At 38.9% G+C, this 72,089-nt stretch overlaps 1 protein-coding gene across 1 annotated transcript; it reads right to left on the bottom strand.

Moving 5' to 3' along the window:
* Positions 1-20,645: 20,645 nt before the first annotated feature.
* Positions 20,646-47,195, bottom strand: BCHE (butyrylcholinesterase; the record flags this gene model as incomplete). The annotated part of the gene is made up of 3 exons (XM_079539974.1): positions 20,646-20,773; positions 26,040-26,206; positions 45,679-47,195. The coding sequence occupies 3 exons, from the start codon at positions 47,193-47,195 to the stop codon at positions 20,646-20,648; spliced, it is 1,812 nt and encodes a 603-aa protein (XP_079396100.1).
* Between the last annotated feature and the right edge of the window lie 24,894 nt (positions 47,196-72,089).

Genomic DNA, 72,089 nt, shown 5'->3' with positions numbered 1-72,089 from the left:
TTCACCACCACTTGCACCCGTACAGATGAAGATGTGCCCAGTCCATCACAGCTGCTTAGAGCTTTGTTTCCTAATCAGAGGGAATTTTTATTTTTATTTTTAATTTTTTTTACCATGAGCAATTTGTTCCTCTCCTGCTTACTACAGTGCAAGAATGTCCACAGTAAAGATGGCAACCATGGTAATTGTAGCTACAGAGTTAAATAGTTCACACTTCTGACAAATTGTCAGCGTAGTGCTTCTCATATCTGCTTTAAAAATAGCAATTACAGTATCTTCAGCATTTTATCTCACAATAAAACACCTGGGTTTGGGGAAATACCAATAAACAGTAGTTTCCACTTGATGTTTTTGGCCTCATAAACCTTGCTACTACTCATTTTGTTTCATGCAACTCTACACCAATTAATTTTTGTTGAAAGGATTTATCTACACATGAACACACAGTCCACAACTGATCAACACTTTCCCAATTTTACCTTTCATCTTCTTTCCCAAATGAGCAAAGTGTTACTTTAAATGCCCGCTTTAATTGTAAACCTCCATTACTGTGTAGGAGAGGTGGTCTAGATAGGAGGATGCACTCCAGAATTTCTCCCAAATATTCTGGGATTGAGCCATGAAGAATGAATTCTTGCACTGCACTCGTGTTTGAAATGGAAGCTCACTAATATTATTTTTAACGTTCTGGATTTAATACTGTATTATTTCCCAGAGTTGCCAGGTTGACTTTGGAAATAGGTGACGTATCAAGTTATTAGAAAAGACATATTTTCTTAGAATTCTGCCAGCTAGAGGCAATTTCAGGGTACGCATATGGTAGTTTTCTGTGCTTGCTCTAACCTATACTTGGACTAAAGTATTTATTGTATGCAGCATCTTAGGAAGCATGAGGCCCTTGAGACAACTGAACTGGTGTAACTGCCAAAATAAGTTACGCTACAGCTCAACAAAGTTACAGCCAAAAGAAGATCCCTGTGATAGGAGAAGTGGTGGGAAAAGGCTTAAAGGGAACTTCGTTTTCCCAAAGGTCCCATGTTTCTTTACCTACCACTCTTACTATTAAAAAATGTTCTCTCTTACCTCAATAATCTTTTTAAAGATATCACAGATTATTTCTGTGTCCATCTGCATTTTGGTGGCTTTTTTTTTCCTGCCTTTGCTGTCTTTCATGCGCATGAGAAATAACGAATAAAAGCTAGGTGAAAAATAGAAGATATTTCATTATGAAAAACATCTCAGATCGTTGCTTCATTAATCACCAGTACCACTAGTCATGAAAAATAAATAAATAAATAAATCCCTCACATTAAGAATTCTCATGCAGATTCTCTTAGACAGCAAAGAGAGTAAAAAAAACTGCTGTGTTAAAAAAATACAGAATGTACCAATCAACCGTTTTCATTGCCTTACAACTGCATTACTTAAATTTATCTGATGAAAACAGATTTACTATACATGTAAAACAACATATTCTAAAGCAAAAGCATCAGTACCTTGGCACACAACTGAAGCATTAACATCAAATAAAGTTATTGCTTATGTATTCAGTTTTCCCATAGTATTTTTGTACCTTTGTCACTAACGGTGCACTGAAGAACTGTACACAGACACTTCATTTGTGAACTTTGGTTTGCCTAAGTTTCTTACTCTGCATTAATCAAAGTTCTATCATCATTTAAATGTAAATGACATCTTGTACTGATGGACAAGAAGAAACTAACTTTCAGCCTGCAGTCCCTGCAATAAACTCTGCTTCAGCGATTCCTGAGCTCACCCAAGGCCCCAGTGAGGCAATGTAGCACAACAGCATCAGATGCTGTTTGTAACCACCTTACTTAGGTAATTTTTATAACTAATTAGAAAAAAAAACTATGAAAATATGAAGGGACAGACAGTGAATTCTAGAGACTTCACAACAAATCTTTTATTGTGTCGTCTTCTTTGTCTGGATTAAACATAATTTTAACAGAGTTTTAAAATAATCCAACAGGCTCAAACAAATAAATGTCCTTTCTCTTCCAATCTGGTATAAAGCTATGATGATTTTAAACTTTTCATTCAGATGTCAACAGCCTGTAGTATTTTAAACTCTTTTTCTTTTCAAGTGCTCCTTTAATGCTTTTGCAGCTCCACTGCAAAAATCAGTCTTTGCATCTAAAAGGAGCACTGTAAGGATAGAGGGAACTTGTAAAGATACTCATTAAGTGCTCTTAAAAGGAAGAAAGATCCCACAGGTCTGATGATTCCCTGAGCCACGAGTTATGTTTCATAAGAGACAATTAAAATGGTAGGGTGTCATTATATCTGTAGTTATCAAATACATGCCATAACAAGTATGAGTAGCCACAGTGATTGAGGACATTCTTTATGAAGAAAATTTAGCTCAGAGTGGTTAGGACTCAGAGCTGGACTTTATCTGAGGCTCTACCTGGGAGTATACGACTTGACTTTAAATAGGACATACTACGATGACAGGCCTCCTTTTGAAAACTGGTAATTTCTATTGCTGGAAGTCTGGAGTGCAGAACCATACCAAGAACGTTGTGAGGGCAATACAGAGTTTTTTGTGTACCAAAAGTGAAGATTACACGGAGGCTTAAAGGATGAAGTGTTTGTACCAGAACTGATAAATTAGTGTAAAGACTTCAAACATCTGTTTTATAAACAATGATTAAATTACAGTACGTAATTCAAATCAGTACTGTTTAGTTTCTCTTCATAGTTAGTTTTCCTTAATCAAGAACGTCAGACATCTATGATGATGATCTCTGACCCTTTGTACCAAACAAGAAAAAAAAAAAAACCCAACATGTTGCAATGCTGTGCTTCAACATTAACTGAAGTTTAACAAATACATTCTAGAAACCTCATTTCTGTAAAAACAGGAGTTGATTTTCTGCTCACTGAAATAATTTCCCAAGCGTCAGTGGAGCTACTCCTTGTTCATATAGCTGTGAAAAAGAAAGGTCCATACTGTTTGCAATAAACTTTGATTACTGCCTTAAGATAGAGCAACCAGAATTACATTTGCAGCAGAAATAACCACGGCCTCTATCCTATTGATTTTCTATGCTATTGCATATCTGAAATATTGTCTGCTCCTGTCCAGCTGGAGGTGAACTTCTGAAATTTAAATATTCATCATCCTTTCAGTGATTCTCAAAGTTGTTTTGTTTTTGTTTTTGTTTTTTTAAAAAAAACTTTTTCAACTTTCCTAAATCTTGCACATTCTAAAGGTACAAGAAGTAAAAAATTTAAAGCTGCCAAAAGCCAAAGCATTTTTAGAGAAGGCACTGCATATTGATTATAGCCAAATCTCAGTGGACTAAGACACTACGTTATTGTCAGCAATTTTATTGCTGCCATTGTTTTTTTTCCTTCTTCCTTTTAATAGTAACAAGTGTCACCAATATATTTTATATGAAACTGTTCCTCCAGGTAGGAGGCATTGAGGACTTCTCATAAGAATGGAATCTATCTTTAAGAGACAGTAAATTAATATACTTGCTGCGTTTCAGTTTTTATATTACACTGTCAGTTCACAGCAAAAGCAGAGAAATGCTATTTCTGTTGTTTTTGAGGAGTAACAAGGATAATCTTGTTCTTTCTTGATCCAGCTATCCCGCTGCAGACTATGAATAGCTTACATATAATGTAAAAATGTTATGGAAATTGAAATGTATGAAAAACAGAGAGAAAGAAATCCATCAAGACAAACAGAATCAGGAATTCATGAGTATCAGGGGAACTTGGCCCAGGCTGCATACAGACAGTTTGCGAATGACAAAGATTCTGCCCATCTGGAAAATTCTGCAAAGCGTTCTATTCGACGCGCACTCTGACAGGCAAACTTCCTCATTCTGTTTTCCTCTGCTTGGTCAGCCTTCATCCCATCACCTTGCAGACAGCAGAAAGCCAAAAGGAAGCTGGGTGCTCATCCCCATCTCTTTTCCTCATAGGTTTTATCTTTATATAGCGCCAGGCCTCATAGAAAGGCCCAGCTTAGAGCTTCTAAAATAAAAGCCATGTGCAACTTCACCCTGGTATTTACACCATGCATACAGCACTCCTCACTGCAGGGATGCTAAAACATGCTTTTATTTCTTCTGCTCCTGCTGGCTCAGACTGATGAAGGGAGAATGTGTGAGTGATAGTGTGACAACTCAAGATGGAGCTCTAGAGTCCCTAATTGTCCTCTCTCATTTTGAGACGTGCCATGCCTCAGTGTCCTCTGTAAGAACAACAGCCTGGAGGAAGGGCACCTGAGGCTGTCCCAAAAAGTCATGTCAAAGCAGAAATGCTGCAGCTGGCTTCCACGTGCCTGCAGAGGGGACAGAGAACCCTCCAGAAAGTAGATGGGGAAGTAACTGATCTCTGATTGAAAGGACTTGAAGACACGTAGCATCTCAAGTTACTGGGATCAGTGGGACCAGCCTGACTGGCAAACCTGACGGGCTGCTTTCACAGTACATGTCACCAACATCAGCATTCTTTCCTCAGAAGAACATCTCCTCTTTATTGTTTGCAATCTCTTAGGCAAGAAGCAGCATGGAATGAAAGTTGGAGCTATACAAACTCCAAGAACGTTTCCAGTGTTTTTATGAGCCTGCTTGCTTCTCTTCACCTGTTCTGGAGAGTGCCCTTCAAACAATTGCTGCAAAGGCAAAGCTTCACATTACCATAGTGCTCATCCTTTAAAATAATGCAGGTTTGTTTTTTTTGTTTTTTTTTAAGCAAAGTTCTGAGCAAAATCTAAAGTCTTGCATTAATTCTGCATACCCAGAGAGCTGTTACAGAGCAAACAATATGGATCACATCATGAGTGTCCCAGCTAAATTCCTAATATACAGCATGGGGCAGCAGAAAAGTTCTACGGTGAATTAAATTAGCAGAGGTTTTCTTTCAGCATTTGTTACAAACAAATTCTTCTTTGTATGAATACCATTATTTTCTTTCTGCTTTTGCTCATATTATTCCCAGTGGCTCACTTTATAGTGCCATTTTGCCATTCCTTACAGGTTCCTCTGTACTGTAATTATGCCAGTTTCCTTTTCAAATACAGTTTTTGGCATCAAAATACAAAGGTTGGGACTGCACAAAGAAAGGCAGAATCATATTCACAGAATTATTTCTGTTTCTTCAGAGACTACACACAGTGTTTTTACAACTTTCCTTGTTTTTTTTCCGTCTCCCTATCCTTGCACATATTTGTCAGACACTTAGATAATAAGACAAAGTTACTATTTCAGAGTAGGAAAAAAACTGCCATGCCTGTACAGTTATGAGCACATAGTGCAGTCTACGTAGATATTTTACATGAGAGAAGTGGTTATTGTCAAACAGACTGATATTATCTTGCTTGAACATTTTCAAGCTGGCTCTAGGACTATATATGCAATGCTAGCAGTGATGGAGTAGGTACAATATTCCTGCAGTAGCATAGCTCCCTGCAGACGTCAGTAGGTTTTATCAGGCTCAGAGGGAACATCTGACTGTTTACTGCACTTTTGAAGAAGTTCTCGTGCTTTGAAGAGCACAGAGCAGACTGAGCTTTTAAAAAGCGCTGACTTTTTAATTCTATGTTTTAATTCTTTTTGACGAAGAGCGGGTCTGAAGTTTTTGTACAATTTTTTAAACCAGAAAGCGAACAGGCACAGTTTTTCCCAGAGACATCAGGTTTGAAGTTTGTAAGCGACATGTTTAGGCAGCACGATGATTGCCATGTAAGATAAAACAGACAGAACAAAGCTCCTATAATTTTGAGCACCCTTTGGGACTGGGTAGTAATAGTTAAACAGTAAAACTGCAGATTTCTCAAGATAAGCAACAGAAATCCACTCAGGGCTGCTGCATTGTGGTGCTGGATGGATATTAAGATACCCATTTTAAAATACTTGATCATTGGTATGGGAGGCAAGTTTTCTTGCATTAGCTTGAAACTCTTCCTCCAGCAAGGTTATAGAGTAGCATTATAATTTCATAATAAGATGTAGTGAGGCATAGGATGAGCAGTCTTCCTGATTATATGTATAAGACTATTCTGAAGACATGAGGAGGTACTTCACATTAAACAACATGGAAAAAAAAGGAAATTACATAGCCCTGTTAAAATATTGACTCCAAACTTTATGCAGCAAAGTGCCTCAGTTTAAGCACATCCTTTTTCAGCAAAGCTACCCGCCAAAAAAAAAAAGAAAGTGCCTTAAGTACTAACATAAGTCAGATGATTTTAATAGGGCTTTGCTGCTTGTTGAATCTAAGAAAGAGGAAAACAGCATGATGAAGATCACCAAGTTTTCCTAACAGAGGCCAGGAATAAAGTCCTGCATTATCTTCTGTCTCTTGAGACCCTGCAGCAAAAGCCGGGATTTTGCTGCCTGCCAACACAGCACCTTTCCTTTCTCTGACCCCTGAGATTTGTCTGCTAGCCAAAGGACAGGTCAGCGTGCCAGAAGGGGAGGAGATGATTCTAGCAGAGCAGCTTCACTCTGGTATGCAGCCCAGTGCAATGGCATTTCTGCTATTGCCTTCCGTTTCCCACTTGCATTTATCCCAACATAACTTCTCATCACTCCCTAGAGCGTGGCAGATACAGTGATTAGATATCTGACTCCACTTCCTTCCAGGCACCTGCTTGGCTGAAAACTATCAAGGGCAGCAAGCAGTGCAATAGGATTAGAAGGATAACAAGATAAAACCTTCTTCTTCCTGATCTGCAAAGTTGGTTATGAAGGAACTTAGACCAAAATGTGTGTCCCATATACAATTTAGGATTGCAGTAGCCCTGCTGATAATAATTTACTTATAAATAAAATTAATAAATAAAAGCTTTTAAACATAAATTAAACCAATTAGTAGAAGAATATGAATTTCAAGTGCATTAGGTCCAAAGAATCCATTCCAGATGCAAACTGAAGGCAGCTAGTGGCAGATTTTGTCCCGACTTCTCAATTGATATGCTATGGTTGAGTTGGTGTCTGTATTATAACACCGTTTACAGACACTGTTTGAAATTACAGGCATACTAAGTCCAGAAAAAGTGCTAGTGGAATTGAGAAGAAAATTCACAGTTCATTGAATTCAGTGTCAACTTCCATTAAATTCAAAGGGACGCAAGAGTCTTCATGGAGTTACTGAGCATCTGTAAACACTTCCAAGTACATCCCAAGTTATAGGTTTATTTTTCAGGTGACAGAAGTTGTTTATTATGTTTATATCTTACTACAGGAATCAGAAAAAAAAAAAAAAAAAAAAAAAAAAAAAAAGATGACAACAACCAGAGTTTTGATTACAAGGCAGAGATTTTTAAAGCTGACCAAAATCTGGTTATATGTGGAGTGTAAAACAATTTTTGACTCCCACTGAATATGGGGAACCTAGTTGAACCTAACACACACCCCCTTTTTATCTGCCTTGGGTATACAACCTCTCTAGCGTGACCTCAAAGGCACTTTGATTCTGTATACTTCAGGTGCAGTACGCTCCACATTAAGGCACTGTTGCAAATCAGGCAATCTCTATAGGATACATTCCAAGCCCGACAGGCACATTTGGAAATTGCTTCTTTCTCAAGTGCTTGAGCAAAAGACAAAAAAAAAAACAAACCACAAAAACCATCAACAGATACTGAAGCAGAGGCAGCAGGAGTGTGAGAGCTTAAATTCATGAATAAGGAGGCCACAAGAAAATCACTACCATGACAAGGTTAAAGATCTTCTCTAATTCAATTAAAGTTTGCTGAAACAACTTCCCTTTTTTTTTTTTTCCTCCTTCCTGTGTTATCTGAATAGTTCAGAGATAAACAATATTTCACAGAATCACTGAAACACCAAGGTTGGAAAAGACCTAGACGGTCATCCAGTTCAACCATCCACCTATCATCAATAGCTCTCACTAAAGCCCATATTCAAAGCCCATGTTCCTCCCAGCAGTAACAGAGAAGTAATCATGCACACTATAAAAGCAGAACTGGCATCTCAGTCTTTTCTAAATCTTCCTGTGGTTAAGATTAGAGTCAATAATACCTTGCAATTCCTGTGTGTGTGACATGCTATTAATTGTCCATTCATCTTAGTTATAAATACATTGTTGTTGGATTTTTTTTGCTGCATGTATGTCATGGCATAACCTGAACATTGACTTCTGTTGAAAGAGTTATTGACTTCTATTAAAAGACAGAGGGTTGGCTCAGCTGCTGAATTTGTGTTCGGTTTAGAGTCTACAAACTTCAGCTGAGAAGCTTTCATTAACTTCAGTCTCTTTTAGATTAGGTTTCCAGTGCAAAATATTGAACCTATCTGCAGCAAACAGAGAATGGATACCAAATGTGTTTGAAAATAAAATCACAAAGTTTTCTTTAAATCTTGGTTTTTAATTGCTGTTCAGAGCTACAGAGCAAACACAGGAGATGGGGAAAATTCTGCCAGGTTAGAGCTTTAATAGTTGTAAACACGTGGGAGTGTTATGAAAGACAAAGTAATACTTGTTAGGAAATGGATGAACTGCAGCTGAATTGTGTGAGAAAACATCCTGGTTGGCAACCGTTGTAGAAAATTAGCTTTTTTTTTTTTTTTTTTTTTTTAATACAAATGCCAAATGACAGAAATCACACAAATTTCTTAAGAATGCATAATATTAATAGTATAAGCAACACAGAAGAAAATTAAGAAATGCTACTTTACTTTAAACATTAGGCACAAAGCCAGGTATGACTCAGCTGAGGTTCAGTGTTTAAGCAGGTCACTGTTGAGGTTGCTGCTCTGTTTGGAATATTTGACAAGAGAGAATTTCACCAAGAGAGAGAGCAAAGTTTTCCTTCACAGCACAGTTTGGTAGGAAAGAAAAACAGCAGCATCAGCACTTCTGACCATCTTCCTGGTTATGTTTGGCAAATCTGAGACCTACAGTCAATGAACTGAGCTTCTCTACAGAGTACTGAATTATAGTGTGTCTCAGAAGCAGCTAAGATACCTGGCTAGGGGACTATAAAGTGAAGTCAAGCAGATAAGCCCTGGTTCCAAAACAATAAATGAGAAATGCCATAATTCAAGTAGAAATACCCTTGGAGCAGCGCGTGTATTTATTGCAAACCACAATTCATTTCTTTAAATTTTATTTTACAAATTCTCCATTATTTGCTTCGGTTACGGTGAAATGGACTACCGTATTTCAACATATTTCAGGCTGATTTTATACTTTGCTTTTCCGTGTCAAGGAGCATGCAGACAATTGAACAACCACATTACTGAAAAGCTGTTAAATGCCCTGTGATGCAAAAAAACGTGAACTATTGCAGAACTAACGTGAAAAAATGGCAACTCACACAATAACCAGGGAAGTCTAAAAGGTTAAAAGGAAGAAAAGGCTGCTAGAATTGGACTTAAAATGCATGTTTGCTTGAAAATTATGAGAGAATAATGTTATTTCTTGAGAGACGTCTCTTAGGATTTTAGAGGGAGATATCTCTGTAACACACATTTTGCCCTTGCACTTTCCACAGTTCATAAGAATAATCTGATCAAAAAGATTTGGATGCACACAAAATGAAATGTTTTGTTTTTGTTTTTTTGTTTATTTTACACTGGAGAAGTTAAAAATGAATCCTGCATATTAAAAATTCACAGATTATATATAAAAAAAGAAGCATTCAATCCATCTTTTTTAAAGCAGAAATGAGGCAAAAGAAAAATGTTGCATAAATGATTGTCATTTGGCAGCCCCACAGAGCTTTCTTTGGAAAGAGAAGTTTGAGTTCATTTGCAAGAATACACCATAAAACCATTCCTTTGAATAGCTGCTAGCTTAGGCTGATGGACTGAGCAAGCATTTGCATGCACCACATGGAGAATGAAGTGACTGTGTTTTGCAGCATTTTATTGATAAAGATTTCTCAAAGTCTCAGTGCTGAACTAAGTCTGCTCCCTGAGAGGGGAAAATGGTAGGTAAATATTAACAATTGAACTCCCACAGCACAGATGGGCAAAGCAAGGAAGTTTAAAAGAAGCCTGTCCTTCTTTTGCATGGCTTTTGAGTGGGCTTTTATTTTTTAAAGCTCTAAAGTGGATGATTTAACTGAGAAAAAGAAAACAACAAACAACCATCTTCACGGGAGAATGACAGCAGTGAATGAGGCACATGTAATATGGCTTTTGGACAGACGTGTCCGCATGGGAAGAGCGTACCTGGGTCATCCAGGAGAAGGAGAAAGGACTCCAACATGAGCCTGATTCTTTTTGTTCCCAGACCCACAGTCTGCCCCAACACCCAACCCATTCAATGGGAAACCATCCATTATCCATCCCCACATTAGGGACAACATCAGAAAGCCTGCAAGAGTAAGTGATTGTTTTTTACTCTGATAGGATATCTTTAACCACAGCAAACAAACAGAATGTGGCTTTCAAATGCTGAGGTGACATCCCAGTTGTCAATTCCCAGTTCAAGAAGCCTTCCTATTCCCTAGTGCCACCATTTCTGTATCATAAAGGTAAAACTTGAGCTTAACTTACTAAACCTTTAATGCTCCAAAACATGCTTAAGTTACACTCAAAGCCTACATCTGTCTTAGAAGGAGCTGGGAATCTGGTGATGCAAAAAATTCAGTAAATCATGAGATGTGCACTCATAAAGCAGGAAAACACTTATATTAAAAAAAAAAAAAGTATTTTCTGATATTACATACACAAAACACAGCAGAAACTATGTTTGTAGTAGTCTCTAAGATGCAAACGCAACCAACAATTGCTAAACTTATATTAAAGAAAATCTTACAATAGACGCAGTGCCAAAGAATTTACAGGGGTGAGTGCCCACATCCATTAAAATTTGTTAAAGCCAAAATATTGAGATATTTTCAATATATATATATATATTTTCAATATATATATATATATATTTTCAATATATATATATATTTTCAATATATATATATATTTTCAATATATATATATATTTTCAATATATATATATATTTTCAATATATATATAATAATTACATATATATATATAATTCATAATTCAAAGGATTGCAATGAAAGTTGAAAGATACTTTATAATTATAGTGTTTTACATCAATGCATACTTAGAGAAGATAAAGCCTACAGAAAGACAGTAAGTCTTCATACAAGGAAAGGTGAGGAGGGTCAGAAGAAATGCACATTCTACTGAAATTAGGGAATATAGGTACTGTAATTAACAGATCAAACTGCCAAGGAATTGCAAAGAGGATCAGAGGGTATAAAGATAATGAGCAGATCAAAGGGTTAGAAGCCAAGTGCTGAAATAAAGCAGTAGTAACACAGAGAGCTAAAGAGGAATTATTGACCAATAATTGTATTGCTTTGGGCAATGTATGCTTTGCTAGAACCATTATTAACAAGATCTTTAATGGACTACTCTATTTTTATAAATGTGGCATTATGAATATTAAATGCAGTGAATTCATGCTACAGCCACTGAAACCCCCTAAAAACTAGGGTAGCATCTCCAACACTAAAGCGATACAGAAGGATTCCATGCTTAAGGCAGATTTCTTTGAACACAAAAACTTGGCGTGTGCTGTTTTCAAGCATTTGGCATAAGAATTGTTGTTACATCAACTAAAGTTGCAGAGCTTATTCTGCAGTTGGTGACAGCCTGGACTATATCCTCCCTGAATCCTTTCCATTGCTGAATGGGTTTTATTCCATCTGTTATTCAAAGAGTTCAAATGTCTGCAACAGCAAAACCTCTTTTTCTATGCTACAGCACACCTGGCTCACCGGTAACAAGGGCAAGATTAAACAAGTGAAAAGCTAATGGAGATCCAGAGGCTTCAAGTGCTCCCAGAAGTCCTGTCTTGCCAAAGGATCATTAAGCTCAAGAGGGGACTTCAGCCTTGTTTCCACTGGTCCAGAGGACTGTGGTCCTCAGGTCCATAGCCCACAGCTGGCACCGTGGGGCATGATTAGCCAAAAGTTAACCAAGCTCAAGCAGCAAATAAGACCCTCCTTGTAATTTATACTGACTCACTTCAGCGCAAATGATTTCAGGATCTCACCCCATTGCTGTCTTACCACAGCCTCAGGTAGCTAAAGTCCAGATAATCCAGTGCTTTGTGCCCAGAGTTAAGGGAGAATAACACAGTGAAGCTACCTTCGTTGTTTTCTTCACTTCAAAGTGCTGTCAAATGACACTGGTCAAACCCAATCAAAATGTTTCTTGAAGTAAAAGTAGAACCTTGTAGGCTGACTTTTTAATCAAGATCATTCTGCAGCTGTGGACCCACAAGCAATTGTGACAGCCTTAGAGCTCCTGCAGCAGCTGTTTGCCAGTGCCCCTCCTTAGAAAGGAGTTCTTGGAGATACTGATCTTAATATTTTTAATAATCACACACTGTATTTGAGCACGGACAAAGATAGGAACTGCTAAAAGGTGTCAGATCTATAGTACAACTGAAGGAACAGAGGATGCTTAACTGAAGAACACGCACAAAATGTTAAGTGAATTAATCATTGGAGTTTTTAGTTAACATCCAATGAAACTTCTCAGCAAAGATGAGCACAAGTACAGTATGTCTACGGCTTCACTCTCCCGTTAAGTGTTTCATTAAAAGAAGTCTGAAAAAGTAGTTTTTGAGATGTGGATTTTTTCCTCTTAAATAGCAAGCATCTCCCAGATCATTAAGTGATAAAGAAGATTGAAAGTGTCAGTCAAAGGCACTTCTGCTGAAGGCAACAACAAAACTTTAATTAACTGAGAGTCACTCAGTAGTCCAAAACTAAGAACGCTGAGGTCATTCCTGAAGAGAAATACAAGATGGAAGTACCACTGAACTGAGGCAGCCAGCTGTATACAAGCATATGTTGCAGTTTTGATTTCTAATAATCATTCTTGAAACTAAAATCACACCTGCAGCGAGAGCTGCAAGAGCAAAACCCTTCTATAGAGCAAAAAGGAGGAAAGCCAGAAGAATCCAAACGACCACTGCACTGAAAATAAACATGAAATGGGATGAAGGCACAGATTAAAAATACATATATATGCTGAAAAATAACAACAATATTATAAAATTTGCAGCTTCGTAATTTGAGAGCAGGAAAAGTTTGGTATTTCAGAAGTATCACTTCAGATGTGCAAATCTGGCTGGCTTTCACAATCCTAAATCAAGCCCATACAAATTACTTTCTAAACAGTCCTTGATAAATGGTCGGTCGCATCTCCTCCTGTTTTCTCTGGGTTAAAACCCCAATTGTCTCACATATGAGATAATATCAATCTGAAAAGTCCACTGGAACGTATCTATTTTGCAAGAAATGGTGCTGCCTAGCCTGTAGCAGAGAGAGGATGATGAGGTACCCTGAAGTGATTAGACATGCTGCAGGAGCAAATTTAATTTGGAAGATTGAGAGGTGTGGAGATAACTACTTTCTGCCTACACACTTCTACCACTACTCAGTATAACTGAAGACTTATAAATACTTTATAAATTAAAGAAATTAACCACAGCATTCCCAAACTGCAAGAACCACCTACACCGTTTGTACATTGTTCTATTAATAGTGGCTAAAACATTAGCTTCTACAGTCATAGCATATATTAACATGCAAAAGAACTGAAAAGATCAGAAGCTGATATTCTTCTCCAGGTACATACATGACTTCGCAGGAACTACAGACCTCTCAAACAACAGTAATTCCCAGATCCCTGACAGAATCATGGCACTTTAAAAAAGAAAGTAATGAACATGGTTTAGGTCAATAAAACCCAGAAGGACAAAGCTTTAGAGCCAGCATAAGTACCCTCATACTGCTAGGATGCTATCAAGATGGAAACTTCTAATCAGAACCTGTTATGCAAAAGTCAATGTACTTTAATTAAGCCTCTTTTTCCTCTTCTCCTGCCCCAAACTAACCAAAATCATTATACAACTTACCCAGTTTCCCATCCCAGCACTCCTGCTTGCAATGTGCCTGGAAACCTTACTTAATCTCACCTGCAATCCAATTAAAAGCCTCTCAAATTCACACCTGTGCTAATTGTAGATTCACATCACTGCTTTGTAGTCATTAAGTCTATGAGTTAAAGTTTCTATGAGTGCAACTAATGTAGTTTATCAACAAAATGCCAGAACGTTTACATGCTAAAACAAGATAATCAGTATTCATGCTTAAAGATTTCAGCAGGGATCAGGAAGGAATTATCTTGTCTTATGAAGCATTTAAAAATGGCTAATTATGTTTGTTCATAAAATTTAGTCCTGAAGCAACTGAAATCAGAATAAAAGCTTTTAAACTTTCAAAGGTGAATACTTAATTTGGCTGAGGTGTTAATTTATAGCAAAAAGTCCTGCGATTGTCTTATTCTTCAGTGAAGACTAAAAAAGGTACATTTCAGAAATACAAAACCCATAATACATAAGCCTTCATCTTCCAGCCTACTTTTCTCTCAAAGATTGGGCATTGGTGGACGAAGGGAAGGCGACCGATGTCATTTTCCTGGACCTGAGCAAGGCCTTTGACATGGTCCCCCACCACATCCTCATCTCCAAATTGGAGGGAAGTGGATTTGATGGGTGGACGACCCGATGGATAAGCAATTGGTTGAAAGGCCGCAGACAGAGGGTGATGGTCAATGGCTCTATGTCCAGGTGGAGGCCGGTAACAAGTGGTGTCCCCCAAGGGTCTGTCTTGGGACCGGTGCTCTTTAACATCTTTATCAATGACATCGATGAGGGAATTGAGTGCACCCTCAGCAAGTTTGCTGACGACACCAAGCTGAGTGGTGCGGTTGATACGGTGGAAGGAAGGGATGCCATTCAGAGGGACCTCGACAGGCTGGAAAGCTGGGCTCGGGTGAACCTAATGAGGTTCAACACGGCAAAGTGCAAGGTTTTGCATTTGGGCCGGAAGAACCCCAGGCACCCGTACAAGCTGGGAGGAGTGGTCCTTGAGAGCAGCTCGGCAGAGAAGGACCTGGGGGTCCTGATGGACGAGAGACTCAACATGAGCCAGCAGTGCGCTCTGGCAGCTCGAAAGGCAAATGGGATCCTGGGCTCCATCAGGAGAGGGGTGGTCAGCAGGGACAGGGAAGTGATTGTCCCTCTCTACTCGGCTCTTGTGAGGCCCCATCTGGAGTACTGTGTCCAGGTGTGGAGCCCTCAGTACAAGAAAGACATGGAGATTTTGGAAAGGGTCCAGAGGAGGGCGACTAAGATGATCAGGGGGCTAGAGCACCTCCCCTATGAGGACAGGCTGAGGGAGTTGGGCTTGTTCAGCCTGGAGAAGAGAAGGCTGCGGGGCGACCTCATTGCAGCCTATCAATACCTGAAGGGAACCTACACCCAGGAGGGGAGTAAACTCTTCATAAGGGCTGACAATAGCAGGACTAGGGGAAATGGATCCAAGTTGAAGGAGGGAAGATTTAGGTTGGATGTTAGGGGGAAGTTCTTTACGAGGAGAGTGGTTAGGCCCTGGAACGGGCTGCCCAGGGAGGTTGTGGATGCCCCGTCCTTGGACGTGTTCAAGGCCAGGTTGGACGGGGTCCTGGGCAACCTGATCTAAATGTGTATGTTTGGTGGCCCTGCTAGGCAGGGGGGTTGGAACTACATGATCCTTGAGGTCCCTTCCAACCCGGGTGATTCTGTGATTCTGTGATTCTGTGATTTATCTCAGCACGCCATGCGTTCACAAACGAACAGCACCTGAAAACTGCAACATATGGTGTAACAACCAGAAAGATCCACACAGTGGAATGGCAATACAGGAGATGTAACGACAAAGGGACTAGTGCAATAGAAAAGTGCTCACCTGTCTCTGAAGATCTGAGCTAGCATGGAAGACTCCACAAGAAAAGAATCTCCAACCAGAGATCCTTCCCCAGTAGGGGTCACCCCTTCAATGAGGTCTAAGGGAGGTGCAGCCAGGCTCCATCCCTTCCAGTCACACAGATGAACTGCCTTCACCTGTGCTCCCAGTGCTGCCTGGGTCCTTCCCCCAGGTGCTCCATCAGTGGTTCAGGCTATGATTCAACAGTTCCCACACATATGGTTTCATAGGAACGGTCTTCTCAGTTCACCACACAGAGTCAAGATTGTTAAATATGAACTGTGTTCACATACCGTTTCCAAATACCTCCTGTAGACCCCTAAAATAAAAGTCTTGAAATAATCTAAAATTTTACATTTTGCTAGAGATCAAAAAAATAATTTTCTTCACCTTCATGCAGCAGTGGGCAGCTAGCAATAGAAAACCCACCCAGAACCTGAGACAGTTGAGGGTAAATAAAAACAAAGCTTTGAGGAGTACTTGTAATTCTACCAGGAGCTTTTTCTAATGCACTCTTCTTCCCAGTCCATCCAGAGTAACTCAACTGGCATGTGGTGCGTACTACAGACGGCTTGGCCATAGTAAGCTTATATAGCTGCACATATCTGTTGCACAGGTGCTTGGTTTTAGACTTACTGGCTGCCCAAGAGCAGTCAAAATTTTTGGCAAATGCCCATGGTTCCACTGACTGGAAAAGATAGTGAGAAAGTAGTCAGCTGGCAACAGCACTTTCCAGATCAGCCCCCGGGCCGGAGCCAAAGCTGCAGTCTCATTCTTCACCCCATATTCTGAATCACTGTCAAATTCCTGTACACATTTTGCACTCCAGGGGAAGGCTTTTTTTTGGCTGGAGTTATCAGAACAGAGATGTTGCGATACATAGTACTGCTGTGAAGTTCGCTGCAAAGCCCTTCCATTATTGATCACTCTAGGGCAAAAAACACGAGTGTTTTTTCCACTGTGTGGGAATGGAAGGGCAGCAGCCCTGTGTGTGCAGGCTGGCACTTAGCAGTGGCTGTTCTTTGCTAGCCAGACTAGCTGCAGGTGTAGCTGAAGCACGGTGATGTTTATTATGTCCCTCTAAATAGCTGCCGCTGATGTTGCAGAACTGGTGCTGAGCCAGTAGAAACACATGAGCCATAATTGCGTCTGAGAAGAAGACAGCATTATGATGTTGACAGAGACAAATATATTTATCTGCAAGGTTAGTGTTCCTTTCAGACTAATCTATGTGGTATCTGGCAATGAGCTGTATTTCTTGCTGACGATCCATTGTGATAAGAACATTAGAGAAGCCAGAGGTCATCTTAAGCTTGTGTATCATGAAATATATCTACATTTTTCTGATGGTTCCATCAGTTTTCCATAATCTAAGATAATTTTCTCCCCAACACCCTCCTTGAAATAAAAAAGGGGCTTAAATCCCTTATGTTGCAAAGATATTTCTCAGCTGATCGAAAGTTCACTTGCTATTAAGAGACGCGTTTGAGTTGTCTATTTGCATGTATTCACAGAGCAGTAAACTCTACTCTATAAATAAATTGATCAAAGCAAGCCCAAAATCCAGGCTTCTGCTTAAATGGAAATTTGGCCTCATCAGTAAGATAAACCTAAAGCAATGACCAGGTCTTAGGAGAGTGAAACCTTGACATCCACCCAAAAATCCAACTTATAAACGTAAAATCTGTGTTAGGAAGCCTGGAAATCTTGTGAGGGGCTTATTTCTGCTAGAGAAAGTGATGCATGGCTAAGGACCACTGTCTGAAGCCAGAAAGCTTTCATGTTGTCTGGTTCTGCTCTGCAGAGCTCCTGCCATGTAACCTGAGCACCCCAAATTCTTTAGGATTTGATGTTCCAGGGGGAGTTCTCATGCGATTTCACTCAGATAACACCTAACTTCACCAAAAGCTTATGTAACCCAAATTCCTTCAGACAAAATATTTTAAATGCAAAAGATAGTGTTTAATTAAAGAGATTTTTGCAGGGAAATTTTTTCAGTTCAGACCTCTTATGACTATCTGCAAAATAGGTATGAAATGTCTGTGATTTAATCAGCAGGCTGTTCGCTTATAAATCCAATGACAACTGATTTAATGCCAACATTTTCGTTGGTACTGCTGTTCATTTTCTTATAATTTTTCAGCAACTCTGAGACTAAATTCAGAATCATTTCTTCAGATACCAGGAACAGGAAGAAAGGATCAACACATTCTTTTCTGGTTTCACGTGAAAACCCTGATTTCTTGTCTCATTTAAGCCAAGGATAAACATAAATTAACACTGCATCTTCAGTGAGATCAGGTTAAGATGTCTAATATATAATTTTCCAAAGCAATGACACAACATCTTCAATTTCCTCAAAATAAAAGTTCATTTGACATTTAGTTTAAAGCCATCCACAATGTTTGTCTGAGGCCTTTGTTCCCTTGGCCACTTTTGTACAAATGCTTAAGGCTTTATTTGCCTAAGTGTGGGATATAAGCATAGGGCTAAACGATACATTGATTTCACATGAATGACAAGTGGAGATATTATTTCCCAGCATATGAAAAACATAAATCCAGCGATACATTCACGCAAAGAAAATCAGTAAAGCAACTCATAAAACGACTCTTCAAAGTGATTTATTTTACTGTTTTTCTTTCTTCCCTCCCTTTATTTAAGAACATGTCACAGACATGGTAGAAATACTCCAGAAAGAGCGTTAGTCTTCAAGGAGACCTTATCCAGACTAACTCACAGCACATACAGAAGACACCTTCACAGCAAAATATTTTATAGACTGCCCTTCCCAAAGGTTATTTAAGCATTTCAATTAGCTTTCTTTTATCCCCAAAAGACGAGTGATTAGGCAGATAGTGAAACACAACCAAAAAGAGGATATCAAGACAGACAAATGCTGCTTCTAAATATACTTGCTTGCTATTTCAAGGCTCTTTGTAGCATCCAGCATATTTATTAAGCACACCGTAAAAGTAAAATGGGGAGATCCAGCACCACCTCAGTGATGAAAGGAAGTTTACCCTTAATGGCATTTCTGTGGTATAAAGGATATCCAGTAAATAGCCACAGTGATATAGCTCTCCATGCTATTATTAATGGCAGTAACTATGCTAATGTATGTAGTGAGCTAATTACTTGTGGTACAAAGGTGACGGGCTGTGTGAAGAAGGTTTTTTTTAATCCTAGATACAAGCAGGTTTTAATCAGCCTGCCAAAAAATGACTAGTTTTTTGACTGTTTAGGATGAAGCCTTTTGAAATTCTGCGTTAAAGATGGTTTTCTATAAAATAGCCTAGAAATAACTGAAAAGGTAAGCCATCTTCAGTTGCAGAGGATGGATTTTCTGCACTTTTTTTTGTTCATGTAACGTGGAACCCATCTGGTCAGACTGACAGCCACAAAGAGACCACCCTCTGTTACTTATCTAGATCTCCTCAGTACATTAAATTTGAGAAGGAATTTTCCAAGAGCTCATAATCACTAGAACAGAAAATAGATGCACTGAAAGGCTATTACTTCTACAGAAAGCTTCAGAATAATTTATTTATGAGATGGGCTGTTGATTTTACATACTCTTTATGTTTATCAAATTTTTGACATTTATTCCTCCCAGATGCGCCACTAAAAGGCAGCTATTTAAGGTGTTATTGAGGCATAGAACTTCCAACCTCACCCAGAAGCAGAAAAGTAGGAGGAAGAGCAATCCAAGGGGTATTTTTAGGACCATCTAATAGATTCATCTCGAGTGGGTAGAAAGCAGTTGAGGAGATGCCTACGTGCATGACAAATGGAGCTCATTTGACCATGCCAAAGAACACATCCCCATGTCCTTCTGCAGTGAGGTCCTTCTCGGCCTTCCTTAGTAGACCTTCAGTGGCTGACATCTGATGAGCTTGAAAATACTTGGATCAGTGTTCTACAGGCTTAAAAATGTGTCCACTGTGTTCCAATACACGTGGGCCTCTCCTTCAACCTCAAGATAACTCAGCGTACAAGATTTTCATAGCTAGTGCTCACCTTAACTGCAGGGACTTGTACAGGACAAAGACATCGGGCACCCAATCAGCAAAAACTGAGTTTATGACCTAAAGAAACTAGAGCTTTCTTACTCCTTGAAAAAAAAAAAAAAAAAAAAAAAAAAAAATGAGGCTAGCAGAAGCACAGACCTCAGGTTTTCTGGCTGCTTTCACCATTGGACTTGCACAGAGTGATTTAGGCATTTAGTATATAGTCTGAATACTCTCCTACTATGGCTTTGTCCTACAGATTTTACCATAAAAAAAAAAAAAAGTAGCGATTCAGGCTTTAATGTCTGTCTTATAACTTTTTGGTCTAACAAGCAAATATTGTTTAGTGTGTCCAGCAAAGTTGTAATCTCTTTATATTTATGTCAATTAAATTATGTCTGAAGCAAAGCCTAAGTGCTGTGGCATCACAGTTAAAGATCAAAAACAATTGTGTTTTGCATAGCAATACTATAAAACACTGCCATTTCTGCTAAAAACATCCATTTTTTTCTATAACAGATTACACTGCATCTTTGAAGTGAGAATTTAAGCAGCTAGTGATTATAATATGTACACCATTAATCTTCAGACTTTAATCTCTGTAGTCCTATTTAACACAATGAAGCAGTGAAGCTTCAAAGAGTACGGATGTTTTATATTGTTTACTGAGATATGAGGTAAAATATAAATGAAAGATCTGGGGAATCAAAATTATATCCATAATACTTTTTAATTTGCTTAACGTATTCAATGCTAGCCATGTCAGATAACTACCACTATACTTGCCTTGATGATCAGTAATACGAACATACTGGATAGGGTAAATATATTAATTAGTGCCTGCACATCTTTCCTTCTTGCTGGTGTAATCATTAAATTGATTTTTCCAGTCTGACATGTAATTGCTCCAGCGATGGAATCCTGCTTTCCACTCTCGTTCTGCTTCATCAATATTTCCTGTAAAACATGATATGGGTTACATTAATCTAAATTTGAATCTCTTTACATGCTAATTGAAAAATAATTCTGATTATCAATGTAATTTGCTCTAAATACATTTTAGGATGTTCTTTTGTATCTTTTTCTCAAACTTGGAATGACTGGAAATTCAGTGACAGATCAGGAACAACTGCAAAGATATCATTCAGGCACACTGCAGGGGAATAAAGATGTTTATGTATGGGATTGCTGCTTTGCATAATATTCTGTCCATCAAACATGCCATTTTAGAGCCATCTTTTTGTGAAACCCTTGAAATATTAGTTCAATATATTCTACAGTGAAGCCTACATACCCCAAAGAATACGATACGCAATCTGAGATAGGTAACTTGTAAAGTTACAGTCAAATCACAGCTTTGTTGAAGGCCACAACAGTCCTGCCTTTAGTTTCAATGGATTACAATGGTGACCAGGATTTCACCCTGCTTCAAAATAAATCTACATGTTTAATATACAAGTGACACAAGTTTGGAGAAGGATACCATAAAACGTGCATAATGTCAACGTAAAATCAATTTCTTTTTTCTCTTTCATTCTTGCCTATAAAGCATTTGCTGACTAATCCTGTATCCCAAGGTAATAATTATTGCCAAATTCATTATAGGCATCAGAGCAGAGGGTGAAGATGAGAAGAGTAATAAAAATACATCATTTCACAAGGTTCCCAGAGTATCTTATGGACAGGGATCACTTCTTCCAGTCCCAAAAGATAATTAACCCTAGAGAGGGATGCGGTGACCTTGCAGGAACAACACATACAACCACAAAATGAAAGATAAAGCATACAGGGCTCATTGCATACCGTGGGTCAGCTGCAGAATTTCTGTTAAAGTTCAGAAACCATTGATGATCTATGAATGTCTTTACTCATTTTGCACCTAATTATCTCAGTGTCCCATATTGATGCAGCTTGCTTCCAAAAAATGCAGTAATTGTGTTCACTAGATAACAGCTCCATGAGTTCTTTATGCTCTTTTGACTTTATGTTCTTCTGCTGCAATAGAGCATAGGCCCTTTCCCTCTATAAAAACACTCTTTTCTCCCCATTTTTTATGATCTGCCAGCACTGCAAGTTTAACTGGTTATGTGAAAATGAAATACTTTTGTGTTTTACACATCAGTAGAGAAAATATTCTGGAAAGAGAGTTAACAGATTCAGAGATTTAGTTTGGAGAAGCATGCAGTAATTTGGTTGCTTATCTGCAGTTCAGCTCAATACATCCAAACCTTTTTGGTCTGGAAATCCAGATGGCAATTTAATGAGACTTTGAAATGAGATTTACATTACTTTGTTCCAGTGAGACCAGAAATAAAACCAAGATACTTTTTCTTGGGGAGATTCTGTGCTTCTTGTAATCAAAAGTGAAACTGTGTACAAACATAGGAAGAAATATTAAAAAGTTAACCAAATTGCTCTCAGTTCAAATAAGTCAATAAACTTGGTTACATCAGAGTTCAAAGAAAAGTTCAGAAAATATATTTTTTTTTCCCCCTTGCTGGCCATAGCTGTGATTAACCCTGAGAACATTTGTAAACGCTGATAATAATAACAGCATGTTTTGATTACTAAGCTGTGCCGATATGATTCAGAGAACTAGAGGGAGAAGACACACACACACACATTGTTTGGCTTTCTTGACCCTAGGAACTCATCTCTGCACACTTCTAATTTCAGGAATTACCCAGGATTTCAGAGCCAGATTTTCCACTTGTGTCAGAAGGATTGGTCATCTGACGTGAACCATCACTGGCATTATTAGAAGAAAGAAAACTTAAACCTCATTTCTGATCTTATTTTAGTTTTCAGTTTTGTTTATCCAGGCAAAGATTCCATTTACGAATTCAAAAAAACCTGTTCTTACTTTAATTATTCAGGTTTAGATGTGTTTGAAGTCTTAATGTGCAGAAAGCATTTGTGCCCAAAGACATTGGAAAGCGAAATAACTTTATAATACACACAGCTTCAATTAAAAGTCATTGGTTGAGAGTATAAATTATGAGACTGTTCAGCTGGAGAAAACAGACAATGAGAAATTCGGACTTGCCACCATTATGAATCTAAAAGACAAGAGAGAGAAAGGAAAACACTGAAGTAAGAACTTGGATTCCTGTTTGTTTGCTTTTCCAGCGATAAGATTCAACTTGAAGTCACAAGTCAATGCATCCCACTATCACCAACATCATCAATTTCTTTGAAACAACCACCTATGACTTGGATGAGCTGACAGCTAGAAAGCAGGAAAAAAAAAAAGATGAAAAAAAGGATAAAAGATTAGAGAATTTGACTTGACTGATAATTACAGCTCAGATCACTGGTTGCTGCAATTCTCGGGTAGTGAGCTGATAATACAGTGAGGTTATTTTGCTATATGCCATCTTCTAGATAGCCCGACTCCACAGAGATACTAATTAGCCTAATGCAAAGCACAGAGAAGTTTACAAGGAGAAGGGGGGAAATTTCAGGAGGCGATGAATCATATCTTAATGCTCAGAAAGGTCCCAGTTTAACAGAGGAAAGAAAAAAAAAGGTTGTTTTGATTCTTCAGCAGTGTCAGCACAGGCAGCTGGCATTTCTTTTCTTTCCACATAGGCATACAGCCCTCAATTCAATGGCATTATAGCAAAGTTATATTTATCTCCATAACATCATTTGTTGCTCTGCTACATGTGCCAGTAAAGTGCTAATCTCGAATTTATTTTTGTAGTATTAACATTAAGATTGAGACAAAGGCCAAGTAGCTGTTATGACACAGCATAATTAATAAGGGATGACAAGCTGGAATTCTTTTTTTTTCCTGTCCTCCTGAACAGCTCGTAAATGCTGGTACCTGCAAAACTTCTTGGTTCATCAGTATCGTAAACACTACAGCTTTATGCTGCTGTATCTCTCATGGTGATAGCTTCCACACGATATGCCAGAAAGGAGAATACCTACTTCAGCATCTCTGTATTCAATGCTTTTTAGTCACATGCTTTGAATATCAATGCTTTAAAAAAAAAAAAAAAAATTAATCAAACAGTGTATTTTGTTTTTATATATATTTTTCAGGACTTCAGGTTATTATCATCATCTTTCAAATGGAAGTTGCCCTATCTTGGGGGTGAATAATTTTAAGAGCTGTTCTCCCTCTCACATCCAGTATGCAAAATGCTGGAGCTGGGAAGAATTATGATTATAAAGGTCCACAGATGGCTGTCATAGGTACAGAGTGGAATTTTCTTTGTCACCTGCAAGTGAGGTTTGTTTTTGGCTAATCCACTTTTTGCATGCATAAGGACTGCAGTACATATCTCTATGGAAATAGGCAACTAATTCTGATGGTGACTTTTCTAAGTCATCACACCTTTAATAGCCTGAATACTCTAAGTATTGTTTTATGGAGTCCAGATGCTTTTGAGAGGTTCATAGCAAACACAGTGATTTTGGTTATTACTACAAGAGGTTGGACTTCCCTCTGTTTCTAGTTAATATCTTTTCAGAGCCTATGTATTTACTTTTTAATACAATATATTTCCAATAGCCACTTTGAAGTTTGACTTCCTTATAGATGATGTATGATGCAATAATATCAAGTGAAACAGAAATGTGTGCACTATATATATTGGACACTAAAATAGTAATGAAAGATAAATGGAAATCTTGGCTACCTGCAGCTTTCTATAATCTAGAGGAAACAGAGATGTAAATAGCTGGGGCTCAGGATGCGTTAAAGATCATTTGAGGAGGTAGAGTCTTACAGAGATGCTTTTATAATTAACATATGATTGCTCTAAAAGCTTCTTAAGAGTCACTTACTGTTTATTGTCCCTCCAGTGTGTTTCTTTTAGAAGCCATCATCAGAAAACGTTCTGGTGGTTGTCCCGGTGCTTCTGTCCTCGAATGAAACATTAAATGCTGAATGCTCCTGCTTTATCTTTGGGTGACTGTGAAGGGAGGGTACTCTGTGTGCAGTTGGCCCTTTGCAATAGAGCTACCTACGTATGTGTATGTGAGTAGCAATTGTGTCAAGCTGGGATTGAGAACCCACATAACACATGTCTAAGTCTGGTGTATCTGCCTACCAACTTAAACTCACATCTTCAGATATAACCTTACATATCCCAATCGAGTGGGGAGACCTGAAGAAATCTTCCAAAAATCATAGAAAATACTCTAGAGATAGAAAGGTCAGAATTATCTATGTGAGTGTTACATTAGTGAGTTTTATTATTTTTTTTCTTCTTAATTTTCTCAACCCTAAACCACAAGGTTTATTTATACATATTTTTGAACACATCAGATCTTTTTGCGTGATCAAAATACCTAACCACAAAGATAGTGGGAACTAGAACTGCCTCAGTGAACCTGCCTTGGTCTGCCACAGCAGTCTGCTTGCTCAGACTCAGCAGTGCCATATGGAGAAGATGTCAAAGATGTAGCACAACTTATGCAATGATCAGTATCTGGTTCCTTGATAAGCATACCCATGTCAAACTGATCATTCAGCAGTGCAAGGTCTGCAAAATAACTCAGTTTGATTGTCTTCGTGTCCTAACTGATGCAACCCTACTTTGTCTATCTGAACTAAGCTTGAACTACAACTTGCAGCAATGACACAGCATTTCCTTATACCTTGTTTTCTACCACCTTATATCATAATAAAGTAACCCTGCTTGTCTGTTTCAGTAGAAGAAATGATGGAAGAAGCATCAGTTGATGAAGAAATACTTTATATATATGGAATGTACTGTCCCATGAGTTCTTTTGGGCATAAGTGGAGATACGGAATGCAAAACACTATTTCAGCAAAGAGAATTGTTACAATACAAAGTGTTACGTCACGGTTGCAAGTAGAAACTTAAATGTTTCTTTGTCAGAACTGTGCAAGATTGTGTAGGGAATAAATATATAAATATATATATAAACATAAATATAAAAGCAGTATTTCTGTTACAGTATTTCAGGGACTGATAGATGTAAATATATGACAAAGCAGCACTACTTAACAACATTCTTGTCTCATTGCTAGGTTAGGATCCAGGTTCAATGATTCTTTTCTTTTCCATAGAGTATGATGCCCATCACTGCAGCTCCGGAAATTTTATCTAACATCTGAACATCTTATGGAAATAGAGTTACAAAATGGAAACATGAAGGCTTAGATTGAATTATCACATTAATACCAAGCAAACAAGCCTTGCATGAAACAATTTAGATTAAAGTATCTAAAAAGCATTTTTACCTGTCATTTCCAGTACTTTGGGGAAAAAAATATTCCAGAAGCGACACTGCTGAGCACGTAGTTTTGTAAGTACCTCCGAAGCATCAGTATTTAATGTTAAATATTTTTGTTCAGTACTGGTAAAGACTGGCCATCTTGTTCCATTAATCAGGGTCCCATTTGGATTTCTAAATGATAAAGAGAAATATTTCATTTTGAATGAGGACTCATTTCATCATATCACATAAGGTTTTCTGCTTGGTTGTTTTCACTCAACAGTTATTAACTTAACTATGTTAGTTTGGAATTACTGGAGTACACTTTTTTAAGCAACTGAAAAAACCTGAATGAAATTCATTTTTAAAAAGTAAAACTATATGCAGGCCACTCTGAAAGTAATGCCTCCTATTTATTTATATGGAAACTGCAATGGATACAAAGAGCAAAATAAGACTATTTGATAGATGAAATTCTCAGCTACAAAACTCTGTTTTCCAACACAGACACCTGCCTTAGCAATGCACTTTTGCCAGTGATAAACAAGTGCCTGCAGCACCTGCGCATAAAAATCTGCACCAGCTGGTCACAGTCCGCGACCACTATTAATGTCACCACTGTGTACCATTCACCATCACCTCACTGTGCTCACATCCACTGGTTTGTCAGCAGACGTCAATAAACATCAGTGGGTGTCACTTTTCCCCCCACACTTTTGCTTTATATGCACTTCCATATCTGATGCCATTTTGTCAGATTGCCCCTCTGCTGCCATCTGTCATAAGGGAACAAAATGTAACAGATCAGCCAGGCCAGGCTGGATGGGACTTCGAGCAACCTGGTCTAGAGAGAGCTGTCTCTGCCTATAGCAGGGTGTTGGAACTAGATCATCTTAAATGTCCCTTCCAATCCAAACCATTCTAAGATCCTATGACTGGTGGAAAGGTTCAGCCATTACTGTCATTCCACCAACAACTGACAGGGCCAATATAACAAAATAGAAGGCATTTCTTTCAGAGCAACCCTTGTATAGACACTTTATGATAAAAAAAATACTTGATTAACTACTATGCATAAGATACGTGTATTGAATATGGAGATTCTCATAGAAGCTGTATATTATTACCAATGCCTTAAAAGAATAAGCTAGTTTGGAAGGTTTCATGACTCATGTTTTAGTTTTAATATTGTAGACCATTTCAGATAGACAAACTGACTGGATGAAATAGCTCAGAAAAAAAAAATGCAAGTAAAGGTTCAAAATTGCCTAAATTTTGCATTGAAGCTATAGTGGGAGAGAAAAGAATTATTTCTCATTAACAAGGAAAAGTTCCTCCTTGGGCTATGCTAAGCTCCAGTAGAGGAGTGCCAAACATGAACAATTACAAATCTTCTGGAAATTGGGAAGAGCTACAGAGCATTTGGATCTTTACAACACAGACTCTGCACATTAAAGGATCACAGCTGCTAGTATTAAAATAGTTGTGATAAATATTTATAATACATTCATTCATAGGGCTCTAGTGACAAACATTAACATTCAAAAGGACAGACAGATCCAGCTTTCCCCTCCGAAAAGGGCAACATGTAGTATCTATTGGATGGATCTCTATGACTAGAGAAAAAATAAATTTGAGTGTGTTTAAAAAGAACAGAATGTGAAACATTGCATTAGAGAACAAATGAGAATGAATATGATATTTTAGAAAAAAAAGTGGATGATCTGTAACTGTTTAAAATACAAATCTGTATTAGTTCTGAAGAGGTTAGAAGACAAATTAAGTATCTTATTTCTGTGCATGCAAGAGGACTCATTTTCTTTGCTAGAAGACGACATCAAGGAATGGTTTCTAGGGCAGAACAATGGTAGCTGATGATCCTCGGCAGGATAAATTAAGGAGAAATAGAAGCTTCGTTAATTTGCTTTTCTCTACTTCACTTTTCACCAAGACTTCATGGAGCCTGCTTGAGCACTGCTTGCCACTAATGGGAACAAGGCAGTGGGTACAGGTGGGAGCCATCTAAACACAAGATTCAGCCACTGAAATAGTACTGACACATCTTAGTTCATGCAGAATGAGTCAAACGTTTGCCCCATTTCAGCATTCTGCTTTACTCTAGAGTTCATAGCACTGGGTATCATCCATTTACAGAAACTCTTACAGACTAAGAGGTTCAATAAACCATTTACTAGTTGGCTCACTTCCTTACTGATATTTCTTTACTAATTTTGCCCTGATTAACTTATGGCACCCTTTTAACCACGCATTTATTTGTGACTCGAAAGAATGACAACTTAAGCAGAGTTGACTTGCACTTCATTTCAAGATCAGAACACTAATGGTGCTGTCAGTATTCATTTAACAGCTTTTATCCTGTGAAATAAATCATGACACTCCACATTATAACTTGCAGGTGTAGGGGGGATTAAACAATGGCTACAGATGTATTTTACCAAAAATTATTGAAAGAACTGTCAGAAGAGTGCAGCATTTTGAAATATGTGAGCGTGCTGATCATTACATACTCTCTAATTTCCAGAATGCTTACTGTTCAAAGACACGTCCAGTAATTCCCATCTTAGCTTCACTACTGAAAATTTCCAAAGTTAAAAAGCAGTTCCAAGCTAAAGCAAAACACAGAGATCACAAGAGTGCAATGCTTAACTGGTAAGAACAAGTTATGACTATGACCTCACTGTACTATTGCAATTACATTTCATTCCTCCTTACTAATAACTTCATGAGGAGAATTGCAGTGCACAGAAAAAGCTACAAAATCACATAGTGTCCAGACCAAACTCCAAGTTTAATAATATCCACATAAAAAATTAAAAGTTTTGTGAGAATATCCTTACCAAACAAAGAGGAACCCAATACATTTGCAACCATAGAACAGATCAATATGATGGGAAAGGCATTACAACAAAGGTGCAATGACAGAAAAACTGCCACGATAGAGGGGTGATATAAAGGAAGGGAAAAAGTTTGCTAACCCATATCAGAAGATTCTAGGTTCAAAGGAGAAAGCTTCAAGAAGGGATCTTAGAAAAGAGATCCTTCCATACTGGCAGTCAGCCCTTCAATGAGGTCTAAGAGAGCTGCAGCCGAGCTCCACCCCTTCCAGTCACACAGATGAATTGCCTTCACCTGTGCTCCCAGGGCTGACTGGGTCCATTCCCCAGGCGTTCAATCAGCAGTTCAGGCCATGACTCAACAGTTCCCATACAACACCATACAGGCCTACCTGTGTCTGTGTGTGGTTGGGTGAGTGATCTTGGCTGACAGATTAGAACTTGAAGCTACTGAAACAATGCTCAGAATTTCTATGGAAACCTCCATCCTGTGGACTTTATCAGCTTCTCAGACCTCTTAACGTTTTGATGCTATTTCATCTTCTGATACCATTCATTCGTGTCTTCTTCGTTACATTTCACTCCTAGCTACCTCTGTGCCGTCAGTAGGATTTGAAAGGATGCCCATTAGGGCTTGGACTACATTTCTATCATGCATCAACTTCATTGAATTCTAAAAACATTCCTTATCCTTAAGCTCTAGCCAGGAAATATCTTCCTTTTGTTCATAGAAAATGCGAGGTTCTTCACTGAATAATTTTAGCATATTTTCTATATGCTTATTTTCTATACACTTTTTAACATTGTGCAGGAGTCTTAGGGCAATTAAGATGTGCAATTATCTGAACTGCTCCCAGAGAAGAAATGTAAGAGAAGAAGAAAAGAACCCAAACTTGTGCTTACACTATGGCATACACAGAACTTATTTCTATATTTCTTCTGGGTTTTTTTGCTTCTCATATGCCATGAGGTTTCAGGCTGGGCTCTTCAATATTGGTAGCAGCTCAGTGATGTTTTCTCATTTAGTTTGTAAAGATAAGTGTTTAAGGCAGCCAAACATTTTCTCAATAACTTGAAAAACAGTTTTTAGCAATTCATCTCTACTAAAGCTGCTCTCATGTACCACCTTTACATATATATGCTACCACTAAAGTTCATAAGCTGCACTGCAATCCTCTGATCTGTGGAATCTGGTTTTTGTTTTTTTTGTTGTTGTTGTTTTGGTTTTTTTGTGTGTGTGTTTTGTTTTATTTTTTAAATTTACTGCTCCACAGGTCATACTTTCCCTTTTTGAATGTTGCATAACCATAGTTGTCAATAGAGTTTTATCTTCAGGGCTCATTCATGGGAAACATTCCAGATTTGACAGCAGGAGTGAAGAGGGCTTTAGATGAGATAACTCACTGGAGGTGTCCAAGGTTGTGCTGGATGGGCTCTGGGCAGTCAGACCACAGCAGCAGTTGGGGCTGCGTGGGTTTTAAGATCCCTTCCAACCAACCAAAGCCATTCTGTGATATCATGATCATTTCTGTGTATTTAATGTTCTTCTTCCAAAACTTCATAAAAAAAAGAAGGCCAATTTGTTTCAGATGGAAAATTCAACAACCTGAACACAGTTCTTTTCATCATAATCAAAATGCCAATGTTACCATTCTCATTAATATGATCAATATAGCCTGGAAAACAACACTAGCTCACTGCATATTTATTAATATTTATAGCATTAATTTGATGGTTTATCAAACAAATTCACAAAAATTTAATTAATCTTCGATTTATTTTTTTTCTTTACTTTTCTATTTCACTTTATTTTTGTGAGTGAACTTTTAATAGTTTTCACTCTGCTGTGGTGTCTCCATTTAACAGAGAGCTTCTTTTGCACTGTTACACTATACTTTGTCATCCACAAAGAAAAATCTGTGATAGTTCTCTTGGAAAACAGCTTAGACACAATTTACCTTTGTAAAGAGTATTGCAAAGGCTGTACCGCATGCTGGTTCAGATTGTCCCATACCTTCATTCTATTCCTGTTTAGCAGCTCTGTTTATAACAGGATCTAGTCAGCACCTTGCGTGTTTCCCTAGAGAAAACTGCAACAAGTTCATCCATTATTTCATCCGTCTAACACAGATTAATTATACAAATCCAAACTTGCTAAGAGATTCACAGGTTGAAAGAGCTCTGCCTCCAGCACCAGGCAGCCCCTTGCTCCAGCCAGACCTGCCTGGAAGGCCACAAACACACACTGCTTTCTGCTTAGCTGCAGCTGCTCATAGAGATACTGCTCCCCGAGAAGAAGCACATACTAATTTCCCCTGAGAAGCATGTTATTGCTCTTAATTGTCTCTTCAGTAGCTGCTGGCTTTCCTCTGACCCTCTCTGAAAGCAGCTCAGCAAGCTCACTGCCTGCAGCTCACCCTGAAGAGAATATCCCATTCCTCTCTGAGCTGCAGAGCAGTAGAAAGGTGGCCTCTCTGTACACAGCTTACCTCTGCAGCTCTCATCAGAGCAGCACCAGTCAACAAAACAATGCACAGCAAGGCAATTTGTTTCTCGCTGCCTTCTGCAGGTTATCACCACACTGGCATTCTGCTGGCATGTGTCTCGTTAGCTGAACGAGGTGCCTGCTGAGATTAATGAAAGGTTATGATAATGCTGCTGCACCCTCTTCTTCCCCTGTGCAGTAAGAATTGAAATTAAATGGGGACTTGCTCCTGCTAGGTGCAACTTTATTGACTTCACCAGGGTTGTATCTGTTGATGCTCACTCTCAATTTTGCCCCCTTTTCTTTTAAACAGTTGGTTTAAAGGGAGGAGAGAATGAATGTGAATCATTTTTATTAGCTTTCATGGTTCCTTGCAGCTATCAGGCAGTGCTGGCAATCAGCTGTTTTTCATGGGATGCCATTTTACTCTGTGTTACCATGGGCACAGGATAACAGGGAGAGGGGAAGTGCCTCCCAGCTACCTGGGAATGCAACAGCAGCAGTAATGCTGTCTCTTGCATGTTTTCTGCAGCTGCATAACAAAGTCTTTAAGAATTATGGAAATAGTAATTTCAGCATCAAATAAGAACTACACTGTCATTGCAGGAGTTGCTGAAGCCTGCACAGATGTACCCCAGGTACATCCCAGCAGCACAGCCAGGGCAGCAGCATAGGTTCCACCCTTAGGGTTCCTCTTACATCAGCTCAGTGCAGATGTGAAATCTAACAATACCTGCTAAAATGTGAAACCTAATGAATGCAATTAATACTGTAGTTTGAGTTTGCACTTGTAGAAATGCAGAACAAAAATATTTTTTCTGTGTTATAAACTTTGGTTGTGTTTTCTTCTAATGTGTTTTCAGGAAGGTAAAAGAGACTAAGAGCACAGAGCAGGCAAAATGAATAAGAGGATGAGAAAACATCACCTGGGCTATAGGATCAACTGTTGGTATCCATAAGAGGCGGGAGGCAGAGTCATGCTGGCAGAAAAAGAGATGCCAGACTCAGAAGTGATACCAGAGAGTAAATTCTAATGATGCTGTGAGTAAACATAGCCACTTACTTTAATAAAGCTGTATGTAGACAAATGAAAAATTACAGGATGATAAGAGCTAATGAATAATAGTGTCATCTGACAGGTCCCCACCAAAACTCTGGCCAACCCATTGCTCCTCAGAGGGACAGGATACGGCAGTGCTTTACCCTTTCTGCAGCACAAAGCCTGACTCCCTCCTGCCCATGCCTCAATCAGTAAGCAGTCCCACTGAGGGTATCACACATTGTGAGGAAAGGCCATGAGATCTGTAGCCTAAAAATAGATCTCAGTTTCCTAACTGATTTAGTAATTGCTCTGTTGTGTAGGACATCTCCATTAATCATGATGGTACTAAATAAAACACCCAAACAAATATCTTCAAGTACTTCACTTAGCATTTGAGCCAAATGGATGAATCTTTTTTTTTTTTTCTTTTTTTTTCAGCCTGGAAGAGAGCACGTTGTTATTTTCTCTTCTCCATCTGGGCAAGGAGCAGTGGTTTGCTGATGAAGGAGCACCCCACATTCCAGGCTGCCTTTGCAACCAAAGAGCCAGAAGTATTTCTAGCATTAGTCAGGCAAACATCTCCAGATATCTCACGTAATTTCCAAAGGCCATGATGCATAATATTTATACCTGTATTCATCTTCTTGCCAAAAAACAATCCCTGCGAGGCTAACCACAGCTCTGGGTGGTGCTGCAGTTCCTGCAGGGATGGTGTGGGCTTGTGTATGGCTTTGCTCCCAAGATACAACTGGGAGTTTAACAGACATTTCCCAAACAAATCCTACCAAAAAGATTTGTTGAATCTTCTCCAGCTCCCAGACAGTTTGGATTTGTGCTGGTGTCTTCCTACCTTGCTGTTAGTTTCAGATGACTCACTCTCAACTAGACACTGGAGAAGACCATGGTGAGAAAGACTCAAAATCCTCTATCTGAGGGCAGACCTCATGTTCTTGTGACAGAGACAACAAACCTGTTCTGGAGCTTATCCTTAGAGAAGTCAGTAAGGGAAAAGTTCAACAAGCATCTCTACCACCTATAAGAAAAACTGTTAACTTTCAGAACATTTTCCCAAGTCAGCTTATCATTTACTGTATGCTGAAAGGATCTGAAGGACTGCCTGTGCAAAATCTCTATAGTATGCCAAATATTTCACACTAAAACATACTCTTTGAGGCTTTCTGTGGTTAGAAACTGCAAAAGCAAAGACAAGATGACAGAGACATTTTCCTGTGTATTACCTAAGGTTTGTGGATTGGCTCATTTAGAATAACAAAGACAAGGGGAAGTGCTACTCCTAAATAAGCAAGTTGGAAAGCTGACATTCACAAAAACACATATTAGCTTTGATGTCACTTGGTACTCTTGGTACATAATACCACATAACAAGTTACCTTGCTGTTTTTTATTTAATTGAGACAGCTTTCCAGGGTATTCCTTGATAAGAGCTAATCACTAGCCATCCTATCTATCCTGATGGATTCTCTGTGTACGTGTCCTGACGTGCTTAATATTTTATTTTTAAATATCCTCTTAAGGTCTTTATCCTCTCAGACTAGTGGAAAAGACAACAACTATCCAATCTATCAACTGAAAAGTCTGAGTGGTGTCATTTATAATAACCAAGCTCTAAAAACTTCCATAGTGAAAGGTGACAACTCAGACAGGGATATTGTCAGCCTGCAGTTTGCTGAGTGATTTGAAAGCATTCACAATTATCTGTTTTATATACTAAGCTTCTCTGAAGCCTCATGGAACTGGCATTCTCAAGACATCTGGCCTGTGCTCCTCTGGCACTAAGAAGAATATTAGAGTTTAGAAAATAAATACTGAGCATGTTTAAAAGCACTGATTTTTTTTTTTTTTTTTTTTTTTTTTTAATAAGAATGTGATTCTTGCAAGAAAATTGTTTGCTATTTCCTTAATGGGACACCAAAGTCATTGGCTGTGATCCTGTGATCATTGAGCCTTACTTGGATTTCCATTGTACTGAATGAGAGGGCTTATGCGATTAAGTACTACAAGTATGAGAGAGATTGCAGAGTTGAATCCTCCAAATTACTTTTCTTAAACAGTTGTTGATGGAAAGTTCATTATTTTTTGTTGTTCTCGCTCACAGATTACAAACATGAGTTCATTACCTAATGACCATAAAGTGCCTCTGAGTCCCTGCTAAAGGAAACTGCTTTGCGAGTTATATTGAAGATAAACATTATTTCTTGTGCTGATCCTTGAAGAAACGTGTAGGATCCAGCTGGCATACTTTTTAACTGACAGAAACTGGAGAAGGACCTTGCAACTAGGCTTTCTTACGTCTTCACGGGCTAAATAAAGCTCAGGATATTCCTTCCAGATTCCAGCTTGGTGACAGCCGTGGTGTGTTTAAGTGTCTTAGACTATAATTTAACATGGTATGTGTTATTACAAACAATATCAGCTTCAGGAAATGAAGTAACAAGCTGTTGCTTCTTTTTTGGTCTGTTTTCTGCTGAAAACTGATTCATGATGAGTTTATCAAGCTGAAATGATTCTTGCTTGTGCATGTCTTGGTACTTATTCATTAATTCCAGCTACATATAAAAGATTAACAAGGAAGGTCTTAAGGTATTGGCTATTAATACAGTATTTGAGAAATTTAGATGCAGGATGTTCTGTCTTAGCAACTTGGGCATGCTTGTAATGCATTTAAGAGCTCAGTGCCTCAGATCTCTGGCTCCAGGGTTGGAGTCTGCTCTGGTATCAGGACTAATAATGAGCCAGGTCAGCCAAGCCAAAGTTAATTAGCCCTTCAGACCCCAGCAGTGTATTTTGAACCTCCTGTGTCCATGCTGGATGGAACCTTTGTACTTAGGTTTCCTGCACTGTGAAAATATTCCAGCAAAGCTCAGTGCTATATCCACAAGTACTTTATTCTTTTTGTTTAACATACCTTGCATCTGATTTGTTATTTTGGTTCATGTTTGAAGCGCAGTCCAACACTTTCTGAAGCGATTCAGTAAGTTAGAGGCTAATCCAAATCCAAACAAATGGGGCAGGTTATTTGACTTCAGAAAGCTTTGGATCAGGTCCCAGCTGGAGAAATACCTGCAGCTATTTACAGAAAAAGCTTCTCTCCTTCTGGACAGAATTCACTTGGATGCTTTCACACCTTCTCCAGGACTCGAGGTTCTAGTGTGAACATTCACAGTTCATATTTAAGTCATTTTTGAACAGACAAAAGAGAGTCATACTATGGCTTAAGACTTTTTCATTCCAAAGGACTTAAACTTTTTTTTTTTGTCGATTGTTCCTGCAAAGTATTCTGTAAGACCCTTATGACCTTACATATGGTACCAATTTTAGCTTTCAAGGACTACTGCTCAAAGATACTATTTTTTGATACTCAGCAGAAAATCAAAAGGAATGATAGCTTTTAGTCTTGTAGAAGCTGAAGAGGAGGGCTATTTGGAAAAGAAACAAGATGCTGAATCCTATTTTGACTTTGATGGAGGAAGTCATTTCCACATAATGTAAGTAAAAGAAAAAGTAGACAGGAACTGACATAGCATTTTCCCTTCCAGTCATCCACTGAAACTCGCTTATCTCCTTTACAACCACACTTTTTCTCATGGCCTTGGAAAATCTGAACTTACGTAGTATTCTAACCAGAATTGCTCCCTGGAAATGTCTAAAGAGAGTGTGTAAAAGAAGAGAAAAATGTTTTATTTCCATGGAACTATTAATGCTGTGTTTTAAATTCCCGGTTGGTTTAGTAAAAATTATCAACACTGTTGGTTGTGAGAAAGAGTAAATATTGTACTCATATGTATATGATTGCTGTTTCAAATTCTCACTTTCTCTGCCATTAATAGAGTTCATTCACGGACACTTGGAAATTGTTAGATAAATTGATGCAATGCTTTCCTTACCTCTAAAGACCAAATTTTCAAGACTGGCTGAGTAATGGATGCTATACTGCGGTGTAATATTTGAGATTTGCTTTCAACTGTAATTGCCCTAATCATGATTTCTTTTCAAGATGGGTACTCCACATAGCTCTGAACCCAAAAAAATCATCTGGATGCACTGTGTCATGATGGAGTTGATAACAGTAGCATTTTTCTTGATGTTTTCCTCTACTACTACTGTTTTATTTCTGTTGGTACGAAGATCAAAAGTTACAAACTTCAGTTGCCATAATTGTAATTATCCACTTATCACTGTTATAAACTCTCCGTGGGTCTGACATCTGTAAGTAGAAATCATACATTTTTTTTACATTAAACACATTAAAATAATGTCCCAGCGTTACAATGTCCTCTGAGTCTGATTTAAACTCAATCCTGGAACCAAGAAAGAGATCTCTAAACAGAAACTTTTAAACTTAGAATCATGAAAATCGTGATCTCAAGAAGAAAGAGTACGTGAAGAAGGGAAGATATCTGAGCCAGTTTGAAGTCCTTCTGTGCCAAAATTAAGAGGGCGTTTGTGGAAATTTATAGCACACGCACTACTTCACATCTAGGAAAAAACAATCATTTAAACCTCTAAGCATTTCCAGTTACACAGAAAATTCACTTGGAGGCTACTCTTTGAGAATACCATGATGAATAAATGATGAGAGACAGATACTCTAAACTTCATTAGTTAAAATAAAAATCACAGTATTTGAGCAGCAGCTCCAACAGAATATAAAACCTCTCCGATGTAAGTTTGAAGCAACACTCCACAGAGTTCGGGCTCTGTGAAATTAAGAAGTTGTCTTATTTTCCCTGGAGGAAAGGTAGATAACAAAGGTCAAGGCCAGGGATGTCTGGGAAAGAAGATGATAGCAGCAGCTTTTAATTTTATATCTGCAGTAGAGTAGAAATTTTTAACATCACTAACTGTAAGCATGTAATGTCTGATTTCTACTTATGCAGCTCCTAGATTTGTGAGGACAGAATCTCACAAATCCTGTGACTAAATTGCTAACTACATTTACTCACAACTGACTTCTCTTGCAGTTGATTGAAAAGAAAAAAAAAAAAATTAAACATCTTATTGAGCTACCTTTGAAAATACAGTTAGGTAACCTCTGTTGCTCCTCATTTCCTCTTTTTTCCCCTCTGCCACTTCCCTGAAACAAGCCAATCTCCAGTCTTGGGTAGTAAATTAAAATTTGTACCACACGGTTTCCATGCCTTGTGTGAAACTCCTCAGTAGGACTTCAGATTAATGTTCCAAAATCAACTGGAAAAATGGGGTTTGCAGACCTTTGAAACTCCAATTTCTGTCTTTTGATGATGAAACAAGGACTACGCTGCAGAAACACCACATAGAAGAAGAGTATCCCTAAAAAGAGAATTAGCTACATGCGAACACTAATTAGAACTTCAAGGTGACTTTTGCTACCATGTCTTTACACGTCTGTATTTATGATTCAGGGAAAGTAATCCCTAAATCTAGATTATCTCTGAAGTGTGTCGCTCTTATATGCGAACACTCTTTACACATAATTCATACCAGGTTAATGCATGCATTTCACTGTTCACAGATACTTTCACCTCAGAAATACCTCATGGCAAGTATCTGAGATATTTTTTCTTTTGTCTTTCCATCTGTTTTTTGTTCTTCCTCTCTTCTTTATATCTTTTCTTGTTCACCTAGCCTCTTGTATCTGTTAGCATCTTCCTCTCTTGTCTTCCCATCTTTTATACTTACACGTGCTACATCAAATGCTGAATGATTTCCATCCAGGCTTCTTATTCTCACCCCCAAGTTTAGGATAGAAAGCATACCATGATTTTATTTTAACTCTTGGAACAGTTGTATCTCTTTGCCTCTCTCTCTTTTTCCCAAAACATACCTTGGTAAGCTTCCTGCAGAGCTTGGGTACAATGGGGAGGCATGTCTGGTACGGGTTTCTCTACATATCATAGAATCAGAATCACCAAGGTTGGAAAAGACCTAAAAGATCATCCAGTCCAACCATTCACCTATTCCCAATAGCTCCCACTAAACCATGTCCCTCAATACAACATCCAGTCTTTCCTTGAACACCCCCAGGATCGGTGATTCCACTACCTCCCTGGGCAGACCATTCCAGTGCCTGACCACCCTTTCTGAAAAGTAATACTTCCTCATGTCCAGATATCTCTTAATCAAGAGAGTAAAAAAGAATTGCATCCAAGACATTTCCCTCTCTTCTTGCACATAATCAGCCAAAGGCAGCATAGCTCTATAAAACCACCTCAAAGACATCCTCTGTGTTATTTCTTCTCTTCTGCCTGTGTGTGTGTGTTTGCATGTCTGCCTACATCTCCAGACGCAGGAAGCTCACCTTCTTCACTTCCAGCACTGTGGATTATCACTGGTGGATTTGATCCTGCAGACTTTGACAGTATTTCAAAGGTATTTGCAGTCTTTTCAAGCTGTGATTGTCACTGCGGTAACTGAGCATGTGCCAAAACTGATTTATTGTCCCCACAATTTAACGTGGAATCAGAGAGCTAAGTTAGAAATCATTTTAGGAGGAAAGAACAGAGTATCAGATGCACTAAAGTGTTCAGATGCTAAATTGACAAAGTCAGCTTAGAAAAACCAACTAATACAGCTTTCTGTGCAAAGCAGAAAAGGTTATAGCAGAATTCTTTTTTTTTTTTTTTCTTTCTAATTGAAATCTGCTGATTTAATCACAAAGCTTTTTAGTTCTTCCGTCATCAGGAAGAGATTCTTTACCCACTGTCCCTTTCCTGGCAATTGCATTAGAGCTCACTCTTCTGTAAAACATTGCCAGTGCTATACTCAAGGCAAAGCTTTGCATTATAGTTTTAGGTTCTAGTTTTACATCTCGTTCAATTACTTCTACAATATTTGGACATTTCTTTAATAGATGTTCTCATCTCATGTTTGGAAATAATGATTTGACTCATCTTTTGCAGAGAACAAAATCTGTATGGATAGAATTGCATTTGCTGCATATATGAAAATCAACAAGGCATCTTGTAATTTTGCAGTATTTGCAATATTAAGCCAATCTAAACAATTTGTATCCCAGGCCTCTTTTCAGAAGATGACTGAATCAAATATTCCTGTTTTCAGATTTGAAATTCAATGACAGCTTGTCAGCTTGCAAGCCAGAAACAGAGACAACTGCCAAGAGTCTCTAGTTACTGATTTTTTTTCATGATGCACTATTTTCAAATGTATTGCTTCACTCATTTCCATTACAGCTTCTGAATACAAGAATACATATGGACCATGGAAAGATGACGAGCCACTTTTAAGTGCTCCAGAAATGAAAAGTGGAGAAATAGGTATAGTGGACAATAGGTTTCCTAAAATTAGACCATTTTTACACATGTCCATGTTGCCCACAGTATTTTTTTCATGTCTCACACATGATTCCCATGACACAGAATGTGAGAATGCATGTGCTCTTTTGGGTCAAAATTAAAGCTTTGCTTTTCACCAACACAGGGAATGGAATATTTTCTATCACCAAATATCTCAGCGCTATGTAAACTTTCTTAGTTACCGAAATAACTTATAGTGGCTGGAAGGTTTATTTTATCTTTTTTTTCTTTTCCCAGTATACTCTTCCCTTTCCATACGTAGGTGATATAGGTCCCCAGTTCAGTCTCTTGTCTGGACTCTATATGAGGCTGTTGTTTTGGTTCTCACTGCTCTGAAACTACTATCTATAAACATGCTGTGATAAGTTAGTAACAAAAGCACTGAAATTTATTATATGTCTACCAGTGGAACATCAGGGAAAGGCAATAATAACTGGGCAAAGTGCTTCAGAGCTTTAGTGGGACAATCAAAGCCTCACAAATTCTCTTAAAACATAGGAGGAAATATTTCAAAGGCTTCACTTTATAGAAAAAGCTGCAAAGATTTGTTTCAGCAGTTCTAAAACTGGCAGCGGGACAAGTTTTGCCAGTTTCCTTTTATCCAAAACATTTTTCACAAAGCCTTAAAAAATACTATCTCTGTACACTCCACTACAGTCTTGAGTTCTCATCTCATCTGATTTGTCTATCTCCTTGTCAGCTTACGTCACCTCTATCTAAAAAATACAGTTAGCAAATGTAATGAATAAAATAATGCAAAAAGCATAACCTAGCAACCACTGATTTGGGATGCCATATATTTTTTCATGATAAATAAAACTTCTTTTCAATGGAGTTAGCAGAGCATTCTGTTGGTCATGATTGATAGTACCTGTTAGTGTCACTTGCTTGCTTTCAAAAGCTTTCTCTACAACATCAAAAGTGCAGCAGAGAAAAGAATTTTAGAACTATCTCAAAATAAAAATTTAAATTTATTTGTATCACTGTGAAATTCACTTAAAATCAAGTATGCTGGGAAGCATTCAGAAGGCCAGCTATGATAAACTAACCAACTGTTACAATGAACTTCACCTATATACAAACATGATTATACTGAGCTTGAATCTCCCCTTTCTATATAGCATCAATATCACACTTAGGTTTTCACTTGAATACAATTTGGCCACGTTCCTTTGCCTATCCAAATTTGATGATGTTTGGATTTCTACCTACTGTCATTAAGGCATTAATGATGGCACTAAATGATGTTCATCTGCCAATAGTCTCAAACACAAGAATCAGATGAGAAGATCCTAGGTGAAGGAAAACAGAATGTACTTAAACCCAAATTTAAATCATGGCAATCAATTTTGGAATCTGTTCTTTCTCATAATATAAATATTATATTAGACTTGATGTTTTTTTAGAAAGCACCAGTAATAACCCTCTTCTCTCCATGTTTGAGATTTCCAAGGGAGCAATGACAGTGTTGTTCTCTCAGGGCTCAAACATATGCCAAGAGCTCAAACAAGTGCTGTTCTCTCAAGGCTCAAACAAGAAAAAATGTTGGATGATATCATGATAACAACATTAAGGAAAGGCTGGGATAATCAGCTGAACTTGCTTGATACTGAAAGTACAGCCAGTGAAAATTGCATTCATTTTGAAACAGCAAGTGCATCTATGCCTTAAAGCTTTTGATATACAACCCCAAGAACTAATTGGCAGTTCAGTAATCTTTGCCTTTCTCTGCATTTTAAGGGACATCAGCATCCACCCTACACCTAGTGGCACTCTGATCAGCTCTCACAGAATAGAAGATTGTTCACTGGAGCCATGTTCTTCTAAACACCGCGAATCAGAGCACGGTATTTTTCTCTGCACATAGCTCACACTTGCAGAATCTAACAGCTAACCTTTTCCACTGATTACTTAGATCTGCTCTTGGAATAAATCAAGCATATTCCTGAGAAGGAATGCTAGGAATGTACAGCTGGAGGAGAAGATACCCACAGAGCAGTTTGCCTCGCCACAACTCTGTGGTAGGTGCGTACCTATGCGTACCTGCCAGCATCAAGGGTAGCACTAGCTAGAAATAATCCTATGGGCTGAGCCTAAAGGACACTACCAGGAATCCCATGGGCTTTTCAGTCTGTCCTTTCTTCCTTACTTCATAGAAATAGAATCTGCTCCAGGACAGAGATCAGATCTTTTCATATGACCATTTTTAATCCAGTTGCTCAAGTGAGAATGAAAAACAGATATCATTTGGGTCAAAGTGGGGGCTTTTAGACCCCTCATGAGAAACACAGAGCCAGAAGCAACCCACAGCAAGCTGCTGAGCTAGAGGTGAGCTGAGCTGTGCCCTCCCAGCCAGAAAGCACCAGGATAAAACTGACTTTTATGAGTTCAGATTAACTTTGTCTTATCTCCTTTCTTCTACAGGCTGCTCTTCCCTCTCTTACATGTTTGAACTTCTGCATATTAGCATATTAGGTCAACCCCCCTCATTACGACTTGTGCTATGTGATATTTCTGATTTTCATCTTTTTTGCTCAACTTCTCCTCATCTACTGGAGCCACGAATAGTAATTTTTTCCCCAGATGTTTGTCCTTTGATCATGCCAGAGTTGACTATAAACATTATGCCAAATTGGGCTTCCCCAGTTCTATATAAATGTTTACTGTGTGTTCAGAGGTGCAGGGAAAACAACAATCAGCTCTTACTGTTGGAGTCACTAACAGTTTTTATTCCCTCACTTCTTTTACGTTAGGAATATTAAACTTAATACATCTGCAGTCTCGATGATGAGAACAGTAGGATAAGTGGTTAAGTGACCAGATCATTTCCTGGTACATAAATTCCATGAGTGTATTGTTGACCCTAATACTGATGTTTTTTTATACTTGCATTGGAAGCAGAGGGAGGGATTATTTGCTATTTGCTGTGGAAACCATTTGAAATTTGATCTGTAGGCTAACCTAATTACAGTGCTAATGATAATCAGACGAGATGTCTGGACTGATGGCTAAAGCCTGCTGTGAACTTAAACCTCAGCGAACTTCATTTTAGCCAGCTACAGCAACAAGGATTGTATACTCTATTTTGCACAGTAGGTAATTGAATTTTATATACATATGAACATATATCATAGAATCACAGAATCATTTGAGTTGGAAGGGACCCTTAAAGGTCATCCAATCCAATTCTGTTGCAGTGAACAGAGACAATCAGGTACTCAGAGCCCCCCAGCCTGATCTTGACAGAGATGTAAACATTCCTCTGCAATATCTTGCATAGAACTAAATTTCTCTTCTGCTAATAAATGATTCTGCTAAATAAAAAAATCTATGGTCTCTGGATGGCTGATATCAGATCCTGGTTGCAGCATGTAATAAGGAATCTTTGCCCTTCAATGAGAGCCTAAGTGACACCAGCATCAAAGCAGTGCTATCATAGCATGTCTCCACGATGAGGGAGTTGTTACCAAGTTTTGCCTGACCTCATCATGCAGACTTCATCTTGGGAATCTATCACATGCATTCTGGTATTGATAAATCAAGCACACAACTCATTTCCAAAACGTGTGCCCCTGCTGGATGCATTTCTCTGCATTAGCCTTTCACTCAGAATTCACAGGGAGTGGTGCCTTCAGGCTCCGAAAGGAGAGGGAAGCAGGAAGAGATCTAAGATTAAATTTTTCATTTAATTTTGGTAGAATAAAATCAATGTCAAAATATTATGCTTTTGATGAGTATATTTAACTGTACGGTCATTAATCTGAGTTAAAAAGCTCATCACTTACAGTGAATATATACATATATTTCAAGATCCAATACATAAATGAGATAGAACTTTTAATATAATTAATACTTCTACATTAAAAAAATGTGTCTTCTGGAAAAAAAAAAAACACAAAACAAATAAACCACCATGTCGTAAGTGAATCTGTTTAAAAAAGGTTTGTATGTAAAAAATTTCCCCTCAGAGTGTAACCTAAAGGGGCTACAAGGCGCTGCAGCAGCTGGGCTGCCCTCAGGCTGGTGCCAGACAGGAAACGCAGTGGTTTTGGAGCTGAATCAGAGCCAGCACAGAAAGGAGGACTGTGAGGTTGGGGCAGATCAATTAACCATCATGCATAGGCACACAGCAGCTCCTAGCATAACAGCATGGTCAATGCAAATAACACTTTCCTTGGATGAGTAAACAGGGGAATATCAGGTTGAAATAGGAGACAGATGACATCTGTAATTAGGACTCATTGGGGATGACAGTGTTTAATTCTAACACGGAAAGTTCCAACAAGGTGTTGATGAATCACAGTTCCGGAGGAGAGGCACAGTTATTATTCAAGACTTGGAAAAAATGTATAACAGTGAGAAACTCGAGAGTATAACCTGCTTTGTTCAACAAGAAAAAGGATTAAGGGTTATTTGAATAGAGCCTAGAATTCTCTCTGCTTGGAACACAAACTGTAATACAAATCTCAGAAACTGCCAAACAAAATTTAGCATCTGGGAAATGAAGAACTGGAATAGGCGCATTCCGATCAGACACAGAAGTTCTCTTTATAGCTGTAACTGTATTAAGTTAGAAGAACCTGCCAATGTTTGTGCTGAATTTTCCATTGCTGGAAATGCCTAAATCCTACCTATGTTTTGTTTTACGTACAAGGTTGCACGGACTGAATGAGCGCTACAGTCTCTTCTGATATCAAATAAGAAAAAGAATTAGATACTATCCCAAAATTCATTCTCTCTTTCCAAATCTGCACACCCTTCATGAATAAAAAGAAAGGTCTACCATGACATACAGAATCACAGAATGGCCCAGGTTGGAAAAGACCTCAAGGATCATGAACCTCCAACCGCCCTGCCACATGCAGGGCCACCAACCTCCACAGTTAATGCTAGACCAGGCTGCCCAGGGCTCCATCCAACCTGGCCGTGAACACCTCCAGGGATGGGGCACCCGTAACTCTCTGGGCAGCCTGTTCCAGCATCTCACTACTCTCACAATAAAGAACTACAATAGAGGACTTCAGAAATAAAACATTGTAAAAGCACAAATTAAGTGTTTGATCCTATATTTTCAAAAGCACAGGTTTCTACATGTATAATTAGGGGAGAGTGCAAACCAAGCTTCTGAGAAGTCAAAATAGCTCCCCGATTGCATGAGGCTTGCAGCCTTGAGACCAGTTCTACGTGGTTCTGGTAGCAGCTGTTTTTCTTACTGCTCTGAAATGTTTTCATTCCAAACTTAATAGTACATTGAGAGAGTCCCAGGATGCCACCGTGCAGAGCAAGAGCTGTCTCACTCTTCTCTTGGACACCAGATAAATAGACTGAATGAGGGGCTATATTTAATCCATTTCAAACATCCAAATGAAATATGCTTATTTGCTTCTCATGCGGGCTAGTACGTATTTCATTTAAGGATGAGCCTAATGGAAACAGCAAGAGATTTGTTACCGTCTTCAGTGAAAGTCAGGACTATACTTACAGTGCAGATGGGAACATAAAGCTTTCTGAGAAGAACATCCAGCAAACTGAATCATTTCATCTTCTGAACATAATAGACCTTCACATTTACACGTGCGCTTTCTGAACAAATTACATCTCACAGCTACTTGGGCTTTGCTCTTGTTTCTACTGTTTAAGGTCTTCAAAGTTTTAACTATTTTATTTTTAAAACTTGAGACCACTAACTTCCTTTGTAATTGCTGCTACCACAGCAAAAAAAATGTGTTGTGCTTGCTTTCGTAGGTGAATGCACATTATTCTCTTAAGCTCACTCACCACCATGAGCTAAATAACAGTTTATTTTACTAAGATTGTGCTTTATCGGAACTAAGACAGGAATTCAGGCTAGCTGAACAGTTAATCCTGCCTCAGCATTCCATCAGGAGTCAAACCACCATCAACACAGTTAAGGTTCTGCTCATGCAATAACAACCATCTAACCAAACAGAATTCTACAGCACACTTACCCAGTTTTTGCAAAACTTGCCCAATATCTTAACATGGACCGGCTCAAGATTTCTTCAGCTTTGGTGTAATTAACTCTTCTTTCTAAAGGCAATCCGAACACAAATTCAATCTCATAACCGTGCATTACTCCCATCCACTCTGGCCAAGGGAGCTTTGAGGATCGATGTTCAAAGAAGTAAAAGAACACGTTGTTCCCTACTTCTGCAATTTTTTTGGCAAACTCCATCACAGGACATATTATATGGTAGTCCCCAATAACGTCATCCATGGCATCGCGGTAATGTTCTGGTTTTTGCTCATTTTCCCAATCCGTGTACTGAAAAATGATAGATTCTATAGCAAGTTGGCTTGCTTGTGGAAAGGACAGAGTTAAAGCTACTTCAAATTGTGTTTTATTGATCAAACTGTCACTGTCCTTGCTGAAGCCAGGGACTCCATATACTAGAAAACTCGTTCCTTCATCTTTGTTAACACCAACCAAAATCTGTGTTTGCTTGAAAACGCCATTCTCAACCAATGTTTCTGGCATGTCCACTAAAAAATCACCATCCACAGTTGGACAAAAATAAATGTGTAAAAGAGAGAAATAATTTACTACATAAACTTCATTCTCCAATATGTCCTTGGGGTCCTGGTCTTGGAGGCAAAGAATTAGCTCTGTCTCATCGCTGGTGGGACACTGGAGTTGTTTAGCTAAAGCTACTGTTCTCCTTCTGGCTTCAGATGCTGGAATTGCAGTCCAGGGGGCATTTACAGATCCACTTTGCATGATGGCTCTTGTGAATAATGGATGGCTTTTAGGAGAAAGGATATGGTAGCTGACAGAAGCCGAGCCAGCGCTCTCTCCAAATATAGTCACACTTTTTGGGTTGCCTCCAAAAGATGCTATGTTCTCCTGAACCCACTGAAGTGCCAGTCTTTGATCAAATAAACCTGCATTTCCAGGAACTTCCTTGTTTCCTGGCAAAGCCAAAAATCCTAACGCACCAGTTCTGTAGTTCATGGAAACTACAATGACTCTTTCTACTCTGGCTAGAAACTTGCCATCATAGACAGGTAGGGAAGTTGACCCAGTCTCAAATGCACCCCCATATATCCAAACCATGACAGTTGCATTCTTGGGCTTGGGAGAAGGAATCCATACATTAAGGTATAAGCAGTCTTCACTTAAGTTAGTTTTTGGATTCCACATCTCTGTTCCAGGAAACCCAGGGTAAGTTGTATCTATAAGCTGGTAACAGGAGTTCGCGTGTTTAGTGGCATTCCAGATACCTGACCACGACTCGAAAGGCTCTGGTTTTTGAAATCTCAGGCTACCAACAGGTGGTTTTCCATAAGGTATCCCAAGGAAGGCTGTCACAGTCCCTCCGAGTACCTGCAGGTTCGTTCCTCTTACTCTGCCTTGCTTGGTTGTAATAATATTGTCTTCAGGCACTACCTTCCTGATGAACATATACAGGAGAAGAAGCCACATGAGAAATCTGGCACAAATGCTCATCCCATTTGCCCAAACCATGATGCCTGAAAGAGAGGAAAAAAGAAATTCAGGATTATCGTTTCCATGTATTAACACCAGAGCCAAACCTGTTAATTCAAAAAGGATGCTGATCATCCCAAGCAAACTTAAATTAAGATGGTGCTTCTGCACAAAGCTCAAACAGTCTTTAACTTAATGAAATATCTTTTGCAAGATCTTATTTCCCTAAAGCAACTTAACCAGGTTCTTAACCAGGTTCATAACCATCATAATCATGACAAGTAATGTATTTTTATAAGTTAAAATTAACATAGAAAAAAAAAGTTTTTGTTTGTTTCCTTTGTTTTTGTTTATTGTAATTTACACTACTGGGGCTTCATAGTTTAAGTATGGCCTGGTCTTTTCTCCCTAAGAACTAAGTAATAGCTAACATTATATTAAAGCAAAGGATATAGATATTATGTATCCCGTTTAAGCAGATTAGTAGTCCTATATACAACAACCTTTCCAAACACTCTTACAAACACCCAGCTTCATCCTCTCAAAGTCAGAAAACTAGCATTTACATAAACCAATTTCTATATCTTACATATTTGAAAACATTCAACAAAGCTTTTCTCTATTTTTTCCTTATTGCCCTGTTGTACATAGCCTACTCTGTGCAGCCAGTTTAAACAGGCCAGTCTTTGTTAATGAGAAGCACTTGTGCCCTTAAAAGGAATGTGGCTAATTTCTGTGGAAAGTACAGCTTTGTGCTTAAGACGAGCTCCTCTCCCTTGTTTGCATATTGCTAGAAATAAACTAAGAAAATAAAATAAAAAAGGAACAATTTGTGCAACAAGGTTCCTGACTTTGAGATAGCATTAAACATGGATAAACATGGATGAGAACCTTCAGGATCAATATTTATACTATTAATCAAGACAGGTAAACAATAGGCAAACTTGAGAAAAATGAACATGCATGTTCCTGTCTTTTTATTTAAAAAAAAAAAAAAAAAAAAAAAAAAAGAGGGTGATGAAAAGGGATAATAAACCTTAAGCTTTGGTCTAACAAAGCCACCCAGCCTTAATCTTGGTGTGTAGGAATCTGTCCTCTTGTATGCCAAACCTCAATCAGGACCCATGCGGGGCAGCAGCTCCTACAGCACTCCAACAGCCTGCAGTCCCTGCAGAGCTGCCCTCACTGGTGCTAGTCCTTTTTCGTCCATTCATTCCCACAACAAAATCTTCTAAGAGCTGGATTAGAAAAAGTATGTAAGGATTAGGGTAGGGCTAAGCTCTTTGCCCCCCACCTCACAATCAACTCAGTAATAGTAGGAAGTGTGCATCAACTACAGAGCACTGTAAGGTGGGAAAAGTAATCAAGTCTACCAGTTCATTGACTCTTTCTCCTCATCACATATTTATTTCTAATGCATTGACCCCAAGACTGAGAGACAGCAGCAAACTGGAAATAGTAAAAGGTTTCAGTGTCATTACCAAGAAAACAAATGGCAATAAGAAAAAATAAGAGATGTTAAAGGTCCCAAGGCTTTTAATGTCTACATTGTAATTAAAGTTAACTCCCTTCTGCCCTCTCCAGTAAATTAAAAAAAAGAATGGGACAGGAATATAACACTGTAGTAGCACTGCAAAACACATAAGTGTAACTTTCGATCCCAAAGGCAGGAATTTTAGACGAGAAAAGAACTAAAGATTCAGTTCTGCACCACCTTCCCAATGATCTCTGCAATAGCATAGGTAGAAAAGTATGAAGCAGATCAAGATTAAAAAATGCAGGAGTTTCGTACTGCTGAATGAAAGAGTTTGCCTGCTCTCATGTTTCTCTATACTGACAAAAGTAACAAGGGCAGCTTATTATGACACCTTCAGTGTATGACTAATATTACACTTAGTAAGGTTTCTTACGCTGCATTCAAACAAACCCGAAGTAAAGTTGAATTTACACTGAGAAACATTACATGAGGAAAAACAAATATCACTTATTACTACTTAAGAAAAACAGCAGCAGAGTGCTTCAGCTCATCAACCTCAGCCGAGAAGACATATATTATCATCTAATGCATTTGCATACACTAAAAAGCCAGTTTTGTGGTAGTTTTCTCCAGCTAAAGTTAAACAGAACATGCTTTTATATTCTTATTCCACAGGGGAATAACATTTATTTCAATAATTGTTTCTTCTCCCTGCAAATCTTTACCCAGCCACAAAAAAAAAAAAAAAAAAAAAAAAAAAAAAAAAAAAGAAAAAAAGAAAAAGAAAAAGAAAAAGAAAAATGCTACATAAAATAATAAAGTCACTATTGAAATAGAAAAGATGGCTGAATTAATAAGTGATTTCTGGCACATTTTAATTTACTCAGCCCAGGATCCCTTAAATAACACCGAGGTCTGATCCACACGCCTGCTTACTCGTTCCATTTGCAGAGCAAAGCGAGTTTTCCCAAGAGAGCAACAAATGGGCAGAGCAGAGCGTTTTAAAAGATCACAATTCCCGTGCAAATCAAGCGGAACCGTAAATTACCCCTGGCAGACAGAGACGTGGAAACAGAGAATCACTTACCTCACTTCTATTACAAAAACTACAAAGTTTTAAAGGTTCGGGGTCTTTGAATACTTCAGGGAAAACGCAGTGTGCAGCTGCTGCTCTAAGCCCGTAAATTGGACAGTACTGACATTATAATCAACTGTTTCTGACACAAAGCTCGCGAGAGTTGGCAGCAGCAACTTGATCTGCAGGCAGCATTCCCTGTTAGCCGACATCTGCTCCAAGGCACATGGTACCGCTGGAGAAACGCTACAAAGGGAAACTCCTTTTGGGGAAAAATCAGCCATCCACTTCTATAGGAAAGGGAAGAGGCAATGATTTGATTTTTAGCACAGAGCAACGCTCTGATAATCGGGGAAGATCAACAGATTTATGAATACAGTCAAACCCTGCCTTTCTTTCCTTCATCGTGCATAGAATGCTGCCCATGCCTCTCAATTTTTTTTTTTTTGCTGTTGTACAGCTCAATGTTAACACAATGTGAAAGTACTTCAAGTTTTTGTTTTCGCTGTAGCATAAGTCACTATTTTTGGTTATAAGGCAACTGTTGGCAGATAAAAGAGGAGTGTCTGCTGTGCAGACATGTCAACAGCTGGCAAGCATCACTGGCATTATTTGACTCACGGCCATCTGAGGGCTACAGCTGAAATTTGCTCTGCCTTGTCCTGGCTTCACGGTGAAGAACTGCACCCAGATGGCATCACACAGTGCCTTCAGTCTCCTCTTAGGGTTAAAATTAGAAATCATCTCTCTGCTTACTCATTGTGATGCCCTCCTTTCACCTGGGTCTGTTAAGTACTGTTTCCGTCAGAATGCGTGGCTGGGGGTGCCAAGCCAGTGTAAGTGCCAGAGCTGTCAGGGCTGCTGCACAGACCAGGCCAGGTGGCAGGGACCCGTGGTGCTTGTGACTTGCTCCATCTCCAGCTGGGAGCAGGACCTGTGGTGCTGCCTGACGGCATGGAGTTGATTCCTGAGAGATTATGTCAATTGCAGATGTTTTGAACTACTGAAGAAGGCAGAACAGAGAAGAAGAACGGAGGAGATAAACTGTATAAAACCACCTTCACAAAATGTCTTATCAAACTCACGCCCCTGAGCTAACACATGAAATCATCCCTTGGTGTTGGGGCTCCTGAGCAGATGTACTCTCTAATGTCTTTCTAAAATAAAAATACCCACTTTTCCACTTTTCAAGGTTTGCTTCCAGTTAGAGCTCAAAACACTTACTTTCCCTCTGCTTAATAATCAAACTACAGCTCTGTTTCAATTACACAAAAGCAATATTTGGCAATGCGTAGAACAGAAATAAAGCAGAAATAAAATGTATGAAGTTTATAGACCTTGACATGGAGACTGTAAATGACTTTTTTTTTTTTTTTTTTTTTTTTTTTTTTTTTAAAGCTAGCACATGAAATAGTGTTTTAATACAGGAAAGCTCAAGAAAGCACTGTTACATGGTTTATTCTGATAGCTTTATGGTCTACTTTCAGGATCACATATCTGATAGGTAAATTGCAGGGACATGTTTGTGGGAGAGAATACATCCCAGATTATAAACCTCCAAATTTTTAGCGTGGAAGCATCCAATACAATTGCTAGCTTGAAATTCAGAACTCTTAGCCAGGATCTTGGTCACAGTTACATAAATAACAAACTAGGATTAATTTCGAGCCAATTTCAGAGGCAACCCCAGGTGATTAAAATATTTTAAGGGCAGTTGCCTGAATGAAGCAATATGTTTTGCCATCTGAATTAAGGCAGTTCCACATGTTCTCTGACATGCACTGACTTTCTCTAATACCTCTTTCAGGAACACTGCCAGGTGACACACAGAAGAATGAATCAAAAGCCCCAAATCGTACAAGAGACCACTTAAATGAGTTATTTCTAGTGCTTAAGACAAACAGTTGTATTCTCAGTGGCAGAACAGCAGCAGGAGACTAAAATACACCCCTGAGAAGGTGACCTCATGGCAAGCGAATATTCAGGCTGGTTTTGGGGCAGTAGGAAATGCTGTCATTTCCACCTTGGCATTACCTGGCTGCCATCAACCAAGACAGACTATGCACATCATTATAATTCTTGACTACTCTACTTTAGTCCAGTGTTAGACCATACTTAAGAAAAGTAAGCCCTCTTTTATGATTTCTCCTCTAATTAGAAAAATTAACATATAAATTAAAGTTCCACCACCGTGAGAGTGAGAGGAAACACTTATTTTAGTTATTACTGAGCTTACTAAAAATACCTGACTGAGAATTAGAGATTAAATACACTTAACACCTTTGGTAATTCTTTGGACATTTCCCTCAGTTTTCCTTTGGGAGAATGAAATAAAAAGAAGCACACAACCAAATATATATATATAGAGAGAGAAAGGGAAAGATAAATGGACAGTGTTCTATATATAGAGAGAGATATATATTTATAGATATATATATAATAAAAACACACACATAAAAATACAGATACACACCAGTAATTTCAAATGTCTACATCTATCAATCTACCTATCTATCCATCAGACTATATTTTGAGGTCATGGAAACCTTTATTTAAGGCAAGGTTCTCAACAAAATCTCCATCAAATATAAGAACTCAACACGTACCTATGATACAGATCTCCCACTGATGCAGGAATTTTGGCAGGAGAGGTCCCATTTGGAAAGAGATTTATTTCAGATACTCCCAATGGAAAGCACACCTCTCTCCCAGGATGACCTCTGGGCTTTCAAGGTCTGTTCAGATGAGAAGGGTCCCCTTGGTCCCCTTCTCTGGATTAGACCCTTCTGAGCCACCTGCAGCCTCAGAAAGAGCACCTGGGCTCCCATGGGAATAGCTGGGCTGAAAAGCTTTGCAAATATCACTTCAAAGTAAAGGCAATCACATGTGAAGTGCGTGATAGTACATGAAGTAGGAAACATTCTTGTTTTCTTAATTGCTAAGAAGAAAATCAAAAGAAAATTTATGCCTATCCTAGATGAAAAAAAAGAGAGGAGTTTTTTATTTAAATTCCAGCTTTGGTAAGCTCCCTTGGGGCCTCAGCTATCTCCAGTCCCAAGCTGGGTTTTCCCACAGAGCAGCTGGGTGACCTTGGCTTGCACTTCTGAGAAAACTGCTACGGCCTCAGAAAAAGCTGTGAAGAAAACAAACTCAAATTGCACAAGATAAGAAAGGTGAAACTGCAGATTTGAACAGTTAGCAGCTCAAAAACTCAAGGGGGAAAAGACAGAAGCCGAAAGCTATGAAACCTTCAGGTGAAAAAACAGAAGACAGGTGCTCAGTGGCAGCAAGGATTCACTACTGCTCAAGCTTTAAAGCTTCTATTCACATTACATGACTGCGCATATGAAGATATAAACCTTTGTTTTTAAATTGAGTTTATTGTGCTTGCAAAGCATCTCTGCACAGTAGTTGTCCATACACAATGACTCTGAGATGGAACATCACCTGATTAGGTGCTGCACAACTCTGTGTGTATGTTGATGTGAAACACTGACACACTGAAGAAGCCTGTTGAGGTTGCGTGTTACTAGGGGTGATTGCAGCTGTCTCCAAACCTACATGAAGTTCTGCCTTTATGCTGGTTATCTGAAGAAGCCTAATTCCAGAGGAGCTTACAGGGTGAAGATGGGTAAGCCAACAACACGGCAACACACACTAGAGCTGGGGGAATAGGTGTTAGCCAGAACCAAAAGAGCAATGAAGCAGAGCTTGGGACATCCGTGATGAGTAATTGAAATCTAAGCATTACAGCAGGGCTTCTGTGAGCAGCAGGGGATTGTCTCAACAAAAAGCTTTTGCTGGGGAGATTAGGACCTTCCATATGTTGATCTCCTATACAATTCATTTGCAGAGACAACTGCTATTCTACTGATTTCTAACGTTCTGAAATGCCATCACCCTAACCCATGATGAGCCTTTCTGGACTGTGACAACAAACACAGAATAGGTCTGCTCTGCCCAGGCAACCTCAGATGTTGTTTGTGACCAGCAGAAATTCCCAACAACATTTCTATTAACAAACAGTCATGAGAGCCAACTGATCTGAAAGGAAATTTGATAACATCAGGAAAGATGTCTTGGGTACGTATCATGAAAATGGATACCAATTTATTAAATATACAGAAGACAATAACATCCATATAAGCCATTAAACATGATTATATTTTCCTCTTATTGGTTCAATTATAATCTACTTCAGCTTTCTTCTTATTACTCTAATTATAGGTTGGTATAATTTCCTCTTTATTAGCACAATTATGGCCTGCATTTTTATAAAACTCTTGGAGGAATCTGAGCCAATGAGGAAATACATCCAGTTGAAAAACAGAGGCATTACTGTTATTATTTCTTTCGAATGTTCATTTACTCTTAATCTCCTATGGTATTCTTACATAACCCATTATTTTGTCTCATATAAGGATTAGATTCAATAAAGAAAGTAAAGAATGATTAATGTATGCACAACATGTCTTGCATGACAGTATTATAGACTCAATGTTTAGTATGCAAGTAAACAGGCCAGGCTGAAGCATCAGCAAAGAGCTGAAATCTTGTGTGAGCTTAATAAGGTAATCTGACACACACAAAAACTTCTTATTTGTTGTCTTGTGATAACATATTCATCAGCTAAAGTCATTAGCTATCCGATGCACCAAAAGCAGAAATGCCCAAGCAATACCTGGGCAGTTCTGAAAAACCAAAATTGCCTACCACGGTTGGTAAGAAGTTTAGTCAGTAACAACCCATCCTTTATCTGTGAATATCTAGAAAGTTTCAATCTAATCTTGAATGGGGAAGGTGAAAACTTCCCAATTCCCAATCCTCACACTTTGTTTTAGACCTCATCACTAATACAATTTTCCATCTTTCAGTTTTGGTGTCAAAGATGTGTTTCTCTAATGAAAAAGCCATAGAGCTGTTCAAAGGCTTAGCTTAAGTCATTGCTGATTTCAGATTCAATTTCATCCAACACATTGAAAGAATTGAGGCTCACACCAGGACCCGGTGGGACCCGTGGTGGGAAATTACAATGGAAACAAGTTCAGTGTGCCCTTGTCCACTTTTCAATAAGTGGCTCACGGCACCTGGATGTATTACAGCTACAGATTACAGTAGAAATAGTTTAGGCGAGGTAAAACTTCAGATTCACCAATGCCCTGTTGCTGCTCTCCATGTGTCCAAAGCGCATTGGAGAGGAGATTTCTGCAGCCCATGTCATTAGCAGTCAGGCTACACCTATCCAATAATTCTGCTCAAGGAGGAGGAAGGTGTTGCTGATGGTCGCTGGCATCAGCCCACATGTTATATTTTTCCTTGCTACGATCACCTAGATCAAAACTCTGAAATATTCCATTTATTTTTCCCTTACTTTCTGTAATTCACAGAGGATTTGATCTCTTTGCCTACGTGATTCGTGAAAGAAATACAACCCCATGAAAAACAGATGACCCTAGAAGAGGTTGCACTTATTTTGTTACCCCATGGCCCAAAGGGCTTAGGCACACTGACTTCTTGCCATAGGGCCATGCCCAAACATTATTACGCTTTTGGGAACTCAGGCAGTGCTGAGTGCTGCTATAGTCCTGTCAAAAAAGCAAAATTCTCAGGTTGAGTGACTTTTGAACAGAAGGCCCCTTTGCTCTGTGGATGTGCAAGTGCTGTGTAATCATGAAACTCATTATAAACATCTGTGCAAATTTTTCAGGAAGATGCTACGATTTGTGAATATTGGGTAATTCATCACTGTACCATCTGCTTGAAAAACAGTCATCAGAGCAGGTGGCATCGTGGCAAAGCACAGTACACTCCCACAGCTTCTGCTACATGTCTATATGTTAAGTAGGCAACATTAACTTAAATGCAATACTATGTGATGCTGAATACATGCTTGCAGGAGAATTTTGAATCCAACAGAGTTCTTGAAACACTGATCACATTCAACTATTACAAAAAAATACTTTGCATGAGCTACTCATTCATTAGTCAACTTCATTAGTTCCTTACATATATTCCATTCATGATTACTCTGTGCCAGTTTCCTGATGGATGAACTGATAAACTTCTCTTTACCCTCTCTCATGTTTGCTTGCACTAACAAAGCCAGAACAACACTGACTTTCCACAGACCATTCCTATGTATCACGCAGTAGGATTTCAACATCAGAACCAATCTGTACATGTAATTTCCCTCAGCTCGGGCTGGAGCAGGTTGATGAGGAAAAGAAGAGCTCAGCACACACAGGCAGAACGTGGCACTGCAGGCAGACTCAGCTCAGAGACATTGAGCAGCAACAGGAACATTATGATGCTCTGCTCATTCTCTCGTTTCTGCCTGAAGGCAGGTTCAGTACAAACCACACAGAGAGAGCCTGCAACCTAAAGGACTTTCTGTTTTCCTTACCAGACCAGAAATACCAGGGAATTAAAAGATGCGCTCAAATCATAAGGAAGGCTGAATTGCATCAAGACACACAGGGCATTAAAACAGCATCCCTCACGGTTTTGTTTAAAGACTTCGGTTTTAGAGAGATATTCAATATATTAGTGAAACTCAAAGATATTTTTGAGGGCAATCTTGAATGAAAGCAACATCTCCATTTTTCCACAGTAAATAGAAATCCTCCCTTGGGATTCAAAGGCTGCATTTTCTAAAAGTCGCCAAAAGCAATGATCAAAAGAATTCCCTGCCAGCTCCTCAAGGGCTCCTCAGCTGGTGGATGTCCCATGAGGAAGGACAGCCCTTAGAGCAGTCTGCCCAGGAGCTGCCAGAGCCTGTTGCTGCAGTTACAACCACAGCTGGGAATCTCTGTGCACAGTAATTAATCATAATAAAGGTTGTAGTGAGGATTCGGTCTGGAAGAAGATTCACAAGGCACAGATGGAGTACTGTGGCACCAAACCACAAGCCCGCATTTTTGCCAAAGCAGCAACCCACTTGTTGAACAAAAACAAAAACCACAACCTGCAGGCAGGCATCACCACTGCTCAGGTTTAACAAGCTTTGCCTTTCAGCGCCTCAAGCATTACCTATCCTGCAGGGACACACTTTAATAGAACATCAGTGCATTTCCCAGAGACACTAGAGCAACAAAGCACAGTGGCTGAGAGTTGCTCAGTGAAAGCACTTGAGTGATTTTAACTTTCATGTTCATGCAAAATATCCTGTCAGCAGCTGATGAAAACAACCTAACATTCGGCATGTCGCACAAAGAAATGCAGAAGCCTGTGGTGTTTCCTGATTAAGCACTCTTGTCCTTAAATCAAACATGAGCTGTCCTCTCCAATGAAAGGGCATTTGTTGGTGATTAGGATTTAACCACATGAAAAGTGAAGGGCAATTTGCTAACTCTCCTTTGCTGCCTTGTCTCTTCTCCTCCTTTTATTCATATCCCCATTTTTAAGTCAGCTGTTCTCAATGTTGTCAAAAATTGTGCAAGATGCAGACCTTTAGCCTGGCCTCTCTGAATTAACTATGGGGAATTTTATTGTTAATGTATACAGAACAAATCCTTCTGTCAGAAAGCAGTGCTAGGCTTTCACATCATGGGTGTAATTTTGATTGTGATTGTAGTGGGATGAGTAAACATCAGGTGAGAGGGGTCCAAGTGAAAAAAAAAAAAGCTTTAGATCTAATTAAAGTGGCATCTGGTGGAAGCAGAAAGACGAGGCTTGCACAGACTATCATTTGTTAGTATACACAGCCTAAATCTACAGGTAAGGCAACAAAGTTTTGTGAAGTATTTATAGGAAGCACTTTCCCATCCACTGAAAGAGCGAGGTGTTTCCCTGAGATAGGGTCAGTGAAAAACAAATCATAGAATGGCCTGGGTTGAAAAGGACATCAAAGATCATCTAGTTCCAACCCCCTGCTATGTGCAGGTTGCCAACCACCAGACCAGGCTGCCCAGAGCCACATCCAGCCTGGCCTTGAATGCCTGCAGGGATGGGGCAACCTGTTCCAGTTGTTCCAAAGCCTGTTCACCAGCCTCTGTGGGAAAAACTTCCTTCCAGTATCTAACCTAAACCTCCCCTGTCTCAGTTTAAAACCATTCCCCCTTGTCCTATCGCTATCCACCCTCATAAGCAGCCATTCCCCTTCCTGTTTATACGCTCCACTCAAGTACTGGAAGGCCACAATGAGGTCTCCTTGGAGTCTTTTCTTCTCCAAGTTAAACAAGCCCAGTTCGCTCAACCTTTCTTCATAGGAGAATGAAGTCAGGAGCTTTTGGCAGGAGGTGGCATCTCAATAGCAGCACCCACAAGAGATAGACTGTGGACAAGCGGCTCGTATTTGGAACTCAAGTTCTGACTGCCAGCTCCTGTTGTCCCCACAGTGCCTCAAAGGCACGTGAAACAGGCCTGATCAGGGCTCACCTTCACTCATTTAATATAAATCTTTGGCAAGACACACAGGAGAGAATGTCAGTATGGGCTGTGAGCACTCCATTCTGTATGCCTGGCATTACTGCAGTGCCACTGGTGGGCAGGACATTGGCAACGTCCCCACATAGTGTGCCAGTACATGCCACAGCTATCAGCATATCTGACTTGGACAGGATCCCTCGAGTTTCTCTGTGAGCCAGCTGTTACACTGCATCATGTCATTGCACAGAGTGTAGCTATTAACGACTTTCAATGGGATGCACTGCATCCTGACAATGCATGCTTTAGGTGCTCCTGAATCACTGAGTCATGGGTATAGATACACCACACTGACAACTCCATAGAGGTATGATGCCAACAGGTGTTACCCACATCTGCAACAGTGCCCTGTACAATTAGTAGGCCAACACACATAATGCTATTTAGTAGCAGGACAAGGAGAAATGATTTTTAAGTTGAGGGAGGGAAGATTTAGTTTGGATGTCAGGGGGAAGTTCTTTACAGACAGAGTGGTGAGATGCTGGAACAGCTGCCCAGAGAGGTTATGAGTGCTCCATCCCTGGAGGTGTTCATGGCCAGGTTGGATGGAGCCCTGGGCAGCCTGGTCTAGCATTAACTGTGGAGGTTGGTGGCCCTGCATGTGGCAGGGTGGTTGGAGATTCATGATCCTTGAGGTCTTTTCCAACCTGGGCCATTCTGTGATTCTGTGATTCTATTTCCCTCAAAGGAAAAAAACTTGAAATCCCAAACCTGAGACTCTGCAGAACCACTGCATGTGAAACAATCTGAATTTAAGCACCCATCTATCCTCAGGTTAGTGACTAAGTGTTACAACCCGCTCTTCAAAAACATAACAGAAAATATTACAGCTCATTTTCTTGGCAGACTGCCTGCATTGCTTCAATTTAGGAAGCAAACACTTTTACAATCATCACAGACATGTAAATCAGCCAAAGTTTGTGCTTATGTAGTTGCCCTCCAAATTTAAGCTGACATAAGTCATTTGATACCAATCTTGGAGCAATAAGAACAAAATGTGGTGGACACATACGGCAGCACACTGGATTCATACTATGAAATTGCTACACAAGTGGCTCTACGAAAGTAAAACAGACCCTCTCTTATGCATCCTTTATTGTAGAGGTAAATGTTAAAACAGAACAATAAGTATTTTAATAAATTCCAGCACTCTTCACATTTCATGTACTTTTAATTGCACTAAAATAAATAAAACTTAAATATGAACTCAAATGCAAGCAAGCTTAATTGCATTAACCATACTACCATGCAGACTAGAGCTCTTACTCAGACCAAGACTATAATTCAGCTGTATTCAGAACTCCAGTACAAAGACAGAGTAATGAGAAACACAAGCATTTATTAATGATGATCGCCCTGTAGGAATCCTCATTGCACAAAAATAACTTTACTTCTTAGCCAAAAGCATTTCAGCTTTTTGATGCCTCAGTAAGCCTCTCTTAGGAAACTAAATAAATAAATAAATAAATATAAAATAAAATAAAAGGATTTTTTTCTATCAAGTGCCCAAAGAAGAATCTGCTCTCAGGTTCAGCCCCAGCATTGGACTGGCGCTGCCTTTCTAGATTCAGGAATTCTGTTCAACAACTACACCAGTGCCAGTTCCACTCCTGACACGACACAGCCTGCTCTTCAAAATCAAGCAAAATAGGTAATGGAACCAACAATACTCGCAAATTCTGTCTGAGCACCTTTGCTACCCATCCCATTTCACTGCGGCATCAAGAGGAACCACCTGACCAACATCACACATCCTGGAGATATAAAGGAAAGATGATATTGTGTTTGAATATTCTGATTATGTTAACATATCATTTATTTTAATTCCACTGTAGCAGAAAAAGCCAATAAGCCAAACTTTTATTTTTCCTGCACACGCACTATTTTTGTCACATTGTTTTGCAGAGTGCATATTGCAAACTTATTCTTTCTAGCAATAAGCATCCAGCTATTATCTTGGAACAAAAATTTAGGCACATCCAGCACAAAAATCACACAAAGTAGCTGGCCAAAACTGTGCCTTGCAGTTTCAGATTCATAGAAGTTGGACAGGAAGAGACCTATTCATTTATCCTTTTGTATATCCTCTTGCAGTCTCGTCCTGCTTATTTATTCTGATAACCTCAGGTAAAACAGCATCTTACAAATGAACTAATGAGAAACAGTTTCAATTCTGAACAGACACCAAGGTGGCTTCCAGGGAAGGGAAAGTCCTGGATTTTCCTACGCAGATGCCTGATCTGATGAATCAGGATAACCATAAACCACCAGGTTGTGCTGTTGCCCTTAAGCACTGTGCATCACCACAGAGCTCTGCTGCTGCGCTCACCCAACAGCTGTTATTTGCCTGGAAAGACCCTCAAATCCTCAAAAACCAGAAATAAACTCATCCCTCAGACTCATTTTCCTCTTGATTTTACAGCTCAGCTTTTTTTCATAGGACTTCGGTTCGCTTTGTAAACCACTGGCAGTGTTTGCTGGCCATGAAATTCAGGTATGAAAATAAATAACCCATCTGCACAGGCTTAGGATGCAAACACTGCAAAGCTGAGCTGCGAATTGATGTTATGCTCAGTGCAGCTTCCAACAAACCACCCCTTCATGTTCATTGCTGTGGCTTACTTCCAGTATTGCACTCCCCCCTACATCCACAGACCTTTTCTGTGTCTCAAAGTTATTTCAAAAACTAGCAGTAGTGGGTACAATAGAAAAGAACATCCCACATAAATATGCTGGGTTCCCCCCCCCCCCCCCCTTGGAAAAAGCATTAAGTTTTATGCTTATAGCACTAATCTAAGAAGCTGTGTAGCTACTGATGATGTGAAAGAGGCTGTATCGGTGTTTCCTATGCAACACCACCACCTCTTCTTTCATACTCAGTGAATGGTAGTAGCACAACAGGGCAGGCTTTGCTCTCACACATGATACAACTCCATCTTTCAGTTCAGAATTGGTACCGTCTTGGCTTTTGGATCACAAGTTATTTGCAGATGATGAGGTTGCTTTCTCTTCTAAAACTTCTCCAACAAATCCAACACAATTTCTGCTGTAATCACAGCAACAATGCTATAGCCTGCTTCTCTCCATCCATTTGGTATTGATGTGGATGTATATTGATGTATTCATGCTCAGAAAGGGCAGATGTTGAACAGCTGGACAACTGTAGAGGTTATCAAATTTCCTAAGTTACCTGAGAAGGCACTACTACTTCACTGACGTCAGTATTTTAGATGGACTGATAAACATCAATATAAAACTACAGAATATTCAGAAAATTAAGTAGCAGGTAAAAATCCCCAATGATTTGAAAGGTTAACTGTCTTGCCATATAAAGCTGATAAAAAGAAAAAGCTAATAGAGAATAAAAAGACCAAAGGAGATCAGTCAGTGGTACTTGTAGGCGGCTTATGACACAACCCATGGCCACAGCCAACTATGGAAATTTGATAACTAGAGAGTAAAAAGTAAATTTCTGCCATGGATTAAAAACCGCTCGTGAGATAGAGAAGACAAAGGAGAAGAAAGAAGTGCTAATCCTTGACATGCAGAGAGGTTAATATTGAGTGCCCCAAAGCTTGCTGCTGGGACTGATTTTTGCCAGTTTCAATCCCAGGAGTAATGTAAAAAGTGGTACCAGCCTACTCAGCAAATCTTCTGAGCTCCTCTACGGCAATAAGTGCTTGTATTTGCTTGCTTTACATCATGCCCATGAGCCTGTCTGCTTTAACTGGTGGTAATAGCACCTGCAAGTCTATCACAGCACACAAAGACAAAGCTTAATCTCAATGTGGTTGCTCTTTGGTAGAGATGTCCCAGTGCAAGATTCAGTGTTATTTTTGATTGCTCATAAATTAGAACAAAGACAATTTTCTTTTAAACCATTCAGTGAGTCTGAAGCAGTGTAAAGGAGATACAGCTTGTATTTTTCCCTTTTATACTGAAAAAAATGCAGTCCATGCTGCAGCTGAGGACAATGCATTGCTACTTCATCTAATGAATGGTATTTAGCATGGAAAAGAAGCCACAACAATCACCTTTAAACTGCAAATAAACTCTGAGAGATTAGAGTCATACTACAGATTTAGGCAGACTTTCAATCTGCAAACAAATGGGATACAGTTCATTTTCCAGTAAATATAACCAATTAGGAAAAATGGTAGATGAAGACTCATGAACCAATAACCACAGATATTAATTCAGTGATGGCTGCTTCACTCCCAAAACAGAAACCTAAATAACTCAATAAAAATGTTTGCTTATTCCTCAAAAGCAGCCAGAAATAGCTAGCATGTTGCAGGTGGCTGCTATTAAGAGGATAAATCCAATACAAAATTTGCTGTTGTTTCACGTTTCCTCAATTTTGAATTTTCACCCACATGATAGAAAAGAAGGAAAACATTCAGTAGTAACATAGCAGGAATGTCTTCTAGACAACAGGAGCTTTAAAATGTGTTTTACACATTTAAAAGCAGTTTTACTCCCAATACTGCTTCATTTCTGACCAGCCAAAGCAACACGGGCCTTTCAACTCTACAGCATCTCAAAAGCTGAAGAACTGATATGGTCACACCAACTAGAGAACACTGACTCAATTATCTGAAGCACATCTATCAAGATAAACAGACTAAAAAAAAGGAATACTTACAATATACAATATAAATTGGTTAACTTCAGTTCTGCAAAAATAGTTGGCTTTATGATGCATTTCATATTTAGGCATCATGGAAGAAGGAACTGGCAGAAAATGTTGAACATTTCAGTTCTGTTGTCAGTTGATGAAGCAATGATATAAAAAAATCAATTCTCTTATGCCAATGTGTATTGATTAATATGAATATGTAATATTTTCATGTACTTTATGCTGTAGGCCTCCTAGAAATATCTTCTTGTTCCAAAAATGTGATTGGAAGGTTTCCCAGCTAACACAGAACATTTGCTCTTTTGAGAACAGAGTAAATCATTGCATTTTACTTCAAGTTGTGCAGAGCACATTCAAAGCATATAGCATTTGCCTTTAATTCACAATGTGAGATAGCAGTTGTGAAGCCTTGACATTTCCCACAGAGGAACTGTGGAAGTCAATATTTGATTTCCACCTAGACAGAAATTCAGATGATATCCATGATCTTAATTGGTATTGATTGGCATGTCTAAAATTTTCATCATATCTACGTTGACAAAAAAAGCTATATTTTTCAGTATCTCCTTTTACTTTCTATTTATAATAAAAATATAAATAAACTGATGAAGGCAATACTGAAGACAATGGTTTATTTTGTTAGAAATTTGGCAACACCATTGCCTTAGATTCTTCAGTGTTACTCATCTGTTAAGAACACTGTTTAGTCAAGCTACAAGGCCTACTAACCACAATAACACAAAAGCACACGTTTGCTGGAGCAGGCTGATATCTTTTGCCCATTTATTTATTTTATTTTCCTCCTGAACACGTTTTTTTGAAATCCTTAGAATCCTCAGGACTTCCTGCTCACCATGTCCAGGCATCTGAATTTATCAGAAATCATTACATATTATTTCACTAATTATCTGAATAAGTGTAATCTTGTTATTTCTTGCCCATTCTATTTCTAATGGAAACATTTGACAATCTCAGTCATTTGTCATTAGAACTTTTGCATCCAATTCCAGACTATACGTATATAAGTTTACTTACATGCGTTATCACTTCCTCCTATATTACTCTTTCAACTCCTGGATATTTATTCATAATGGAATTTCAAGGAGACAAACACCTGCTTAAGGTACATTATTTTTTTCTAGGTAAGGTTAAATTAGGTTGGCTATCTGTTTTTGGGGAGGTAGTAAGCATTTACTTTATCCTCATCACCCGAACAAGGATTGTTGTAACACAATGGAAAATGGAGCAATGATAGCAGAGCAGCATGGTCCCAGGCTGCAGCAAGTAGGGATTTGCTCAAATGCAACAGCTGGGAGCACAACCAAAGGAAACAAGCTGCTTACCTTTGGAAGGCCTCAGGTAGCAGGGATCTCCAGAAGGATACCCTTGCTTCCACTGCCAACCCTTAAATGAGGTCTGGAAAGAAGTGGATGCCAGCTCCAGCCCTTCTGGTCACTCAGGTGCAGTGCACTGCATACACCTAAGCTCCTCTGTGTTGGCCCTGCCTTCCTGCCAGGTGTTTAATCACTACTTAGCATTTCCACTACAATTATCTACTATGACCCTACTGAACAGCATCTTTCTTGACAAAGAAAATTCATTAATGTAGGCAGTATTACTGGAAAGTACATCAGTCTTTCATATTACATGCCCTCTTTCTGTACAACTATTCCATCAAACCTATGCTAAACTAGCTAGAGCAACTGAATGTTACTGTTTGTCCTTGAATGCATGACTTGTTTTGATTTGACATTACAAAACAAAATAAACTCACAGAATAGTTTGAGATGAACGCAGACGCAGAAATACTGGCAAGTTCTCTGAGATGTAAGTTTTGCTTTCTAACTTCTCTACCACATTTCCTTGGCTGCTCAGTATCATAACTTAGTACTGCAGCTCTCAAAGCCATCAGCAACAGTCAGCTGTGTATTGCAGTGTTATTATATTCTTATTTGACAAGAAGGCGACTCTACAGTGTTTCTGGCATTGCAGAATAACAGACTTGAAAGAAAAAGTATGGGTTTTAATTTCAGCTGCAGTCTATCACCATTCTAAAACTACACCTAGCTTCAATGAAGCCAGGCTAATGGAGAGCAACATATCTAGAGCAATGGAACAAGATGTTACCAATGGAAAAAAACCCAAACTATTCATAGAAACTACAAAGAAATCACAAACACATAAAATGACCAAAACACACACACAAACAAAACACAAAATCCACCCCCAATTTCTTGAAAAGTCATTACTCTACAGGGAAACATAGAGCCACTGCACTGCTCAAAGTCATTCCTCCTTCCTTTTCTTTTGCACGGGGCCCCTGATGACTGGTCTTTCCTCTGGACTGAGCAGCCCCATCTATTTTCATCCCAGAACGGCTTGAGTTGGGAGGGCTATTCCTTCCTAAAGGTTAAGGGCCCTTATCCATCCAGTTCCACCCACCCACTGTAGGGAGGATTGCCACCCAATCCACGGTTGCCCATCCAACCTGGTCTTGAGTACCTCCAGGGATGGGGCACCCACAGATCTCTGGACAGCCTGTGCCAGGGCCTCACCACTCTCTGAATAAAGAATTTCCTCCTAACATCTAACTTTGCAGCTCTTTTATAACTCTTTGCAGTTTTATGACTCTGGTGAGAGAAATAAGAGGTTATTTCTTGCATGGGAGGAACTCCAGGAACAGGGAGCAAAAGAAATAAAAGCAGGACAGGTGTTGCCAAGCAGGGCTGGAATTACCTGGATTGGACCTGCAGCACCAAAATCTAATTTGTGCTATATTTGCATTACAGCCCCATCACCAAACAGTCTGCTATGCCCCATCTTTATATGGAAATGAGGCAGGAGAAACTGATATCCAAACTCTCATGCCACACACCTGATCTCTGTCCCACTGCAGTGTTGTACCAAATATCCCCTCTGCTCGATAGCGAGCAAAATTCTTTGGTTTGGAGATGGTTTTCCGTGCTTTTTTTCTGTTCAGAAATCTCTTCTGTTTAATTCCACAATGACTGAAAGGATTTTCAGGGGAGAAGTCAGTCACTTGAAAAACACAGAAATGAAACTGCAGTCCAACTTCTGCCAGAGAAAAACAAGCACACAGAGGGGAAGAAAAAGAAAAAAAAAGCCCAGAAATACTGTTTCTTAGAATTCATAGATATGGAGAGATTTGCTGCTTTTTCTCACTACAAGTATGCTAGTTTAAAAGCACTTGTTACTATACAACTGAAGAGGTGTTTATGCAAAGATTTAAAAGATGGGGAGCCCAAGGAGCCTGGAGCTGTCTGACAGACCAATCTAATATACCTGAAATCCAAATGCTGGCTGACCAAATGTATAAAATGAGATTAATCCCAGAAGGAAAAAAGCAAAGATAAACCTAAGCAGCGCTGCAGGATCCTGAGTGTTAATCAGCCTCATTACCTACGGCACTGACCTCAGCATTGCATTAATTGGTGATTAACCTCACCTTGCCACAGCTAAACCTGAAGCCCATCTTTTGTTGTTTCTTTTTGGAGGAGTGCACCCAAAAATCAGATCTGGGAGAAAAGTGAGGGGAGAAGGGAAAAGGTGAGAGCAGAGCTCATGAGTGGTGAAGAAGGAACAGGCACTCCTTGGAAGTCAGCTTCAAGCTGTGAAGTATCAGGCATTACATTACGTTACATTAATCACTGTAATTTGTGAGAGCTTTGGGTATTGGTAGCGTCTGGATGAGCTGTGGCTAAGGATGAGCTCTGAGCAGCCTGCCATCACTGGAGGAGCTTTCTCAGCACAGCAACCTGCAAAGGCCTTATCTGGGTAAACTTCAGGTTATGGGGTTTGCTATCTCATGGCATGACTGTAGCACAGAGTAAAACACATTTGAAGTCCCAGCCTTATTGCCAACTGTTATACGACATAAGAGTAGCAAGAAATCAGCTGAGGAGTGTTTGCTCTGCTTCTTATGCTGCACAAAGGTTGCCTGACAGCATTATCAGTTAGAGAGAAATAGCTGCAAACTGAGGTGAAAGCGCATTTCTTATGGCTGGATTTTTGATGATTGGAAAATTTCCAGTGGGAACTGAGAGATGTAAGCAACTGACACTAAAAACACTTTAATTCTGCCTTGATATCCCACTAGCACCTTAAAGAGAAAGAAGTACATATATTTTCATTCCATACTAGTGAATAGTTTTCCTCTCATTTGGTTTACTTGTTTTAACACTAATTCTCCAATACTCCAGTACAGTTTTAAGGTTGATCTTTATTTCTTGGGCTGTGATAAATTTAGGAAATGTCTCCCTCCCTTCTACTCCAGACCCATTCCCAGGGGGATGACCAAAAATGGGCACGAGCTACTTTGGAAAGTCATCTTTCTTTCCACATGCCTGTATGCATCACAAAGTCATGCAGTGTACCCTCAATGTGACATGGAGGTATCTATGCATCCTTTCTTTGGTTGTCCAAAATCAGCTGTATTCAGAAATACTGCAAAACTACTCATGTGAGGTAATTCCATGCAATTAATAGCCTCTTAATTCTCCTTGAGAACATTTTGCATTTCCACTGTTCAAGAATATGTGGAAAGGACCACAAAAGTACCACTTTAAGCTATTGGCTTTTACTTAGCTGTTCTTACAGCAGAAGATTCCCAGTTTCCAACTTAAAATCTTTTGCCCATTGCCTTTGAAGAGCTTGAAGCATAGGGCAAGGTATGTGCAGCTCTTCCTGACTTTAGGTGTAAGGCAGTTGATTTCACAAAGCAACGTAGTGCATTTGCAGGGTTGGTTCCATCTCATGAACCCTTCAGCTGGTCTGGACCTATGCATGGGGTCACTGTGGGAGGGGCTGCAGTGAGCTCCCATGCTCTGAGGTGAGGACCAAACCCCCACTGGCACAGCTTCCCAGTCTGCCCACTGCAAAATCAGACCTATGATAATGTTTCTGACCAACTGGCAAAGAAATAAGGGCGGAGGGAGTGGCATGTATTTCTTCCTTTACTCGAACCTCCCTGTCTGATCAAACTTCCACCTCTCCCACTTCATTATTTCTTAACTTTAAAGAGAAGCAGAAAAGACCAACCTCCAGAGCTGACTTCCTCCCTTGCTGCTCCTTTCTTTTTTCACAGAAGACCGATCAGGGGTTGCTAAGTAGCCAAGCTCCTTATATCCACAAGTGCTGCTTCACCTGGCCTGCTGTCAGATAAGCAGATGGTTCAGGAGCCAGGAACTTCACATAACTCACAAGATAAGCAACTTTTTAAATGTAAATAATGTACTTAATTAATAACACTTTGGCAAACACCTTAAGGAAACACACTGCTGCTTGACTTTGATCACCCATCTGTGCATTTCCCACTTTGCCAAAATCTTTACCTCTCACAGTGAGATTTTAGCTGCTGATACGAAGGCAGGCTCACACATTCATACCAGTGAAAGAGCAGGTTGCTATAATGCTCAAGAATCCACTGAGCAAAACATAATCATCATTCATTGCAAACTACAAAGGTATGTTTGCAGTAGAAGCAGGCACAGTCACACCAGCCTTATGTTAGCTAATTTGGTTAACAATTAACAGACGGCAGGAGGAATGATGATTGTAAGACTTCTCAAAGATAGGAGTGCACAGATCAATGTGGGTCTTTCAGCTCCTCCCAACTTGTTTTCTAATTGTAATGCTGTGCTGCTTGGTCTTCATTGCTACCCTTTGTTCTTGAGCAGAGAAACGGTTCTTAGAATGACAAACTCATGAAGAAAGCAGGCTGGGATTCTTGAGATGGTATTTCTGTTTAGTTCTACAGAATGTAAGAACATACAGTTTGCTTTACATAACTTTAAACATCGTTGCACCTAAGGAGCACTTTGCTGATGTCAACCATGCATTACTTCATTGAAATAGACTACTTGTGTTGCTCATTCTGATTATTACCCTTTGAAAACAACTCACTGAGACCACGGCATTTCACCTACGGGAATTAGATTCGTTATTCCATACACATTAAGATAGCTCTGCCTATCTATATTGTAAATTGTAAACGTAATTTACCCACATACCATAAGACTTCAGTGGCAGTTTTGATTCTTGACCTGTTTGTATAGTAATCATTAACTAACTTAATTTCCAAGAACTGTCAACCTAGTTCACGTTACATTTTTACTCAGGATATTTCCGGTTTGATAAAACGATGGCTGTTACAGTCAAGGTTGTTTTTTTCCAACCCAACCAGCTACATTAATTCCAAATTCACTGTGTTACAAGAACCAGAATAAATGTTTTCCGAATAGAAGAACAAATCTGGCAAGGAATAAAACATCATTCCTTTAAAAGCGTAAAACAAGTGTGCAGAAATACAGAGTTTCCATTTTGAAGAGCGTCAGAACTTTTCACAGTTTGGTGTTGATATTTTTTTTCCCCTCCCATTTTGAGTTGATTGATTAGATTAGTCCTTAATCTGTTTAATTTCAGGCAATATGTGAATTTACCTGAGGATAAACTACAAGCACAGAGACTGCAGTGAATGATAAACTGCTCTTCTAGGCTTAGGTACATAACTCTGCCAATGTACAAACCAGGCTTGTCTGTATTACAATTTTATTTACATTTACTCCAGGCAAGCCTTCACTAGTATTTTCTTTTTAATCCACCATTTGTTTTATTCTGATTTTTTTGTAATGATTTCATCAAATTAAGACAGCTTCCTGTCAGAAGTGACTAAAAACCACTTTTTCATTGCATTTTATGGCCAACCATAGTGGTGTCTAAAGTCTACAAACTGTGCATTAACATTTCCTAAATCTGCTGTTCAACATAAGAAGGAATATAAGTGGAGTGAAGTTCTATGCATTAACAAATACTGAGATATGACATGGTACTGATCCTCCGCTGGTGTAGAATGCCATACTGAGTTTGAAATTATTGAACTCGTGATCATTTACACCAAGAAAGAATTTGCATTTCTTAAAGTTACAGATATTTATTTGTGTTGTTGTTTTTTTTTTTTTTTTTTTTATTTGCCTCTTTCATAATGAAAGAAAAAAAAAACTTCCTTAGTATTAGGACCAAAATACAGAGAGTGGAAAATGGCAGAAGCTGCTGAGTACAAATAGCTACTGTTCTACCACAAAATGTGGTGTGGAATAAAAAGAGCTCTCCACATTTTCTTTGCTTAAAGTTTTTGAGTTGTCCTTTTTGCTAAGTGAATGAATGGGCATATGCAAAAGCCCTGCATCTGCTAATGATTTTCAGTGTTATCACTAACCTTAGAAACTGAAGAACTGAGAAAAGAATATGATCAGGGAAAACAAAGCACACGTGGAGATTATTTTTCTATCAGAAAATAGAGTAACCTAAGACAAATTGGGGTTAAAAAAAAAATTACTCTGCTACCAAATCTTTGGGCTATTTCTAGTAATGTTCTTATTTCCTACCAACTTGTAGCCTTACTAGCTTCTAAATTGGGCAACAAACTGTTAAGATATTGACATAAGTACTGGATTTATAAAAGACTGTAATCTTAAGCAGAGTGTGGTGAAAGTAAAGAGACAATTATGTGATCAAAAGAGACAACGAGTATTCATTTTTAAGAGCAACTTAACCAATGCTATTTCTGCATCTCCTGATCTAGGCTTTAAAACACATGCAACTTGCACAGGAAACTTCTGGAAGAAGATACTGGTCTTTTTTTAGATCTGATATATCATAGCAATGTAAGAAATAAAGAAGAATAATTACACCGTGCATTTCAGTAGCTGGCATTCAATCTGATTTTTAAGAGCCCTAAACTGTACCACTTCCATCTCTTCTATTATTCAGCAGTTTAATATGCTGCATTTCCTGATATATACATCAAACATCTCTCACCCTGTGCAGTGCATTCACTTTACTTGTAATTTTTTTTCTTTTTCTTTTTCAGCAGAACCTTTTTAATTCCTTTGCTGAATCTTTTTATTTGGCCAAATTCCATCCATGTTCCTAATCAGTTCCTTTTAATTTCACTGTCTTTATTGACTCTAGAATGAAAATAACAACATATTTCATTAAGATCCTATTTACACCTTTTTTCTAGATTGCTATCGAAGACAGAAACTGAGCCCACATTACCAAAGGGTGTATTACCCCACTGGATATTTCCAACCCCCTTGTTACATGGTTTTTTTTTATCATAACTTTTTAGATTTGCCATTTGGCCAGTATTCAATCCACATTCAGTTGTCTCCAGCAAAGCTGACCAAAATTAATTTTTCAATTAGGATTTCATGAGACATTGTCAAATGTTTTACTAAAATCCATCTATTTTTCAAGTGCTACCTCATTTCTCTCTCTCTGTCTGAAGCTAATTCCTTCAACTGCTTCAAGCAAGCACATCAAAAAGTTGTTCTTTATGCAAAACACTTTAATTCTGGGATTTTTTGTTTGTTTTAAATCTAGAGAAGGAAAATAAAATATTTGCATATCATTGAAAATCTAGTTGCTTCCCTTAATTCACTGACAACAGTCATGAAATGGTTGGTTTTGGTTGCATTAACTCATTGTGTTCTGGATCTGTGCTCATTACAAATTGGTTTTCTTGTGATTAAAGAGATGTTAGCTTTCTATGAACCAGAACGTATCAGTCATGTCTGAGCCAATAGCAAACTCCCAATCACTAGAATGAGCTTCAGATGAAACGATTGAACGTATAAGTTGTTTCTTCCTTCACTGTAGGGGACTTCTACCAAAATTATGCTTTATATTCAAACTTCTATCAATTCAAGGGAACTGATATACAAGTTTTTGAAGAAATTAAATGCCTTCTTCCACAAGCAAGAGATTTTGATTATTTGGTGATTATGTGCTGCTGTACAAAAAAATAAAAATCTATGAAAGATTTAAAGAGGCCTTTGAATAATGAAGAAAACCATTGAAATTAAAGAAGCCCAATGGCTTTTATTTTATTGCAAGCATATTTTAAGACTTGACAGCAGTTGCAGTGTTCCCCTAATTTTTGCTATAAAAGGGAAGTAAAACAAGAGTTTATTGGAGCAATACTTCATAGTGCCCTACTTCTGTAAATTGTCTTTAAGCTCTAGGGTAAGGATGGAACATTCATGTTTTTAAATTGGATACAAAAGCAGTTTCTATGCTGTGGCTGCTGTAGCATAAATTGCTACACAGAGACTAGCAGATATGTCTACACATACTGATGCTCAGCAAGTTGTAACGTGTTGGGTTTTTTTTTGCCTCACTTTACCTGCAGCTCTTATAGCTTGTGCTACTTTTAAACGCTCTCTAATGTTTGGAAGATATAGTGCATACCTTGAAAATGCTTTATGCTTGTAGAGGGTTGCATAACTCTCCTTGAAA

The sequence above is a fragment of the Tetrao urogallus genome, assembly GCF_951394365.1.
Source record: "Tetrao urogallus genome assembly, chromosome: 9".
NCBI lineage: Eukaryota > Metazoa > Chordata > Aves > Galliformes > Phasianidae > Tetrao > Tetrao urogallus.
The sequence above is the reverse complement of the archived record's forward strand: the minus strand, read 5'-3'. Positions and strand labels throughout refer to the sequence as shown.